Source organism: Abrus precatorius, unplaced genomic scaffold (assembly GCF_003935025.1).
Source record: "Abrus precatorius isolate BTA unplaced genomic scaffold, Abrus_2018 Scaffold4, whole genome shotgun sequence".
In the NCBI taxonomy this organism is placed as follows: domain Eukaryota; kingdom Viridiplantae; phylum Streptophyta; class Magnoliopsida; order Fabales; family Fabaceae; genus Abrus; species Abrus precatorius.
Genome location: NW_020874384.1, coordinates 12,516,046 through 12,572,822, shown reverse-complemented (window position 1 = coordinate 12,572,822; position 56,777 = coordinate 12,516,046). Strand labels below are relative to the sequence as shown.

The 56,777-nt window shown below is 31.7% G+C and overlaps 3 protein-coding genes and 1 non-coding gene across 8 annotated transcripts; 3 read left to right on the top strand and 1 right to left on the bottom strand.

The window, feature by feature from the left end:
• Positions 1-2,770: 2,770 nt before the first annotated feature.
• Positions 2,771-3,149, top strand: LOC113866135. Its single transcript, XM_027501024.1, has 2 exons — positions 2,771-2,960; positions 3,025-3,149. Exons 1-2 carry the CDS (start codon positions 2,771-2,773, stop codon positions 3,147-3,149), a joined length of 315 nt encoding a protein of 104 aa, XP_027356825.1.
• A 5,102-nt stretch (positions 3,150-8,251) lies between these two features.
• On the top strand, positions 8,252-8,323 carry TRNAN-AUU. The gene has a single exon. It is a non-coding gene; the product is annotated as a tRNA-Asn (tRNA).
• Positions 8,324-25,883: 17,560 nt separating this feature from the next.
• Positions 25,884-42,002, top strand: LOC113864388 (dual specificity protein kinase splB). Of its 5 annotated transcripts, none has more exons than XM_027498023.1 (10): positions 25,916-26,092; positions 26,839-29,352; positions 29,599-29,840; positions 29,932-30,009; positions 39,327-39,479; positions 39,631-39,794; positions 40,076-40,223; positions 40,312-40,434; positions 40,846-40,933; positions 41,392-41,952. In XM_027498023.1, exons 2-10 carry the CDS (start codon positions 27,024-27,026, stop codon positions 41,583-41,585), a joined length of 3,519 nt encoding a protein of 1,172 aa, XP_027353824.1. In that variant the 5' UTR covers positions 25,916-26,092; positions 26,839-27,023; the 3' UTR covers positions 41,586-41,952. The 5 variants fall into 5 exon arrangements, 4 of the variants coding, with proteins under 4 accessions (XP_027353822.1, XP_027353824.1, XP_027353826.1 ...); XM_027498025.1 differs by lacking the exon at positions 41,392-41,952 and having other exon boundaries at positions 25,923-26,092; positions 26,839-28,422; positions 28,516-29,352; positions 40,846-41,256; XR_003504838.1 differs by having other exon boundaries at positions 25,926-26,092; positions 26,839-28,422; positions 28,516-29,840; positions 39,327-39,501; positions 41,392-41,810.
• A 3,454-nt stretch (positions 42,003-45,456) lies between these two features.
• On the bottom strand, positions 45,457-47,082 carry LOC113866134 (DELLA protein RGL1-like). The gene has a single exon (XM_027501022.1). It carries the CDS (start codon positions 47,080-47,082, stop codon positions 45,457-45,459), a length of 1,626 nt encoding a protein of 541 aa, XP_027356823.1.
• Positions 47,083-56,777: the final 9,695 nt, after the last annotated feature.

The window sequence follows — 56,777 nt, the reverse complement described above, 5'->3', positions numbered from 1 at the left end:
ATAAATTTTTTACTTCAATTTATAATTATTCTAAATGCAAACTCTAATTTTTTTTCTTAATATTACTATTAAATTTTAAATATACAAATTCTGATTATTTTGAGATATCTACAAATTTACTAAAATTATTTTATTTTTATTTTTAATCTAATATTACTATAAAAAATATTTTAATCTACCTTTTACTATTATTAATAAATATAAAATTTAAATTTTTTAAAGAAATTGAAAAAACTGGATGGGGAAGGGGCAGGGGACAGAGGCTGGGCGAAGGGCACGTTTTCTGGCGACGGTGGGTTCCTAACGACGGCAACAAGTTCACTGGACGGTAACGTTTCTCCGGCGATGAGCTTCTCTTCTCCGTTCAGCCTGTTCTCTTAACCCTCTCAAAGTTTCACACCAATAACACCACAACTCACTCCAAACCCAATGGATTTGGACAGTCTTCTGTAATGGATCACGAATCTCACTCAAAACTCAATCTAAAATGATAAAAAAAAATACCCCAACAAAGGTCCTAATTGGCAACAATGGCGGTTTGCAATGACCAGCAAAAAAGGAGAAAGGAAGAGGGAGCGTGAGTTACCGTTTCTCCGACGACACGTGGCTCAATCAACGTGTTTCGTCTCTGCGTCAAACGAAAAGATGATTTCATCTTCAGAGACGAAACACTTTGATTGGGCCACGTGTCGTCAGGCGGGAAACTTTATTTCAAATATTTTACCCTTTTCGTTAGTTTCTCTTATAAACAAACCCCCCGTTTTATATACTCTCTAAATAGATTAATTTAACCTTGTGATTCTTTGAGAAATGACCCTAGTTGATTACCTCGTACTATAGTAATTAGGTTTATTTTGACCCGTGTACGACCACGTGTCAAATTGGCGCCGTTGCTGGGGAATGCCTTTCGGTCTATACAATGCCCTAGGTACATTTCAGAGATGCATGGTGAGCATTTTTTCTGATTTTCTAGAGAATTGCATGGAAGTCTTCATGGATGATTTTATTGTTTATGGTACTTCATTTGATGCATGCTTGGATAGCCTTGCTAAGGTATTGCATAAATGTGTTGAGTCTCACCTTGTTTTGAATTATGAAAAGTGTCATTTTATGGTTAGGCAAGGTGTACTCTTAGGACATGTTATTTCTGATGAGGGTATAGTTGTTGATAGTTCCAAGATTGATGTTATTGCTTCTTTACCTTACCCTACATGCGTGCGGGAAGTGCATTCTTTTCTTGGTCATGCAGGTTTTTACAGGCGATTTATCTAGGATATCAGTAAAATCGCCCTTCCACTTTCCAAGCTTCTGCAGAAGGATATAGACTTCTAGTTTGATGACGAGTGCAGGAGAGCTTTTGATCAATTGAAGCAGCACCTAATTTCTGCTCCTGTCCTTCAGTCACCAAACTGGGAGTATCCGTTTGAGCTCATGTGTGATGCATCAAACCTTGCAGTTGGAGTTGTACTTTCCCAGAGAATTGGAAAGACCCCTCATGTCATATCATATGCTTCCCGGACTCTGGATTCTGCACAGGCTAACTACACCACTACAGAAAAAGAGCTTCTGGCTATTTTTTTGTTTTAGATAAATTTTGTGCTTATCTGTTAGGAACTAAAGTGACTGTTTTCTCTGATCATGTAGCATTGAAGTTCCTATTAAAGAAGCCAGATGCTAAGCCCAGACTCATCAGGTGGATGTTGTTGTTACAGGAGTTTGACATAGGGATCAAGGATAAGAGTGGAACTAAGAACCTGGTGGCGGACCACTTGAGTCGAATTCCACAGACTTTGGAGCCTCTACCTATTCGTGAGAACTTCCCAGATGAGCAGCTTTTAGAGCTGCAAGGTAAGGACCCATGGTATGCTGACTTGGTTAACTATCTAGTTGCCTCTGAATTGCCTACTTATTTTAAAAAGCATCAAATAGAGAAACTTAGGAGTGAGACTAAATATTATGTCTGGAATGATCCTTATTTGTGGTGTATGTATAGTGATCAGATTATTAGGCGTTGTGTGCATAAGCTTGAGATTCCTTCCATTTTGCATTTTTGTCATACACTTGTTTGTGGTGGTCACTTTGGGCCACAACGCACTGCTAGGAAGGTCTTAGATACAGGTTTTTACTGGCCCACATTATTTCGAGATTCTTACACCTATTGTAAGAATTGTGAACAATGTCAGAAGACGGGTTCTATCTCTCGTAGAAATGAGATGCCTCAATAACCATTATTATTTTGTGAGATATTTGATGTTTAGGGTATTGATTTTATGGGTCCATTTTCTGTCTCATTTGGTTTTGTTTATATTTTGTTGGCTGTTGATTATGTCTCTAAGTGGGTGGAGGCCAAGGCCACCCGAACTGATGACTCTCATGTTGTTGTAGATTTTGTCAAATCACAGATTCTTTGCAGGTTCGGAGTGCCCCAAGCAATCATCAGTGATCAAGGAAGCCATTTCTGTAACAGGAACATGACAGCCCTACTAAAGAAATATGGTGTCACTCACAAGATTTCAACTCCATACCATCCGCAGACTAATGGACAGGCAGAGGTATCAAATAGGGAGTTGAAACATATTCTGGAGAAAATAGTTCAAGCAAACAGGAAGGATTGGAGCAAGAGGCTTGAAGATGCACTATGGGCTTACCGTACTGCCTACAAGACCCCTTTGGGGTGTCCCCCTATAGAATTATCTTTGGCAAGGCATGCCACCTTCCGGTGGAAATTGAGCACAAAGCATATTGGGCAGTTAAGAACTGTAACTTTGATATGAGCCAGTCCAGATTTCACAGGAAGTTCCAACTTCAGGAGTTAGAGGAGATTCGGTTGGAAGCCTATGAGAACTCCCGCATGTACAAAGAAAAGACAAAACTCATTCATGATAAGATGTTGCTGCGGAAGGAATTCTCCATAGGCCAGAAAATGCTTCTCTACAATTCTCGCCTCAAGCTCTTTTCAGGTAAGCTTCGTTTAGGTGGCTTGCCCCTATATAGTAACTAAGATTTTTCCATATGGTGCTATAGAGATTTTAGAGCTTGGAACAGATAAAGTATTCACAGTGAATGGCCACCGTTTGAAGCCTTTTCATGAAGACACACCCTTGGAGACCATTGAGGAGGTTCGCTTGTTAGCGGCCACTTATGCTTGATTAGGGAGTGCTCCTCTGCCTTTCCTTACTATATTTTACATTTTCATTATACATTACATTGAGGACAATGTAAAGTTGAAGTGTGGGGGAAGAGTAATAGGTTTTTATTATTTAGCATTGTTTTTGTTTTGTTTTGTTTTATTTTTCTTTGTTGAATTGGAAGTTGTTGAGTTAAGACATTAGTCATTAAGGAGGATAGAGTTCCTACATGATTTCATTTTTGCTTCTTCCTCTTGATATATGTGAATTGAGTGATTGATTTTGATTTGTATGATTGAGTATGTTAGACTTTAGCTTTGTGAGCTTTTGAGCCTTATTTTTGGATGGTTGAAATTCATGCCATTCTTTTCTTTCTTGTGTGCTTTCCCTCTTAGATTTTGTCATTCTAGAACTTGTTTTGATTCTTCTTTAAGGCTACAATTTTCATATGCAATTATGAATATGATAGAGGCATTTCTTTCAAATTTTTACCCACTTGGCCATATAGCTTAGCTTGCATTTTGCCCTTTGTTTAGCCCCTTTGAGTCTTATTGACAATTCTTTGGCTTCTAGCACATTATAAGCTTTAAGTGGAAAACGATGTTATACCTAACCTTAGGAAATAGGGAGTGCATTGGTTTCATTAATGTTATTGCATTTCAAGTGTGGGGGTTCAGAAATAATGCAAGAAGAAAAAAAATAAAAAAATAAAAAAAATAATTTTTAAAGAAAATAGGAACTTTTGATGAATGGAAAAGGAAGTCCAAGGAGAATAAATGTATGTTATGGCTTGATTTGTCTAAGAACTAATGTTATTCCTATTCTTTTTGGTTGTATCTTGTCATATCCTCATATTTCCCTACCCTTACCTTAGCCCTATTACAACCATTGAATAAAGTCCTCTTGATTTGTGTTTGCATATGATTGTAAGTAGTGGATAAGTAGAAAATTAACAAGCTTATAGTAATACATTGTCTTTTGAGGTGACTTGAGTGAAACACTTTGAACCATACACTTGAGAGTTGAGTTGTATACACCATCTTGTGAGATCTTTCATGCTTGATCTATACACTTTGAATGATATTGCTTAGCTTGCATTTTTGAGAGGTTGGGAGTTGGATGTTTGATTGTTGTACAACTCTTGATGCTTTATTTGATCTTATGTCCCTAAGTTCAGCACTTCTAAGAATTCATTGGAGAATTTGTTCATTTTTTTTTATTATTCTATGATTTTTTAGGTTACATGTTTTTATTTGCTTGATTGTGTCTTACATGAGGACATGCAAGAGCTAAGTGTGGGAAAATTTGATCAATTGGATTTTTATAACATTATTTCCTCTAATTTCTAGCTCATTAATCATCTTTTGTGCCTAATAGGTTGAATTGGATCATTTTATGATGTTTAAATTTTATTTGGGCTTTATTTAATTTTTCAAATTAGCACATAATTAAAAGTCAGAAAACTCTAGAATTTAATTGAATTGTGCTAATTTAATTTACCAAATTCTAGAACCATATGCTTTTAGATAAGTTATATTGATAATGACCCTTTAACCAATTTGTCCATTGATTCATTACAGAATTGGGAGGGTTCTTATGTTTTAATTTGGAATGAAGTATTCCTTGTACTCCAAAAAAAGAATCCTTTATTTCATTCTTAAGAAAAAAAATCTTCCATGATATTGAAAAACATATCTTAACTTATACTTATCTATGTTAATGTTGATTACTTGGTTTTGTGATAATTAAAAAAATACATATGCTTGTGACAAAAAAGAGACGTCACAAAAATTTTGTGAATTCGTATTACTAGTATTGTGTATAATCGAAATAAAGTGAATTATACTTTGATTTGTTTTATCAGTTATTTCTGTATTTACTTCATTATTGTAAATGGATCTATTTATCATTTTTTTTTATTCCAAAAAAAGTTGTATATTGATCCTAGGAATACTAATAATATATAGAAAGATATCTATGTATATCCTTTTCAGAAATTTTTTTTTAAAAAAATGTGATTTACGAGTTAATCAAACATTTCTTTTTTGTAATATCTACAAAATATTTTTTTCTAATTCTAATCTTTTAGTATCATAAGTTGTTTTGTTCGAATGAATATTTATCTTTGAAATTAGAAGTCTCCTTTTCCTTTTTTCTTTTGTAATTTTTTCTATTTGTTTTATAATAGTTTTTGTTTTAGCATTCAGGTCTTTTTTTTTTTTTTATCAATGAACAATTTCCCCAATTTATAGATTGAATTGGAATGGTTGATTCAAAAATAATTGAATTATTTTTACAAATTGTTGAATCTTTTTTATTTTTATTCAATTCATTTATTCTTTTGAGTCTAACAAATAATAAAAATAAAGAATGAAAATTTATAAAATTAAAAATGAAGAGTTGTTTTATTTTATTTTTTTAGAAATAGAATGCTTTTGCTGATCCATTTTGCAATATCTTTTGAGATATTTAGAAACAATTTTGTTCTTTCATTTAAAACTTTTAGAACTCGAAAAAAATAATTTTTCAATTTTTTTTGAGTTCTTTAAAAATAGGTTCAAAAAAAGAAAATTGATTTTTTTGATAATCAGAAAAGGGCAATTCAACTTTCCTTCCCCAAATTGTTAAAAAACAGATATTTTTTTTTCATTCTATCTTTTTCCTTTTCATTGGATTGTAGCTTAGATCTGTGCCACGGTTTTAGATGAAAAGAAAATAAGATCTTTATCTGAATATCGTCTGTTAGCCATTTTTGCGAAAATTCTGTTTCAGATAATTGAATGCCATTATAGGTACATTTAATTTACATTTCTCTCTTCCAATCCCTATAATCTTCTGACCATTCGAGAAATTGAAAAAGTAGTATACAAACGATATTTTTAATTATTATCCATGAGGGTAATTTAATATATTTTCGAAGAATCGATTGGGTTATTAATAAAAAAACCTCTTATTCCTTAAGCAAATATAAAGTTATCCCAAGCTTCTGCTATTTCTATACGTTTTTTTTTTTGCATTTTTGTTTTTTTTTTTTGTCGTTCTTCTCTTTTTTTCTCACTTTCTTTTGCCTTTTCCTCTGTAAAATCTAAAATTGGAAATTCTGTCTTTTTTCAAATCCAATTTTGGAACAGAAAAAAGATTTTCATTAACTCAAAACTATATAAAAAAAAGAACAACCATTTCTCAAATTTGTCCAAAAAAAGGGAGGAATGCACAGTTCTTTGAAAAAATTTTCAAGTAACTATTTTACACCTTTGAGCACGTATGGATCCTTTGATTATGTCTCGTTGAAAATCTGGTTGTTGTGAATAACGTAGTAAAGCCAATTCATTTTTTTTAGTATTCTCAGTATTTCCAGTATCATTATGGGTACCCTTATTCTGTTTCTATAAATTTTAGTAAAAACCACTATACGTTTGGCTTTTCTAGAACGAATCTGAAAATTTTCTGCTTCATTTTTTCTTCTCAGTTGTTTTAATTTGTCGATAAATTTGTATGACCATAGGGGAACTTTTTTTACTGATTTCTTTTATTCCAATACATTTTTTTTCTATTTATATTTACTAGTATTTTATTGTTCAGATTAGTTCTAATTGCATCAAATAAAAATTTGATTTTTTTGTTTTCTTCGAAATCCAATTTTTCTTGTTCATGTTCTGGAAATGAATAATAAACTATTTTAAAATTCAAGCTTGATACTAATTTTTTCAAAAATTGATTAATTAGAAAAAAAATTCAGTTAATAATTTTTTTCTATCAAATATATGAATTTTATGTTCAAATTCTGGATAACTACTATTAATATTACTATTCTTATTAGAAAGAAGTATACTATGAATCTTATTTATCAAAATCCGAAGCTATTTTTCTCCTTGTTGATCTTGTACAAATTCTTCTCTTTTTTAGATAAAATATGAGGAAAAAGATCATTTTTGGTGGATCTCTTTTGTTTTTGTCTAGTTCGTGCCATTTGCAAATTTCTTTTGACATACATTTTTTTTTCAATTTCATTTCTTTCTTGAATTTCTAAAAGTTTCTTAGAAAAAAAAGGAGGGGGTATTCTTCCTAAATAATATAGAAAGGTAATAAATAAAAAAACAAGAAAGATTTTGGACATAGAATTTTGAAATTATGACATAATGTATCTATTCGATCGAATAGATACATTAGATTGAATTGAATTATTTTGCTGTACCCAAACTAATATCAATTCAATCCATTTGATTAATAAAATGTGACCAATTAACCAACCAACAAAACTATTTGTTACAAATAATATTGTATTGTTGCATCGAAACAAATAAATGTTAACTAGTCTTATCAATATTGAACTTGATAAAAAGAACGGGTTTAATAACTAAAAAATAAGATTATTAAAGAATATTCTTTGAATACTAAAATTACGTATTGAATTTGGATTCTTGTATCCATAATTCAAAAACTTTTTGTGATTATTGTCGAAGAACTGAAATAAAAAATACGGTAGAGCTATGACAGTTATTGTATGAGGTCTACCCAATGCTAAATGTAAAGGCACATAATAGATCAATATGAACATCATGAGTTGTCCCGTAATAAACGCAACTGTTGCTGATACTTTCTTCTCGGTCCCTTCTTCCATAACTCGAGCTCAAAGAAGGAAGAGATAAGATGGCCTTATGGAGAATGTGGTTAGAAATTCATAATAGAGTCCGACCACAATGATCGAATTAATTATCTTCATGCATAAGGATACTAGATTATCCAGTATAAAAGATTGAAAAATCATCGCAAACCTCTCTTTTTCTTTTCTATTGCAATTTCTGGATTCTTTTTTTATTGCAATTTTTGGATTATTATATAATGATTTTTCAACTTTCCATATATATATAGAAATAGAAATAGATAGACTAGAAACAACATCTCTTATCTCAATCACACCAAAGCCAGGGATATTAAATGAATGGAATTAGTATATGGATGAAATATAATGAAATAGAGCCACTTTGAGGTTCCCTATGAAATAAGGCATGGAACGGAGCCACTATGAAGAAGTTCCACAGGTTAAGAAAGAAACTTCGAGCTCATATTGGTCATGGATTGAGAACAGGAATTCAACTCTATGAGATCGAATTTCCCGTTGTTCCTCAGTAGCTCAGTGGTAGAGTGGTCGACTATTAACTGACTGGTCGTAGGTTCGAATCCTACTTGGGGAGATTTGGTTCATTCGAATTCTTTAATTCAGAATGAAGGGATTCACTTTGACTGTTAAGAGTAGGTAACCCGTTTCCCTTGTCTTTGTTTCTATTGCATTCTATCTCATCGTATCCCATTCTGTTCTGTGATATTTGATTTGAAAATCATTGTCAATACCTCGGTGTAGGTTCGGGATACTACTTTGTTCCACAGTCCGGGGCTATTTAAACTAACAAATTAAGAATTATTAGATGTACTAGTACTAGCAATAGCAGGTGCATCTTTGATGCATTCATTAATTCTCCTGAGAGGCCAAAATTACCGCGAGCAAACATATTAATGATGAGGAACGCATGCTATGCTACTAATACTTTACTTGCTCTGCTATTCTGCCCAAGCCTGGCTGAGGAAGAATTACTAGGTGTAAAACAAAAAAATGCGGATTAAAAGATTAGGGCATATTGTATTTCTATTTTTTCGTTTATAATATCCATCATTTACGAATATTTTTGTGTTTTCTTTTTTTTTTTTAAATAAACAGAAAACAGTAAGGTAAGGCCATTCCATTTCGATAAAATACTTACAAGTTCCATAACTTTGGGTCCTCTAGCCCAATCATGATTGTCCTACCCCTAGAGGGAAAGATCCTTCCCCTTTTGACCGGTTGTGGGCGAGGAGGGATTCGAACCCCCGACACCGTGGTTTGTAGCCATGTGCTCTAATCCTCTTAGCTACATGCCCCATCCCGTCGTCTGCATTGGATATCTGTTCCCTAGAGTACCCTAAAAAATGGGAACCTTTCCTCTCCCCAGCCATTGCAGCTTAAGATATGAAAGCACCCCTCTCTCTATAAGAACGTGCGTTCCGAGGTGTGAAGTGACAGAGAAGGGATTTCATAATTAGAGTTTTGAATAAGACGACCTTTTTATGTTTTAATTGAGGTATATATATATATATATATATATATATATGTATGTACTGATATTATTTAAATAGTAAAATGAAAATAGCATACAACAGGGACAGAGTAAAGGTAATTATATTATAAAGTAGAATAAGAAACCTAATTCTTGCTAAGATTTTGTAGAACTTTTATTATGTTTTTGTAAGTTGATACAATCTTCGTACAAAAGACTAAAGATAAAAAGCTTAGACTTTAGAAAATATTCGTAGGTTACAAGAGAGGGCTTGCTTCAAAAAGGGTTTTTGTCTCTTCTTTTTCAAATGCCTCTAACATAACTCAAAATATGGATTTATAATCCAAAAAAGTACACTATAACAATTATGAATACTATTACAGGATACTCTTTTAATTTATTACATTATTCTAGTGTTGCCAAATTATGTCTGTTTCCTTGTCATTTTCCTTTGTATTATTGATAGATTCCTTTTTGATAGATTTTCTCTACTTCATTGTTTAGATTCTCTCTGCTTCTTTGTCTAACATTCCTTGTATTATTATTAGATTCCTTTCTGATAGATTTTTTTGGTCTAACTTTGTAATTTATCAGGCATCCTTTGATAGATGTTGCTAACATTAAATTTTACTGTAGAGGGAGAAAATTTATTTGACAGTCATCTCTGTTGTTGAAGAAGTCATGAGGATCTGGGTGGCTTTGAACCTCATCTTCACTTTCATCTTGTGAGGATGTTGAGGCTATATCTTGTAAAATTTTGTTAAACTCTATTTCAGTTCCTGGTGAAGATAATGTTGCCATCATCCTTGATCTGTTTTGTAGAAATAGACCTTGCTGATTGAAGGAGACAATAGTTGATGTTGTTGTTTGGCTTTCTTGGTTGATCCTTGAATGTTGTAGCCATTGATCAATTTTTGGTTTAGTAATTAGAGTTAGGTTAAATTTTTCCCACCATTTGACTTTGATTACTCTTACCAGGTATTATATACTTGATTTTTCTACCAATTTAGTTGAATCATACTCCCAAATAGTAATCCAAGTAATTCATTGACTTACCACAAAAGAGATAAGCTTATAGTCCTCACCAAAGTTGGTCTTCAATGTAAAATATTGGAAGTTAATAAGAATCTCTTTGGGAAAAATAGATTGAACAAGTCCAAACTCTAAGAACCACTTGATAAAATATTTTAGAAATTTTAAGGAGATTCCCTTACTAAACCAGATGAACCAAGAGTGCATAGCGAGTTGCATAAACATGACGTTGTTCTAGGCATCAATGTAGTCAAAATAATTATATTGTTGCAGCTAATATTCTATTGTAAAGCTCTTTGATTGATACAGAGGTTGGTGTCAATCCCTTTTTGTCAAATTTTTAATAATTTTACTTTTGAAAATATTGTTTTTCATTGTCTTAGAATCTTGTTGATAAGTTAGTTCTATAGACTCTATATCTAATAGAATTAATTCATAATATTGTCTCTTTTTTGCATGAGAAACTGGTACAAAATAGAATCCTTCAGAAAATATTCTCTATGATATTTTATGTTGTGGTAAACTAAATCATTATGGTTCAATTACCATTAAAGTTATTGTAAAATTCTTTCCTTGGTAAGTACCTTTTGATTCTACTTCTTTTTTGGGAGGATCTGGTAGTAGAGGGGTAAATTTGTTTGAAGTTTGAATTAGACTGTTTTAATAATGTGTAGGTTTGTCTTAATTATTTGGCTCACTGTTTGTTGAGGTATTTTTGAATGATCTAATTTTGTAAGTAGGGGCAGACCATATAGGTCTTTTGTCATTCTGAACATTGCTTTCCCTACAAATATTCTCTAGTAAGAAAATCTAGTGATACATTCTTTTCTCCTTTGATATGTTGGATATTAAAATTTGCTAATAAAGCTTGCCATCTTGCAAAAATATGTTTTGAAACAATATTTTTAACATCCTTTTGTAAAACTTGTAGGGTTGCCTTGCAATATATTTTTATTAAAAAAATCTTTTGAACAAATTATCTTAAAATTTATGTACACATAAAATAATTGATAAAATCTTTTTTTTAACAGTAGAATATTTTTGTTTTGTAGGATGCCAATTGAAAAACTCCACCATAACCAAGTTTTGATGCGTCTATTTCAACTACTAAGGAGACATTTGGATCCAAAATTTCTAGACAAAGAATAGCTTTGACTATGGTCTTAATCTTTTTTTATGGTTTCACTCATCTCTTCATTCCAAGCTAGAGGGTCTTTTCTAAGCCTAGAATATAAAGGCACGCATATTATCCTAATATTTGGCAGAAAGTCTTATATGTAATTTAAACATCCTAGAAATCTCTGTAATTGTTTTTTGTCTTTAATTTCATTAGAAAATTTATCTGTAAATTCTAATAATTTTTGTATTGGCATAAAATTTTCTTGGAAAGTATCATAATCCAAGAAATCTTACTTTTGTTTGAAATATACTCATCTTTTTGGATGATACTACTAACTCATTCTATTTAATTAGTTCTATGAATTTATTAAGGTGTTGAATGTGTTAATTTATCCCCATTGAAAAGATGAGTAAATCATCTAGGTATACTAAAGAGAATTCCATATATGAGTAAAATATATTGTTCATTATTTCTTGAAATTCATTGGGCGCATTCTTAAGACTTTGGGGCATTACATTCCACTCATAATGTCTAAAAGGAACTACGAATGCAGTTTTATATCTATCTTTTTTTTAACGGATATTTGATAATATTTAGACTTCATGTCAAACTTTGAAAATATATTGGATTTGGTTAGTCTTTTAATCAAATCTTGTTTATTTGGTAAAGGATATCTGATCCATTTTAATATTTTGTTTAGTGGCATATAATTAATCAATCTAGGAGCTCCTCTTTCTTGTTTTGAAGCTTTGTTAACATAAAACCCTGTACAACTCCTGTGTGATTTTGATGGTTTAATTAATCTTTTGTCTAGAAATTCTTGATTTTCTTGCTTACAGAATTTAATCGTTCTTTATTCATTTGTACTAGCTTTACTTTTGTTGGAATATCTTTCTTGTTAAATTTTTTTCATAAGAAAGGCTTATTTTATGCTGTTTTCTATAATGGAAGGGCACATGATTTGTTTTGCAAATTTCTTTTTCAATTTTTTCTTAAAAATCTTTTATTAATTTTTTTAATTTTTGGTGACTCTAATTGTTCCTCAATTCTTTTATGTTCAATTTTCTTATGGAGGAATTTTATTTGCTTTTGTTTTCTATTTATCATATTTATCTCTTTTATAGAAAATTCCTGTAACAAATTGAGTTTCCTTGTTTTAGGGGTTTTTAGGAATTCAAAGGTAATTGTCTTTCCTGTTTGTATAGTAATTCATATGTTACTAATCTAGAAAAGGTATAGTAAGGTTAAGAATGAGGTTCTAAAATTATTTTATTGTTCATATTTTTTATTATTACAAAAGATATTGTAAAACATATCTTGTCTTTATAGATTTTTACATTAGATAATTAATAATTAATCATTATTTTACTACTATTAGCACTAGTTACTCTTTCTGTAGTTTTCTCAAAATATTTTGTGGGTATCAACTCTTCTTGTATGCATTTTTCATCTAATCCTAAATTTATTAGTGCAATGAACTTGAACTTTTTTTTTTTTTGTTATTTTGGTTTATTGTTCTATTAGTTGTTTTCGTTCTAGCGTCATTATCCTGTATTTTAAAATTAGTTGATTTTGTTTTAATTCTGTAACTTCTTGTTTCAGCTACTTAATCTCATTTTGTAAGTCTTTTATTGTTGTTTGATTTTGTTTTTGTGTAAATCTAGAGAATATCTCTTTCATTTCAATTGGTTTTATTTCTTGAGTAACTTATTCTATTTTTTGTACTAGTTTATTGAGTTTACTAATAAATTCAATTTTTAAAGGAGAATCTTCTAACTTATTTATAATGGATATTAAGACTCTTGTTTGATCTGAGGTCAACATATTTATTTGTTGATTGGTGCAGTCATTATAGTTGCATAATCCTAGTCCTAAACATAAATTCTTTTGTTCTTCATAACTTGTATAAGAAGAACTATCTAATTAGTATATTTTATTATCGATATCTTCTTTAAATTCATCCTCTGAACACTTTCAGGTTCCGGTTCACAGTTTATCATTATCCTTTGTAATATTAATTTTAACTCTTCATTTTTTAAAGAGTTAACCTTTTGTTGTACCCAATAGTTTTTTGTAATGTGACCAGGTTTTCCACATTTTCAACAAATATTACTTTTTATTTGTTTCTTATTTTGTGATTTATCTTGTCATTTTGGCCTATAAAAGGATTTTTGTTGTCTTTGCTTATTTTCATGATTTGATTTTTTAGAAAATTGTTTTTTAATTTTTCTGTTATGCCTGCTAGGTGGCCTTAATAGGTTGAAAACCAAAATATTGGTAGAAAGAACTCATTTGTTTTCTGTTTCCTAGTTTTTCTTTTCTTAACTAGTTTTGTAGTTTTGTATCTGTACATATTTTTATTTCTGTTTCAATAATTATATTATGTATTTAGCCATTCATAAGGGATCCCCCTTTCACAAATTGTTTGTAGATTTTGAATGACTTTTTGTGCAAGTAATGGTGGAAGAACGACAATGAACCTTTCTTTCCAAAACTCATCTGCCGCACATTCTCTTAACATTACTTTTGATAAAAACATGTCTTTATACCATTGATAGTCAGATATTGTTGGGCATCTTAGATTTATTAATTGTAGAGATACTCATTCTTTAAAAATACTAGGATCTCCTATAAAATATTGTATTATGGTAAAAGTAAGAGTGGATGTTGCATCTTCTTCTTGTGTCTCTTGTTTAACATGTAATAATATCACATTTTTACTTTCTAAGCGTAACATATTATCCTATCATCCTCTTAATTGTCCTATAAATCTCTAAACAATTATCCCTGCTACAGCTTTATCATTAATTCCTCTTATTTTATATGTTGTGGCTGTCATAGCCATTTGTGTGGTAAAATATAAAATTGCTTGTTTGCTTAGTCCATCTAGATTCCATTCTATTAGATCATTTCTAGTATAAGAATTTTGTACAAAATTTCTCCTTTCTTCTAAAAGTATATATGATAAGAATGACCTATTATAATATTGTTTTATTTTTTAGTGGTTATATTTTGTATTCAACTTATTTATTTCTATTATATTTATAGAGGTTTTTCCTAAACATAATAATGATATTTTTGTTTTTAGTTGCTCTATGTCCAATTCTAGACTACTCTTTTTTTTTAGAGTTTCTATTGTTTTTGTAGGTAGTGTACCTATTTCTAGAATAAGTTTTTCTAAACTTTTCTTTTTCTTATTGGATTTAGACATATCTTTAATTCTAGTTAATTGTTCTAAAATAACTCCTAATATAGTATTGTTAAAGTTCATTTGTTGATGTAATTTGCTAGAAGCACCAGTTGTATATTCTAGAATTAGATACCAATCAAGCAACTCTGATCAATAACAATATTAAATCATGAATTTACGAGGGACAATGAGAAACAAATAAAGAAAGCCTAATTATTCACTCTATCAGGAAGAAGTAAAACAAGAAATACATACAGAGAGAACCTAATTGTTAAAGAGTAAAGTTAGAGAAAGAAAGGAGACTCACAATTTCATATGAGTAAATTAGTCATTTTTTCTAAAGAAAACCCTTTTAGATTAGGAGAACTCAAAAAAATAAATCTAAGAGTTTTGAGGAGTTTTGAAAAATCCTCTAACCATTTTCCTCATTCTTAATCAACTCTCAAATAAGGGTTATTGCTTGTTACTTTTGTTTGATTTACTTAAATGGATTATGAGAACCAACAAATGGGTTTAACAAAATCATTTGTTGTAATGAGTTTCAACACATGTGCTTTAACTATAATAATTATATATTTTTTATGAAAAAGTGTGTTGCTCTGCCATGTGGAAATGAGATATGTGATTGTAGTACACCGCGAGGGAATATTTACTAAAGAACATAATTTTAGCTATAAAGAGAGCAAGGTTTATTTAATGTATATATTGGACGTTGACATATGATCATATTTTTAAGCATTGCCAATGCTTAAGGAATCATGGAGAGTGATAATCTATGGTGAAAACCTAAGAATAAGAAATTAAATGAAGAATTCAAGCCAATTATGTGGGCTACCTATGCATTAGAGATGGGTAATTATACACTTAATAATGAAGGTTAAAGTTGATTTGTACAGTAAACATGACAAGGTTTCCAAATCTACAATATGTGACTTATTAAATAAAATTTAAGAATGAAACTGTGGATGAAGGCTTTTTTATTTAATTAATACATATTTAAAAACTAATTATCAAAATAAAATCTTTTTGTAACTAATTTCCTGTCTAGGGCTATTTTTTGTCAAATCGGCACCATTATCGGCCATGCACTAACAATAATCTTATTTTTATTATTTTTTAATACTCTATCGGCTACCTTGATCCGATACTACTCCACTAAGTGACACGTGAAAATTAACAAACAGCAAAAAAAAGGAATAATAATAATAATAATAATAATAATATCAGAGCAAGTTGGATGAGACAGAACACATGCCAACAACACAGCAGTATCGACTAAATAGAGACGATAGATATTTGAAATGTACGATCAAGAATGAAGCGCACCACTTGTCAAGATCATAAGTGTATCAGGACTGACAAGTAATTTGGGCTGTACTAGCTGCAATCTTGACACGTGGTATATTGGGAACCGACGCTGTGCACAACTTCTTCTCTTCCCTCTCCATCAGTATTCCTCCATTAACGTCAGCCTCCAAGAAATTTCTATGCGATTTTGAAAAAAAATTTCCAAAAAATTTGTTTTTCATTTGTATTAGTGTCTTAAAAATTGGAAGGTAAGAATTAATTTGTGAAATTAGTGATATTTTGTTGAGTTGCATGTGGCAAAAAATAACCGATTTGAATATCAATTTTAGGATCTTTAACGGTGAACTGGAATAGTAATTTTTGCCAGCATCCAAGGTTAATGATGAATATCAAATGCAGTTTTATGTTTTTTTCTAATTTTTTTTTACCAATTTTTAGTATTTCTTTTGTATTTATTAAGAAATTTTTGAATGTTTATATATATAAATACTGTGCATGCGCTTGGGATCATAGAGTAAAGAAAATATGTTTCTAAACTGTAATATATAGATATATTTTATTTTGTTGAATGTAATTGATATATTTGTTATGGAAAAATTATATATAAAAATTGATTGATATTAAAAAATTAATGAATGTATAAGTAGTGAAATTATATATTAGTTGATATATGTAATATTATGTTTACGAACTCAAAAAAATATAAACGTTATGATAGTAAAAATATAATAAAATATATAAATTTAGTTAAATCATAAAATATTAAATTCAAAATACATAATTAATTATATTTATAAGATAACAAGATAATTATATTAAGAAATAAATTTGTTATTAAGTAAAAAGTATGAAAAATTATATTATAGTATTGATTAATAAAGACAGTTAATTAAAAGAATAAAATATATAAAAATAAATAAATTGAACTGTACATAAATTAAATATATTAGGTTATAATAAAGTTAAATAAAACATGTTTTTGATTTAATATAAATAAAGTAGCGAAAGTGAAATAAATTTATAAATTTATAAACTTAAATTTTAAAATTAAATAAAGTAATAATGTAGTTGTTGCATAATTTTCTAAATTGTTGTAGATTTAAATAGAATATAAATTGATACTTTAATAAAATTGAACTTAATAACACTATCATTATAATTTATATAATAAGTATTACATGAAAAGTTGTTGTTAATACTTTGATCCATAATTATTAGTTTGAAAGTTTTTATTAAAATTTAATATGTAGATATATGATAAAAATTTGTATTGATATTTTATTTGAGACGTAAAAATTAATAAAAATCCAAACTTGAAACTGTTATATTGTTATTAATTTTTATAATAACTTTAGGTTAATATAATTGGCATTATATATTTTTTAAATTTATATTTTATTAAATTGAATTTAAAAATTGTATTATTAGTAGTTTAACAAATTGTATAAATTAATAATTTTTTAATGTGTTTATAATGACATAATAATGCTAATATATATTTTTAATTTTTTAGATGGCTTCATATTCATATGAAGGTATGATAATTAATCCTGGGTCAGAGGATCCATCTTTATTACTTTTTCAAAGTATACATGTTTCTGAACACATTTGGGATGGACGAGAGCATCCAATGTTGAAAGTCAGGAAGTGTCAGTTCATACCAACTAGTGTAGACGGTGTTCCAACAGAGATTGTACCTCATTTGGAGATGACTGGCTTTGCTGGAGTTGCTCAGCTTGCTAACTTTTCATTGGATAGATATTTGATCACTGCATTGGTTGAAAGATGGAGGCCTGTGACTCACACATTTCATATGTCACTAAAAGAGTGCATAATAACGCTTGAGGATATAGCCATCCAGATAGGTCTTCGGGTTCATGGGCTTCCAGTATTTATAGCTACCAGAAGTAATTGGCTGCACATGGTTGAGCATAGTCTAGGTATTAGACCACCACCAGAAGCTTTTGTGGGGAGTAGCTTGAAGCTTAATTGGTTAGAGCATCATTTCACTCATGTTGTCATGCATAATCATGATGAGCTTCAGCTTACGAGATTTGCTAGAGCATATATTCTCAAACTCATTAGAGGGTTTATGCTAGTAGATCACTCTAATAGTAGGGCCACAATTTGTTACTTGCCATTGCTTGAGGATTTCACCATCACAAGACAGTATAGCTGGGGAGGACTAGCTCTCAGTTTCTTGTACAGAGAGTTATGCATGGCGACAAACATTGATAGACTTGCCATTGGAGGTTTGACTTCATTGTTGGTTATGTGGGCACGGGATAGGTTCTCAGTTTTGGCTCCTTCTAATCCTCCACATTTACGGCATGATATTCCTTATGGTGTCAGGTATGCATAATATATCATAAGTTTTGTTATAAATTTTTTTAAATATTAATACTTTATGTTTAATTATACTTTATAAATTTTGTTATTGTTTAGGTGGTTAGTAAATGTGATGTCTAGAAAAGGGAAGAAAGATGTTGCATATTATAGATATAAACTTGATCGTCATATTTATTTAATTTTAATTTATAAATTATTTGTTGATTATGTTCTTTTCACAATATTTATAAATTATTATTATTCAATTTGCAAATCGTATGGTAGCCTTATAGTCAACAATTACTTTCTACATTGCCCCCAATTTGCTTAGAAGAGATGATTATTTGGAGGTCAGTGGTGTCTTTTATTTGCATATAGATTTGTGAGTGGGACCAACTGGATCGTGTGATACATCAGTTTGGGATGGTCCAATACATTCCTTGAGATACTTATCAACCTAATGCATTACATGACATCACACTCAGAAGTAAGACTAGAGAGAATTGGAATGAGAAGTTCAGACATGTGTTAGCGTTTGGGAGATGCGCCTATATTGGGTTTTCAGCAACGAGCCACAAATTGGATTGTTGAATTCCAATTCAGAGTATATGCGATGGTACATTCGTCATACTAGATGTTGGATGATGAGATATACAACTATTTTTTCATTGTTGGTATGTATTTTCACCTAACTTTTTAATATAATTAGCTTGTATTTTGTATATCAAGTATAATATTATGTTTTTGTAAGGAGATGCATATGAGAGGGCATACTACTTAGCTACTAATGGCCAACAGTCATTCACTTTTGATGAGTTACGTACATTAGCCAAGACCATGCTGTCTCTATAGAGTGAACAAGCTTGGATCTTAGAACTGTCATCAGCAGTTGACCCACTTGTCCAAAGTGGACACACAAAGGAGCCACATGTTGATCTTGGACAGCCTGAGGGACGCAAAGAAGGGAGAGATTTGCAACGACGAAGGAGACAGGTGCAAGCTGCCACATGGTCTATACCGCCTTTACCAGTTAGACAAGATGGTGTGTATTTTGTCCCTTCACAGGTGCCTTTCTTTCCATCTCAGTCTACACAGACTTCATATTACAACCTACCACACATTCTGGGTCTCCGTTTTGTACTGCAAAAGACTATGTTCCAGACTTTCATCATTTTATGACTCCGCCTCTGTATGATCCATCACTATTCACACCATCTGCTTTAGGTACAGTTATTGAGTCACTGGGAGAGCTTTTTACAGTATCCTTGGGGGATCGTGACATTGATCTAAATGCCCAATTTAGAGCAGTTGCAGATGTTACTTAGCATGATGTGAGACATAATTGATGAATTCACATTTTACTAAATTTATATACATCATTTATTATTTTTTATAGAAAAAAATAGACTTAGATAGTGTAAATAAGATGAATATTCCAATTAGGCTAAGTAATATAGGTTTCTTAGTTTTTGGTTAATTTATATTGATTTAGATAGTTTATTTTACATGTTTTGATCATTTGAATAATGTGGCAGGAATTTCCAAGCTTATTTTGAAGAATTATTGGATTTTGAAAATTTTGAGGTGAAAGTAACTACTTTCAAGATTGATAGTGACCACTACAGCAAGTTACTTTCAGCAAAGGGACCAAAGTAATCACTTTCAAAGCTAAATGTGATGACTACAACAGCCCATAATCCACTAAGCTTACGCGTGACTACTATAAAAGTTCATAGTAGTCACTCCAGAGTGTGCAGAATTGAAGGTGCTGCGCGTAGCTACTATCAAAGTTCATAGTAATCACTCTAGAGTGCCCAAAATGTACCAATGTTGCGCTTGTCTACTATCAAAGTTGATAGTGGACACTACAGAAAGACAAAAACCAACTGATGCTGTACGTGTCTACTATGAAAGAATGAAAGTAATCACTTTGGAGGGTGCCAACCTTAGTATAAATAGATTTTTGCCAAATTAGGGCATAAAGCTCTTACGTTTTTCGTACATTTTCTCTTCTTTACTAAATTAAGACATTTTCCAGAGTTTAGGGCAACCTTGGGTGACAGCCAAGGGTCCAACCTAGGGTTTAGTTTCTCATTTCTCTTGCTTTTACATTAATGCCAATGAGTTTTCTGTATTTGTGTTTTTGACCCCCATTTCCATGGAGGGCTAAATTTTGTGTAATCCTTAGTGAGTTCACATAGATTCTTGAGTTCCTTGATTTTAATGATAATATAACTCCTTTCTTTTCATGAATTACTTCTTCCTTACCTCTTGAATTGAATTAATGGTGAATGAGGGGGACATTGCTTAATTAACCCTAATTTGTTTAAGGAGATTCTAAACTAGGGATTGCTTAATCTTAGGTTTAATTCTAAGGTTGTGTAATCTTGGGATGAAGGATTAGAGCCTAACAAATTGCGTAATTTCGTTAGGACCATAAGGTTGATTTTCGCTTGTTAAATTAACCTAATTCATGGGAGAGAGGATGAGTGTTAAATCTTGAGTGGAATGAGGATAGAATCTATGTGGATGAACTAAGGATTGCTACTTTTTATTGTTTGGATTAATTAAACTTGTTTGTTTGCTGCTCTTTATATTGATTTGAAACCACAAAACCCCTCATTTTAATTGCTTGTTCAATTAATACCTTCAACATGTTTAATAAAGATTAATAGCCAATGTTCACGGGAGACAATCTAGGGTAACTCTAATATTATATTAATTTGTTTAAATTTTGATAAGGATTTGCGACAAATCTTTTAAGCACTAACCGATCATCAATAATCCTCATATGGAGCCCAGAGATCGACCTCGTCATTGCATCCTCCCTCCACATAAGGACCATGACCAGCAGGGCAGATATTAGCATGCTATCTATATGTTTTTGGATTATGTATTATGACTATTATAATACCATCCTAAAACATCAAACATAATTTGGAGTCTATTACAATAACTTAATACATAACAAAAACAAATAATGTTATAATAGTAATGCCAACAATATTTAAAAAGTGTCATGCATGTTGATTATGGCTAGGAAAATGACATTGGTTGTGACCAATTTATTTACACAAACGACATCGTTGACGTGGTTGAGAGTCCACCTAATCCATTTCATTCCTAATATGTATAGATTTTGGTCTACCTTTTCTCCTTGATCTTTGGTCGTCTGATACTAACTTCCATTCATTCTACGTTAAAATATTGTTGTCATTTTCAAGTGGCCACCAATCAGATTTAACAACATATTGCACAAAATAAACAGGATCAACTCATTGCCAATAATCAATACTCATAGATGCATAAACAGCTATGGCATGTGAGCATGGGTAGCGATATGCCTGAAACTTTCCATATTCACAAAATCTATTGGATAAAATTACAGTCCACTTGTTACCACCACATTGTGTGATAGGATTAAAAGCCTCTTCTACTTCAAACCTTGTTCTTTGTATGTCATATCATCAAACTTGATGTGAAGAAACCTCTTGTTGATTTTTCTCCATTTGCTGCATTAACTTACGACAATATCTATTACCATTATTAAGTTCTGTTGTTGCTTCTTCACCACGCTTCACAGAATACTCTACTAAGTGCATATGTACATTTGACCAATGCAGTTATAGACAAATTTTGTGCACTTTTTAAAATTTTATTCATAGCTTCAGATAAATTGGTAGTCATATACTTATAACGTCTTCCTTCGTGATCATAAGTCAAAGTCCATTTTTCTTTGGAGGTGTAGTTAATCCAGCTTCTAATGTCCTCTGACTTGTTACAAAACCATTCAAGTTTTTCTTCAAATCTTTGTTTGCATGTTGTATATCCTATAAAAAGAAATCAATAATTCAAATCTTTCTTCAAGCTTGTATTCTTAAATCACTAATTAAAATTGCTTGCTATGTGACGAATGCAATACACATGATATGCGTTCAGTAGTTGCAACCCAATATGTAGATTAAAAATGACACTTTCAATACTTTGATGACTATCAAAGATCAAACAAATATCTGCCTTTTCAGTGACATGGAGACGAATAAGAGTCAAAAATCATTCTCATGCTGACAAAGTTTCTCCTTCCACAATGACAAAGGCAACTGGAAAGACACAATTATTTCTATCTTATGCAGTAAATCAGTAAAGTTTGTCGGTACTTACCATACAAGAATGTACCATCTATCTATATTAAGGGTTTGCAAAAGTTGAAAGTAGTGATGCATTGTTTGAATGACCAAAATAATCGATAAAACACTCTATATCTGTTATCCACTTGGTGATCTTTCACATAGTCATTGGTTTCAATTTTGTATACTGACCTAGATAAATGTAATTGCATATACTTCAACTATCTGAACAATGTGGCATACGCTTCATCCCAATTACCAAAAATCATTATAGTTTTTTGTTTGCCTTCCATGCTTTCTTATAAGAAACTTGATAGCCAAATTGACCACTAATTATTTCTTGAATTAATGTGATTGGCACCAATGGTTGTTCTTTTACCATACCTACAAAGAACAATATAATTATGTATAATGTTCTTGAATAGTATATAGAACCATCAAACTATTAAGATAAATTGGTGCAACTTACTGAGAACGCAATTGCAAATAAAGTCTAAATCTAATTTTTGGTGGTCAAGAGACATCATTACTTAAACACACGTATGTGCACCACCACACCTTGTGATTTTCCATTTGTTAAAATTTTTGTCCAAAGTTGCTCTAACCCTCCAAGGACATCCTGTTGTATGATTTGGACACTTCACATGAAACTTTGTTGGTTTTGATTCTATCACAAAATAACTTTGATGTGTTTTCATTACAAAGCTTTTACTAGCCATTTTAACATCTTCTTTAGACTCAAACATTTGGCCAACAAATAATGCATCACTCTCCATCCATGTTTGATCAGGATTAATATCTATATTTTCCATTTCTTCATCAGCATGTTCCCAGTTAATATAGGTGTAATGTGGATTTGAATTCCAAAGGAGAGTTTCAACCAAGCCTGCATATAACAACACAATCAAGTTATTTACATTGTTATTGAAACATATTTTATAACAGATTAATATACTTAATACCTTCGACTCTTGCATTATCACTTATATTCAAGCTACTATGAATTGCACCCTTTAAATCAAAATCAAATGAATTTTCTTCAGGATCCCCCATTCAATTTCATTGTCATCAACATTCTTATTCTCATATTCACATTCTACACAATCATGACATTTATTGTTAGGTAAATATACTTACAATGAAATTGAATATAAATTTTCATCAGAGAATATAAGTCCACACCTTGTGATTGAATACAAGAATTCTCAATCGACGCAATATTTGCATATACTTCAATTGCACTTTGTTGATTTAGTTGTAGAAAAGACTTAACATGCAATCAATATCTTCATTATCACATATATCTATAGTTGTGTATTGTCTAACAATAGGGTCTACGAAAAATTGTGAAATCAATCTAGATATAACCTGATTAGTAGACAGTTTCAGTTTTGCATGAATCTTTCTTTTTAATGTCTCCAAACTTATTCTACGTTTAATCTTAATCATTTTATTATTTTTTTCAACTGTAACACTTTTGTTACTTAAAAATACTCGATCGTTCCAATATACAATGATCACAAATCAGTCATCCTGCATAAACAAATTATACTACTCAATTAGAACATATATATTTATTTAATTGTTAATAACAAATGACTCCATCCATATTTCAATTACAACTACAAAATTTCACACATTTTTCTACATTTTAATAATTGATTATGCTTCATTCAATTATATTAATCATTTTTTAAAATTTTCAAAACTTCCATATTTATTTGTTACAAAATATATAATAACTTATTACCTACTTGTGCATCCTAATATACATAATTTCTACAAATATTCTTCTCAAATGCTATTAAATAAGAAATTAGTATTTCTATATTTAATTAACAACTACAACAATAATTACATTTACAATACAGTGGTTTTCCTATTACAAAATTTACACTTTACATGTTTATCACAATTTTTCTCCTAATTTTGTTCCATAAATCAATTATAATAAAATATAAAAATACATACCTACCAACAATTAAAATCTACAATTATTTTACCAATTATAAATAATAAATTATTACAAATTAATTTAAATTTTATAATAAATTTTTACACTATTAATACAAAAATATTATAAAATTAATAACAAAATTTACCAACCTCAAATATATATTCTCCAGCTCCTCCATCATGGATTGCAATTTTGGAACCTTCACTCTCTATATATATAGCAAGTGAAAATGGACAATAACTACTACATAGTAAGAAATCAATGGATAAAAAGATTAATCGCGTCATGTGTCAGGACAACAGCAGTATCATCTCAATCAAAGCGATAAAACTGACGCATATTGGTCATCGACAACGCTATCATCCACTTATGTGCAATACTACTACCTTCTCGACACATGTCACCAGGTAGACAAGTATCGATCAAATGTGGTCGATAGAATGTAAAATAATAATAAAATAATGACTATCGTCCTTTTTTTATATTATTATTATTTTATTTTATTTTTTGTCAATTTTTTATGTCCATGTGTCACTTATTGGAGTAATATCAGATCAAAGTGGCCGATATAGTATTAAAAAATAATAAAAATAAGGCTATAGTTGGTGCATGGTTGATACTGATCATGACATGACAAAAAATTGCACCAAGAATTAGTTTTAAAAAAATATTAGTTTGAGAATTAGTTTTTAAATATATATTAATTAAATAAAAAAACTGTTCATAAAATATGTCCACTTTAATAATAGCAAGAAGAAAATAATTTTAAATATTAATAATTCTTTGTTTACAAAATGATACAAAATAATAATTAAGTAATGTCATTACTATCAGTAGAAATTAGCAATTTCATAACTATAAATAATGTGAACAATACATATAAATTGCATGTAATTTAACACTCAACATTATCTTGTCACATTTAAAGTTATTATGATTATAACAAGTATTACAGTCAATATTATTTGCTTAATATTATTTAATAACTCTTAATTAATGCTAAATTTATTTTTAAATAAATTAAATATTTGTAAAATGAAAAGCAACAAAATAAATTTATAGAAAATTATTCTAAAAACGTGTATATTTTTAAGACAAAATACTTATTTAGAAAAGAAATATTATTAACATTTTATATTTTAAATATGAATTATTATTTTTTAAAGTAGAATATTCTTTCTATATATTTTCTCATTGAGTATATGTTATTTTTATGATATATATTTTATTTTTTATAAAATATTATTCAATCTGAAGAATTTCTTCAATCAACGTATAAATTTTTCAATTCACATTAAACATAATTAATAGAGTATATTTGTAAATTATTATTAAAATAAAATTATTTTAATTAAATTTTTTTAAAAAGATTGTTTTAAATTAAAAAAATATTTACAATATTTTTATGAAATACCTTATTAAATTTTTTACCATTTTACCTGGATTTAGAAAGTACCTCTAATATTTGCGGTTAGTGAGCGGGGTTATCGCACGTGACAATGGTGTGCAGTAATAACCACAAATATGAAGGATCTTTTTGTAACTTCACAAAATATCCAAAGGTGTTTCTCAACTCAAATAATTTCTCTTGAAGCGGCACACAGATAAATACTTAAGAGAGCAAAATTTCCGTGTTCTAGAGAGAGAAAGAGAAAGTGCCGTCATTTTTTGGGAAAAGGGTCGAAGCAGAAGCACAGTCTGAAGAGATAGCGTAATGGGCCAAAGTGAGAGAGACCCAAAATTGGTTCTTTCGGTTTTCCCCTGAAACCTCTCTTTCCGGTTCAAAAATTGGTTTTTCCCTCTTCATCGGGTAGCTAGATTCATTTTCATGTTCTGTTTTCTATTCTTGCTGTGATGGTGATTACTTTTTCTTTTTTTTTTCGGGATTTTGCTTCAGTATGAAGTTCAACTGTTATCATCCATGGCTTAGTTGATGATAATCTTGTGTTGATTATGTGTCTTTCTGGTGTGCTAAGATCATTAAATTACCTTATGGTAGTGAAATTCATTGCATAAAAATTAGATGGGCTAATTTGATTGCTGAGCTTACAAATTCTGCAGTTACATGACATGTGTGTGCGTGCAATTTATTTAGAACTTCTAGTCAATTTACATTGAAATTTGTCACTTGTTAGTTGTTGTGACATTGATGTATTGTCATTACAGTCATTCCCAGATGAAAACTGGTTATCAAATATTTTGTCATATATATGAGCTATGAGATGTTAATATCTAGTTTTATGGCCACACTTCAGAGACATAATGGTCCTCTACCCATGGAAAACCAGGAAGAGTTGTCTACCAAATAGTGTTGTTCTACTGCCAAAATATGGTTCAGTTTCAAGATTCTATGTCGTTTATGCTGCTCATAAATTACATGATGTCATAATGATTTTTTAATATTGTTTTTAGAAAATATCCAGGCAACCAATATGTAACTTAGCAGTTATGGTTGAACATAGACGTGTATTCCATTTGTTTCCATGTACAGTGACCATATTTTTGCATTTTAATTTGTTCCTTAAACTTTCTGCCTTGATTCCATTTTGTTTGCAGGGAAATTGCAATACAAGTTAGTTGCATTATGGAAGCACAAAATAGTTGGTCTTGTCTTGAGAGGTTCAAAGATTTCAGATTTTTCTCATTTTGAATGGTGTCTAAGAATTACTAAACATCTAGAACTTACTTTTGTCTCGGTTTCTTAATGAATTATTCTCTTAAAAAGAAAAAAATATGGAATAATGGAACAATCAAGATTCTACAAACAGCAACAATGCAATACCAAGGAACCTAGAAAACAGGAGTTCCTGCCTGGATCTCATTCAGTAATGCAGGACCATATGGATGGCATACATACTATTAGAAGACCATCTGAGTATAACAAATCCGATGTTAAACCAGTACTTAATTATTCAATACAAACAGGTGAGGAATTTGCTCTTGAATTTATGCGAGATAGGGTGAATCTCAGAAAGCCTGTGTTTTCAAATGCTAGTGATTCCAATTCCAATTATACAACTGGTTTTATGGAACTGAAAGGCGTTTTAGGCATCAGTCATGCAGCATCTGAAAGTGGGTCAGACATTTCTATGCCCACAAGGGCTGAGAAAGGTCCAACTGAGTTTAACAGACGGAGTGCATCTTTACATGGAGACAGAAACAATTATGGGTCTATTCGATCAATACCAAGAACTTCATTGAATCGGGAGGATAGTCGATTTGTACGTGGGTATGGCTCTTCTGTTGGTTCTGATAGCTCATCAATGATGATGAAGTGTCTCTGTAGCTTTGGTGGTAGAATATTACCACGACCAAGTGATGGAAAACTAAGGTATGTTGGAGGTCAAACTCGTATTCTTTGTATAAGAAAGGACATATCTTGGCAGGAGTTTATGCAGAAAGCTTTGTTAATCTATAATCTGGTTCGAGTATTAAAGTATCAACTTCCTGGGGAAGATCTTGATGCTTTGGTATCAGTATCATCTGATGAGGATTTGCAGAATATGATGGAGGAATGTAATCTTCTAGAAGATAGAGAACGCTCGCAAAAGCTTAGGTTATTTTTGTTCTCAATGAGTGATTTGGAAGATGCTCAGTTTGCTCTCAGTAGCATCGATGATGATTCTGAGGTCCAATATGTTGTTGCTATTAATGGCATGGACTTGGGATCAAGAAACAACTCAACCCCACTTGGTGTTAACTTTTCAACAGATGATATACATGAATTTGACAGGCAAACTATGGAGAGGGGGACTAGTAGAGTTGCTGTAGAATCTGTAGGTGTCAGCAATGCTCCCTTGACTAACAAATCTGACTCTTCATTGACTATTCATTCTTCACAACCAGTTCTACCTACTTCTTCAAATGCTTATGAAACTGATCCACTGTCTTATGGTGACCAAATGATGCAAGTTGGGGAAACTAGTCATCACTATCTTGTTCACCATGGCCTAAATCCCATGCAGAACCCTGTGGTTGGAGAGACTCCTATTCCTATGGCTCCTCATCTGCTGAATAGTCAACAAGGAGTTCTGAATGAAGAATATTCTCCCAGTGGATTACAAATACAAAATTCTGAGTTAACTACAATGCAGGTGAAAAAGACAGGTGATAGTTCAGTTAAACAAGGGAGTGATCCAGGTAATGTTTTATCCTTGGAAACCCCATCCCCAACTCCCTCACAGCCCTTTGATAGTTGCTTGAAAAATAATTTTCCTGAAGCATCAATTGTAGTTACCATGCCTGAGGGGCATCTACCTTCATTGCCTGCAACCAAAGAGGTTCAGCACCAAGATTATGAAGAGGCCTCTTCTACATCTAGCAGTGCATTTGTTCCCCCTTATGTTGATTCCCACTCCAATGCAATTGATTTGAGTTGTCTTCATCCTCCTCCAGTTCCTAAAAGAGTTTACTATTCAGAAAGAACTCCGAGGGAGCAAGTAGAGTTGCTGAATCAGTCCTCAAAGTCAGATGACACTCACAGTTCTAAGATTCATGTGTCAGATTTACTTTCTGATGTCAACCAAGAGGATCCAGTAACAGGATCTGGTGACAGCTTGCATGATGGTAAAATGTTAAATCCAACTGAGGAATTGGGTATTACAGCAAAGCCCTTACTAGCAGCAGGCCATACCACTGAAAATGGGTTTTCCAAAAATCAATTGAGCAAACCATCACCAGATGCAAACAGTCTGATTAAGTCAAATCTATCAGAGCTCACAGATTCTGAATTGATGAAGCCGGTTTTACCAAGCAATGAAGGAACTGAAGATGTGGAAACTGAAAATTATCATAAAGATAACCACACCAAATCTTTGGTTGATGAAACTGAATCCAAAATCAAAACCAAAGATGGTAAATCAGATCTCCCTGCTTTGCATCATGTTTTATCTGATAACCATCTTGATGACCCAGCATCCAATCTTCCAGAGATTGATTGGGGTGAAGCCTCCGAGAAGGAATCTAGTGATAGTTGTATTGTTCACGAACTACCTGTTTCTTTAACAAGGAACATAACCAAGGATGTTTATCATGATTTCTCCCCAAATGTGGTTTCCAAACAAGCACAAGGTGACATTCTTATTGATATTGATGATCGATTTCCCCGTGAATTGCTTTCTGATATGTTTTCTAAAGCAATACTTGGAGAAGATTCCTCCAGTCTACATCCACTATCCACAGATGGAGTAGGCTTAAGCATAAATATGGAAAATCATGAACCTAAACGATGGTCATATTTTCAAAAGTTAGCTCTAGAAGGGCTTGATAATGTCTCTCTTATTGATCAGGATCATCTTGCTTTTTCACCTGTGATAGGAAAAGCAGGAGATAATCAAACTCATCTTGCTATGCCACTAACCACTGATGGAGTTCCTCTACATCATGAAGATTCCCACCTCAATTTTGGTGATGAAAATCATGAGGACTTGCATAGAAGAACTGGAACTGAAACCACTGTTTCAAAGTCCAATTATGATCCATCCCAACTCAAGGACTCAGAAAGCATGCAGTTTGATGCTATGATGGAAAATCTGCAAACACAAGAGTCAGAGTTTGAGGTATGATTTGGTTTTACCTTTTTTCCTTTTTAGTCTAGGGTTGCATAGATATTCTTTTCCACTTAACAAAAAATCTTATGCCTGCACTTAGGATGGCAAGTTTGATACCAAAAATAGCAATCTACCTCCGCTTGCATCTTTAGGAGATATTGATATCAGTACTGTGCAGGTAAAATCCTGTTTTTGTTCCTGCTACATTTCTTATTTGCTGTGATTTTCTTCTATTAAGAAACTTGTTATGTAATTTGATGTACAATAGGTGTGCATTGATAGGATTATGTAAGTATTAAGAACTACTTTGATTATACATGGAAGATGATTTGATATTTTTGACAGACTGAAGCCTCTGCCACCTTCCTGAAAAACCTTTCAGCTGCTGGAAAGTTAGTTGCGTATTATCTGACTTTTGTTAAACTTTTGTTAATCGATTGTTAGTCTATGTATTAATATATGATAAAAAACTATGTTGCTTGGTTACAATATGTGTATTGCCTATGATACAATTCACAATCACAAATATGACAATTTTATAAATATGGGTACAACAACATAATATATGTGTGTGCCTGTGTGTGTGTACATAAGGTGGTATCTCTGTTGATCACATATTCGACAATAAGTTACTGAAAATATGTCAAAAATAACAGAGGCAACTCTGCAACTGTACTTTTATGTATTTGTAGTATTTATTTGCATAATTGGATCAGTAATAGTTGGTTTCTTTGCATCATGAATATTTTTTGAAATTTACTTCTCAAAAGAATATGTAGAAGCAAGCTGACCTGACTTACATAGAACCAAAAAGGAGGACCATTGCCTTTGGACGTGGTCTTAAGCATAAAAATAAGGCTTATTTTTGGTCCCTATAATTTACCTGGATTTTGGATTTGGTTCCTATTAAAAAATTTGGTTTTTGGTCCTAGTAGTTTTATAAGTTTAGCTAAGTTTTGGTCCTTATAATTTTATTTTGGTTTTGGTCTTTATAGTTTTATTCTAGTTAGATTTTGGTCCCTTGGTCCAATCCAAATGATTGTACCTTGCATGAACTATATATTGGCATTTTTTTAGTAATAGAGACTAAAACCAATTTTTTAAGATTATATGGACTAAAAAATAAACTTTTCAAGTAGAGCGTAGGAATCAAAACCAAAATTGATATACACTGTAGGGACTAGAAATATATTTAAACCTAAAAGTAAAATGTATGATGTTGAGGCCAAACTTAATCTTTACTGGGAGATTCATGCACTGTTTAGTGGAATGTGTGATTAGGGCATTTTTCAGTGTAAGAGTGAGAGGCTTTTGTGCATGATATTTTTTAGTTGAAGCATTTGGAAAATTTTCTTTTGTTTGCATTTACATTTTTCTAGAGGATTTTTCCCTTAGCTCTCTTTGCTTTCTTTAGTAATAGGGTTGGTTGGGATGCAGTATCAATTGGAAGAAAATATATCTAGTGTATAGCATAGTTGTCAATGGCACATGATAGCGGCAGTGCGAGGCAAAACAACCTTCGACTGCCACAGATTTGACATAGTGGAGCGTTTTTGCTGCTGTGGCCATTGTGACCATTGCCGCTGTATTAACGGCCCAAAACGCATCCTTTCGCTGTGCAATAGTGCCACCACAGAGAAAGATACCAACTTTCATTTTCTACCCTCAAAACGAAGGAATTTTAGGGTTTTTTTAAGGCTAAAAAAGACTTCTAATCTTTTAGAAATAAGTTGATTTTTCCTTTTTTCCTTTAAGATGACACAGTCATGATGTTTTTTTAAGGTATACTAGTCTTTTGAGTTTTCAGACCTAACCTCACTTTTTCCCATGTTTTACTTCCTTTCTCTCTTTGACACCCCTTCCTCTCATCTCTACTGCTGTTCTGCCAATTGGAAACACATGATGAAATCCCACTTTTTCTCCACTTTTTTTCTTCTCCCCTTCTCTGTTTGATGCTCCCTCCTCTCATTTTGTCTCTGTTCTGCTTTGCAACAATCTCCAATCCAGCGAGTCACTCATCTTCGATGACTTCTTTGGCAAAATCCACTTCCTTTCTTCTCTCTATTTTATGATTCTACAATCCTGCCTCTGTTATGTTCTCCCAAAAAATCCTCTTTCTTTCTTTTCTTTATGTCTTTTGCTGATAACTATTCATATGCTATTTATACATATTTTCTAAGCATAGAAAAACTGAAAAATCGAGAGGAAAAACAGAAAAAAAAACTGAGAAGTGGGAGAGGGAAAAACTGAAATGAGGGACATAAAGAAAAACTGAAAGAGGAAAAGGGAAAAATGAAAAAAAAAAGCTACCGGAAAAAATGGAGTCACTAGAGATGGAACAGTTGTCACTAGTCGGAAAAACAGGAGTTGGAGCAGCCCCGAATGAAGAACAAAGAAGAGAGAAAACAGAGATGAAGAAGAGAGAAGTGAGAGACGAAGCAGAGAGGCAAGATTATTAGGGTTGGGCTCACAGGTTCTTGCTTTGGGCTGGGTTGGATCCACAGCCCAACCCCTTTTTTCTGCCAAAAAAACCCATTTTTCTTTAAAAACTGCCATTTTTCTGCCGTGGCCATCATTATCGCCGTTACTGCCATCTGCATAATGGCCGCCATGGTGCCGCCACCGGAAAATGTCATAAAACGCCAAGCCACTGCCATCCGCCATGGCTCCCATTTGACAACACTGGTTGCAGTTCTGTGTAGCGGCTGTTGTACCATGAATTGCGGCTGCAAAAGATGAAAATCATGGCCATCATCGCCGCTATATCACACAGGAAAAAAGCCAAGTTTGCCCTTTTATAACGGTGGAATGCTTTTAAGGGGGGTAATCTTGGGATTCCCCCGTTACATTGCTATTTTCTGCGCTTCTCCTTTGTCTTCACCAATCGAGATCGAACCATATGTCCTGTTTTGTTCTCTCATCCTCCATCTTCAAAGTCACATTCTGATGTGAATTACCATTTTCAGCTAGTTCCAATCTTCTTCATCCCGAGTGTAACACAAGTTATTTTCGAGATGACCCAGACGTTTTCTGTTTGTCTTCTTCATCTTTGGCAAAACCCAAGCTATTTCCAGCGTAACCCAAATGTTTTTCAATGATACTGAGATGTTTTCCTGCAAGACCATCTGCGTTAAAGCTTTTTTCAGTGATTGACCACTCCATTTTTTATTATCTTTTTCCTTCTTTGTTTTGATTGTCTTCTTTGTTCTGCTCTGTTTTTCTTCTTTGAACTCCTCCAAATGATCCTAATTTGGTTATTAATTTTGTTTTTTTAACACACACACACACATATATCTGTGTGTGTAGCATAATTTATATTTAGTGTATTTGTAACTTCAGACTAGTGGCATCTTGCTATTCGCTATCCCGCTATAGCATTTTTGGCGTTGGGTTGGCTGCTCCGCATCGCTATCTAGGATCAACTACTATGATTATGTATGATTTAAATAGAAATGCAACTTTAAAACTAATACATGTATTGAACACATCAATTAACAAATAAGGAAACAATACCCCTCTTTTCTGTTTGTATTGAACTACAAAAATATTGTCAGAAACTATGTTTGCAGGCACTTCTAGGCTTCTAGCTCTAATTTTCCCTGCCTATTTAAGTTGAGAAATGTGAAAACAGGGTGGATCCTAGATTGAGGCGGAAGTTTCAGCTGGTATGCCACTGTACCCACCTGCTTTTCAATTTGATATGGCCATAGAACCCCGCAGCCAGTTTAGGATTAATTCTCTGAACAGTGCTATGCTGCCTACGAGGCCTTAGTTTGAGGAATCACTGAAACCACCTCTTATTAGCAAATTTCGTGATATGCTCTTGGGCTCGCTGCAAGTGATATCTCAATTGTGAGTGCTTCATCCCTATCAACTAATTCTCTTTCCATTTATCCTACTTTAGTTTCTCCTAAAACAAATTGCACCAAAGAAGGGGGTTTCCTACCCTACATAGCCTGAAAAGGGCTGACCCCAGTAGTGGCATGAAAAGTGGTATTGTACCACCATTCTACCCAATGCAACCAGCAACTCCAATTCTTCAGCAGTTCAGAGCAAAAGCAATGTGAATACATTTCCATACATTTATTAACTATCTCTGTTTGCCCGTTTGTTTCTAGATGTCATGAGGAACTCAAGCACATCTTGGTGCTGTTAAATTGAAACAGTTGATTCCAAAAGTGATTGAGGAATAAAGGATCTTGGTCGCTGATGATGGCAATGTTATCAATGGCGGATGGTGGGTCACGGCAGAAAACAAAAAAACTGCTATAAAATTATGGTGGATGCCATGGCGGGTTATGGCGGTCATATATATATATATTGCAAAATGTGATATAAAACTAGAAAATTAACTAAATATAAAAAGAAGGTTTTGAGAAAAAAAGAATAAAATGGTTGTACAATAGTGAAAAAAAACTGAAGTTATAAAAGGAAGTAGAGAATTAAAATAAATATGGAGAAGGAAACTTGGAAGTGAAAACAGAAAAATAGAATCAAGAAAATAAAATAATAAGGAAAAACGAAAAAAATGGGAGAGTAAAACAGAGTGGGAGAGGGAAAAACAGAACTGAAAAAAAAAAATAGGAGAGGAAAAAACTAAGAAAGAGGGGCAGAGCCCAGAGACACAAAATAGAAAATGGACGTCGGAAAACAGGGCCTTCCACTCACAGATGCCGGAAAACAGCCGGAAAGGATGTCTTCTCCGGCGAAAATGGTGAACGAGATGAAGGAGAAATTGGCTTTAGAGAAGAAGGAAGAAAAATAGTGTAGAGAACCCTAAATATTTTACCCTTCAGAAAATTTACCGCTTGAGAAGAGAAGGTAAAAATTTTAAGTGGAAAAAGTCTATTTGTCCTTAAAAAACCCTAAAATACATAAAGCAAGGGCAAGATTGGAATTTTGCTATCTATTTTGCCCTTTAAAAACCCTAAAATACATAAAACAAGAGCAAGATTGGAATTTCGCTCTCTTTCTCTATTACACTTCAACACCCACACCGAGACACTACAACTAGGGCTTAACCCCTGCGAAGAAATACTTCACAGCAGCAGCAGGTGGCGGACCGCCGCTCCACAGCGGCACAATAGCCCACCGACGCTCCACAGTGGCACAACAGCAATGAAGAAAGGAAGAAAATATGTGATTTAAGGTTTAGGCTCACGGATTATCTTTTTGGAGCAGGTCCAATCAATGGCCCAACTCAATTTTTCCCACAAAAACGATATTTTTTTACATTTTCCGCCATGGCTGCCGTTATTGCCATGCGCGTAACGGCCGCCATGGCGCTGCCATTGAAAAACGCCAAAAAACGGTAACGCTATAACGGCAGGGTCAAAAACCACCACCGAATTCCGCCATGGTGCCGCCATGGCCGCCATTTAACAACACTGATCATGATGGACTTGGGGATTTCATGGTGTTTAGCCACTTCCTTAGTGGAAGGATTAGCTATTGTCCTAGTTGTGAATGGGTGTTTAAGTGGAATGAAATGGGAATATTTGGAGAGACGGTGCACTATCACCAAAATAGTGTCAAATCCCTTGGACTTTGGTAAAGCAGTAATAAAATCAAGACTTGGGTATTCCATGGACTTTAACCACTTCCTTATTGAAAGAATCAACTATTGGCCTTGCTGTGAATGGGTGTTTAAGTGGAATGAAATGGGAACATTTGGAGAGACGGTCCACTACCACCAAAATTGTGTTGAATCTGTTGGACTTTGGTAAAGAAGTAACAAAATCAAGACTTATATCCTCCCAAATTTGCTCAGGAACATCTAACAGCTGAAGCAATCCTACAGGAGATTGAGCTTGATAGTTTTGCCGTTGACAAATATCACATTCCTTAACAAATTCTTGAACTCTCTTTTTCATCCCACACTAGTAAATGTTTTCAGCCACCATTTGTAAATTTTAAAATACCCCAAATGCCCACCAGCTGGGCTGCTATGAAACTTGTGGAGTAACGTTGGAAGCATTTGCAGCCTTGTTTTCAATGCCAAGTTTGTAAATCACCTTAAAATCATACCCGAACAATTTTGGAAGCCAGCATTATTGGTCTGGGGTGGTGATTAATTGCTGCAGCAACTGCCTCCAACTTCATCGGTTAGAAAAAACTTTAAATTGCCTTCCCAATAAATAAGGTCTCCAGTGTTGAATTGACAAGACAAATGCCATGAGTTCTTTGTGATTAAGCGGACTTAGCTAAGTGTTCCTCTGAAAGGGATTTAGTAAAATAGGCTAAAGGCTGTCTTGCTTCAAAATTGCTCCTAACCTTTTCGTGCTGCATCACATTCAATTATAAATTCCTTGGTAAAATCCAAAAGCCTCAAAACTGGTGCTTTAGTGATAATTCTCTTCAACTCATCAAAAGCCACTTGTGTTGCCTTACCCCAACAGAAGTCCCCTTTCTTAATGAGGTCTATTAAGGGTTTGACAACTTTGCCATAATCTTTAATAAACTTTCTATAATACCCAATCAGTCCATGGAAACATCTAACTCCTCTTATAGACTTCAGAATTGGCTAGTCTAACACCCCCTTAACTTTCTTAGGATCGGCGGTCCTTTGCTGAAACTTGATGGCTGACATTCTCTATCCCTTGCCTGTGAAACTAACACTTTTGGTTTGCCGCCAACTCAGGATCATGAAGGCAACCTAAAACATGCCTCAAATGATGGATATGAGAGCTCCAATCAGTGCTGTATACTCAGGCAATGCCTAAACACATCATTCATCAAGGATTAAAAAGTGGCTGTGGAATTCATCAACCTAAATGGCATAACTAAATATTCATAATGTCCATTATGAGTCCTAAATGTTTTTTTTAAGGAATATCTTCTCTTACCTGAATATGGTGATAACTAGACTTTTAAGTCCAAGTTTGAGAAGTAAAAAGCTCCAAGCAACTCATCTTATGACTCTCCAATAATTGGTATTGGATACTTGTCAAGAACCGTGGCTTTATTTATAGCTCTCTAATTGACACACATTCTCCATGTAAGGTCCTTCTTCACCAATAGCGCTAGGCTAGCATAAGCACTTGTGCTTGGTTTGGTTTTCCTTGAATTAGTAGTTCCTCCACTTATTTCTCTATCTTGGCCTTTTGATAATGGGGTTACGAATGTCAAACATTCACCGGTCCTTCCCCATGTTTTAAAGTGGTAATATGCTCATTAGATTGCTTGGGAGGCAACCCTTTTGGCTTTTGGAAAACCTTTGAGAGTTCTTATAAAATTAGCTGCACATCCTTTTCCTGCTTAGGGCTCAGTTTCTGCACCAAGTCCCATTGCCTTTTGGGGCTTGGTGGACCAGACAAACCGCTCAACTTCTTTCTTGCTATTCTTGAATTAGAAAGCTGAAAAGAGAGCCATTTCTTCCTCCAAGGACAGGCTTACCCTTCAATTCAATGCTCTTTCCTTCTCATTCAAATTTCGTGATCTGCTGCCTCCAATTAGTGGTTACTTCTCCCAATGTAGCCAACAACTGGACACCCCAAAAAATCAAGTTGATTGCTTTCATATTGAACACCTAAGAATCAATGCATATCTACAAGTCTTCCAACTCAACCACTACTCTCTGCACCTCCCTTGCACCCGCTTTTGGTTCTCATCTCATAATCTAACTGCAGCCTTGGTGTTGCCATGCTCTAACCCCAAGGACTCCACAACTTTCATTGAAATGAAATTATGTCAAGCTCCACTGTCAACTAAAATTACCAATGAAACTACCTTGATTTTCCCTTTTATCTTCATGGTTTTGGGTGGAAATCCAACTCCTCCGTCCATTGCGTAACTGCTGAGAGTAGAACATTCCAGCTCTCCGATGACATGCTCCTTCATCTCTAAGGTTAATACCTCCTATTCTCAATCCTCCGATTGCTCATCATCCACAATGATTAACTTAAGTTGTCATCAGAGCACTGATGCATAGGGTGAAATTTCTGGCCACATTTAAAACATAATCTCTTTTGCTTGCTTTCCATTAGTTCATTGTATGATAAGTGACACAATCTGCATTCTTTCCTTCTATTGGATTGCCTTTCTCCAACCCCAAAATTGCCCAGACTTGAACCTTCAAACTTCCTTTTCTCCTTTCAAAACTCTATTCCGCAAAGGCTATGTTCCAAAGCATGAAAACAGAGCATGAGTAACCACCATTCCCTGTATTTGAGCCTCTCCTATATGCTAGTTTATGCTGCTTGTCCCTTAACAAGTCAGCCTTAATGCTCTTACTAATTTCATCCTCACCTTGTTATCAAATTTATGAATACAAACCTCATACCTCCGAAGAAGACTGCTATCAGCTTATCTCACAATGGCTTTGACTCATTTTCTATCCATAGATTGAACCAATGGACCATAGGCCCCTCCATGGAAACTTTGGCCAGTAGCACCGTTACCTCTGACTGAGTGTCTTGAACCTCAAAGTATGTCTCAGGTCAAGTAACCCAAGCACTTGGGTCAGTATCATCAAACCTCGAAAGCTTGACCTTCTTTACTGCAGTCTGAATCTCTGCCAACTTCTGCTCCTCTGCTGAATTTTCTAGTGTTTGTTGGCCCAACAGAACTCCATCAGTTTATGTTGAGAACAAAAAAAGACTGGCAGCGCATTCTGATCAAGGGACAAACCTCATGCCAAGTGTGATTTCATCTGTTTCATGATGAAAACTGCATTATACAAATCCAACTGCAAATTTTCCTACTTGTCAGCAAACTTTTGAACTAGATTCTCCAATGAACTCAAATGACCTTCCAGGGCTGGTCCCACTCCCTTTTGATGCTTAGGAATACAGCTCCCTTAACCGCTCTCTGATTAGGAATCTGGTAAGTTGGACCAATTGTCGAAGATCAAAATGAAAATATACAAATTGTATTATTCACGAGGAAGAAAATACTGCAGAATAAATTCTGCACTACCCAGAGCAATGCTCCTACAAAGGTTCACACCTTGCCTACTACTAATAGAAAAGCAAAACTTCCTTCTCTCTCTACGCTCCCCGACTATATGAAGCATTACCTGTCAATTGCTCTCCCATAACTGTTTTCCCTATCTAATTCCCATTCTTCCCCTTCTTATTTCTCTTCCTATATGTTTTCCAAATCCAAGGCCCATGACTGAGTTGGACTGGACTGGTCAACTTAGGTTCATGGGACCTGATACTCTACTCTTCTTTTTAATTGAAATTTTTTTCATTTGACATGCTTTGGGAACTAGAGTGTCTGTTGGTCTCCCTCATTACCAGATCACCTTAGGCAGGTTTCTCTTGTCTTCTCCTCAATATAAGTGCTGTTTGAACAGTCCAAATTTTGCCTAACCTCAATTACTCATCTTATATTTTCTTGAATGTCTGTTCATCCGCATCAACATTCTCATTGTTGCTTCACTATATATATATATATTTTTTTTTTCTCTTGAAGGCACTTTGGAGTCCAACATTCTATGCCATTGGCATTATTTTTTACATCATTTATTTGTTGTTTTGATGCAATTGTTAGGTCATTAAGAATGAAGATCTTGAAGAGATGCGAGAACTAGGTTCTGGTACATTTGGGACTGTGTATCATGGAAAATGGAGGGGAACAGATGTTGCTATTAAAAGAATAAAGAAGAGCTGCTTCACCGGCCGATCATCTGAGCAAGAGAGACTGGTAGCTTGTTATTTAATTCTTGGTGAATAGTGTGCTTTATGTTTTTTTTGTTAAAATCAAATAAAAACATGCTTCTTGTGTTATGATTATTAAATTTTTTTAATAATAATGATATATTTTGAGGCAAGATGATATTTGCTTATTTTTCCAGACTGTAGAGTTCTGGCGGGAAGCAGACATTCTTTCCAAGCTTCATCATCCAAATGTGGTTGCATTTTATGGTGTGGTACAGCATGGACCAGGAGGAACGATGGCCACTGTTGCAGAATACATGGTGGATGGTTCTCTTAGGCGTGTATTACTTCACAAGGATAAGTAATGCATTTGAAAATAGCTTTAGCATTTTTATTATAGAGAATAAAATCAAAGCATCTTACTGCCTGAAATTTGATCAAATGAAATTGTCCTAGTGACAACTTATGTCTTGGATGGAAGGCATGAGTATGTGTTAGGATAGCTTTCATCATTTGGTAGAGACTTAAGTAATAGGCACCACTAAAGTTTATTGTGTCAGCAAGAATGTTCAAGTGATGAATCTCTTGTTCAGTTTTCTTGATGAATTTGGCTGAAGTCTTAGCATGATTTTTACTTTTTAGGTATCTTGATCGCCGCAAGAGGCTGATAATTGCAATGGATGCAGCTTTTGGAATGGAATATTTGCACTCAAAAAACATTGTGCATTTTGACTTAAAATGTGACAATTTGCTTGTGAATTTGAAAGATCCTTTACGGCCAATATGCAAGGTATATAAACTGGGAGTATTTTTCTATTAGCATAAAATATAATAATTTTGTGTGTGTGTGAGGAAGACTAAGAAATTTTATTTCCCAGGTTGGGGATTTTGGCTTATCAAAAATTAAACGAAATACCTTGGTTACTGGGGGTGTGCGGGGGACTCTACCTTGGATGGCACCAGAGCTACTGAATGGCAGCAGCAACAAGGTCTCAGAAAAGGTAATATTTCAAGTTAATGCTTATAGGCTTTTCTCCAATGTCTTGCCTCAATTGAAATTTAACTAAGGAAATTAGTTTTATGGATTTCTTTTCTGGATCTTGAAATTTCCATCTCATGTGGGAACAAAACTATATTTGCCAGTTCATATTACTGGGGGCGAAACTGCTATAATTATGTCTTTTGACCTTTCTAAATTTTAAACATACATTTTCTCTTATTCCATTCTTTTACTACTTTTGAAAACCTTTTGTTTGTATGGTTGTCAAAAAACGTTATGACAGTGCCATGGCATTTTCGGTAAGCTGCCATCTACCATTGATAACATTGGTTTGAGATTTACCCCTTCAATCATAGTTGGAAAGGAAAGTCTTGAAATCTATTTTTGTCACCATTCTTTCTTATTTCTGTAGGTTGATGTGTTCTCCTTTGGCATAGTATTATGGGAAATTCTGACTGGTGAGGAGCCATATGCCAATATGCACTACGGTGCAATTATAGGTAAATACCTTACGCCCTTCTTTTATCTTCACTGTGGTAGACCCTGAACTTTAGTTGTTTTGCATCCTCTTGAAATAGCCTCTTTGTATTGAAATAACAACACATTAGATATGGATGGTAGAATAGAATCTACGGTTTATCTTCTTGTTTTTCACATTGAAATGGTATTTTGAAGGTAAGTTTAAAAGAATTGGTTTCTTTTTGTTTTACTGGTAAAGTAGAATCACTTTTGGAGGGTACATAAAAGCAATTATACTCAACAGAGAATTTAAAATTTTTCATCTCTTAATCAATTCTATCTACTGTAACCTAACTTATCCACCGAGAGTTACACAACATGCATTTTTTAAATAAATTATGTGGGCAAGAAACGTGATTCTCCGCTGAAACGTGGCCGGCTATAACTTGATGTCATTAATTATTTAATGTGTCCCCCTTCCCCCCGGAAAAAAATGCAGGCGGGATTGTAAATAACACATTAAGGCCAAACATCCCAAGTGACTGTGATCCTGAATGGAGAACACTGATGGAGCAATGTTGGGCACCCAATCCTGCAGCCAGACCATCCTTCACAGAAATTGCCAGTCGCTTGCGCACTATGTCTGCAGCAGCTAGCCAAACCAAAACACAAGGTCACAAGGCATCTAAATGACTTATAGACATAGTTACAGGCCTCCCTCTCTTCTCTCATGCAATATTGGCATTCATATTATCCTATTTTATTAATTTGAAGGTGTTCCAAGGGAAGCAAATTATACAAGGGTGGTTCTATACTGTATGATTCTTTTTCTTTTTTAACATAATAATCTAATACCACACTATGCAAAGTTGTAAACCGATGCTTTGATACAAGTGCAAAATTGTCATTTTAGTTTCTGTATATTGTATATTCCCTTTCTTATTCCTTGTTTTTTTTCAGTCATGGAACTGGTAAAACCACATTGGAGAGAGAATTGGTATTATTACTGTCTAGGCTGTGTTACTGACGCCTGGCATCTCAAAGGGGCAGCAGCCTCATTTAGAAAATTATCTCCATTCTGCCATTATAATATATTGTATTGTCACCTCTTTCACTTTTTCATGTTATATGGGTATTCTTAAATTTAAATAAAATTTAGAAATAAAAATAGAAATGTCAATATTATTGAATAATGAAAAACCTAGTATTTTAAGAAAGAATAAAGTATAATAGGGAATGATTTTGTTGATAATATTAAGTATTTAATTTTACTTTTAAATATTTTTTTGGTCGTTCAAAATATACCAAATTGTTTTTGTTTATATCTATAATTTGTTATATTTTCAAAAATTGTTTGATTTTTAATTCCTTTCATTGATGAGGGTCCACCGAAAAGTAACATGTGGCATAAAAATTGACGTGGGACAATATTAATCGCTCACGTCATCATTTAATGACAACTAGGGACTAAAATTAGTAATTTTTAAAACAAAAGTTTAAATGAAAAAATAATTGTGAGAATTAAAATTAGAATTTGAATTATTTTAGATTCAATTGAAATTAATAATAATTAATAATTTATAAAAAATTATTAATTATTATAACTATTTAAGTTTGACATATAAATTATTAATTATTATAACTATTTAAGTTTGACATGAGCTGCATATATATGTATGTATATATGAAAATAATCTTTTTCACTTTGACTATCTTTCTTCTGAAATAACGCCTAATTATGACAATAATTATTTTTTATATTTTATTGCTATTGAGAGTCATTTTAGACTACCTTTCACCATACTCTTTAGTTTGTTTTGTAACATCGTTGATTTCATTCTATTGAAATAATTTATAGTGTGAAAAATTTTATTTTTGTTTGTGATTAGTATTTAGGTGAAATTAGAATTTTAAAATACTAAATTAATGTATTAAATTAGAAAAAAAATAGAAAATGAGGTCGAAATTTGAGCTAATTGACTTAAATATTTATAACCTTGAGTGAAATTAAACATAAGAAATTTTAATTGAGATAAAAATAACTTTGAAAAATTAATTTTTAGGAGATTCAACCTAGTTTGATTTTTGGATTAATTTTAATTTATTGCTTGACCTTTGAATTTTATTGTAATTTGCTAGATTGTGTGGAAAACTCAGAATAAAACTTGATTGGATTTTTTTAACTTACTTGAAATAAAATTTTCAATTTAATTGGATAGTAAAAAAATTCAAAGTCAAGAAACTTTATTTTCTATTAGTTATAATTCTATGAGTGAAATAAAAGAATTCTTCATGAAGGACCGACACCTTGCACCGCCAAAATGGATTTTTGAAAGTCCAAAAGTTCAGCAAAAAAGTTGAAAGGAAATACAAGAACACATAAAAACCAACCAACCTAAGCTACCATGTTCAATCATTTTTGGAAACCATCACCATAACCTACCAAATCTCATATTTCATTTCAGAACTTAAAACCAAATTTGCACCAAGTGTGAGAAACAATTTTAAGACAACGAACCTATATGGAAAGTTTTAGTAAATTACTTTATATTTTTATTTATTGTTTATAGAATGTTTTGAAAGAAGTGAGGAGAACCAAAAAGAGGGCGTAGGAACAAGATCCGTAAGCGTAAACATGCCAATGATGAGCGTCTCAACGCTCAAAGCAACAAAAATCAAGACAGGTACTAATCATAGGGAGTCAAAAGGCCTAAGATGGGCATTTTAACACCCAGGCATCTTCCTGACTTTGCATGGTGCACATAAAAATGCTAAGGAGCTGTGTTTTTACGCTCAGAACATTGGGAAACTTGATGATCTCTAACTTATGCACGTAAAAATGTTAGGACTAACATTTTAATGCCTAACTTGACTTCAAAATCTATAAATTTCTTTTTTTCTGGGGACAAATTTGAGGGAAAACTCATTTTGAGTTAGTTATTTTCAGTTAGTGCAAGTTTCGTTTTTCATTTTCTCTCTTTTCTTGAAGTTCTTCGACCTAGTGGACTAGTCTTTTGGGTTGGGCTCTCTTCATGTGCTTAAGTCATAACAACTGGTGTTTTCGTTGAGTATTAGATGCTTAATGATTTGGGCTCCCTTAATGTGCTTAAGTCATAACACATTCTTAATTAATGGTATATTGTGGGAGTGTTATCAATAGTCAGTTATGTTGTATTTCTATGATTACCCTTCGTTTCTTATCTCTGTTGTTGAATGTAAAACTGCGAATGTTTGTATCAAACTCTATAAAAAGGTTATCCAAGTTGACAATTTGGCAGTGCTATTTGTGTATGCTATTGTTTTTTTTAATGGTTGTATTCTAGTATTTACATGTATGACCCAGATGAAAAATGTTTGAAACACACTTTCTAATACAATCTTTCAAAAACCACAATATTATTAATTAAAATTTATTAGAAATAAAAAAATCATGTGAGTCTGTCGCATGATTTTAGGATTGTATGCTTAAGTGTTGTTCTAGGGTTGTATGCCAGTGTTTAAATGTATCACCTAGACAGCAAAAACCAACCCTTGCAATGTAATCTTAGGAGACATCCTTTAGTGCCAAAAGAGTGGGGAAATTGGAACTTACGAATGGAAGATTCAGCCAACCCATAACCTGCAGCTGGTTTTTCACCACACCCTAAAAAAAAAAAGTTGTGAGCTGCACATAACAGTCTTATGTTCTTTTTCCTCCATTTTTCAGACAAAAAGTATTAAGACAAGGCATGGTTTATTTGATCCCTTTTGTGCAGACAGCTTCATTTAGTTGAAAGTCAGCAAAAACGAAAAGCTATTTAATATATTTAAGAGATAATGTTGTCAGAATTCAACTCTAGGAAAGTGGTTATTCTTCTTCAATGTGTTTTTCAACTAAATTCAAAATATTTATTAATTCGAGCTCGATCAAAACTGTCGCTCCAGATCAATCTGAGGAGTCATGAATCCACAGTTAAGCCATGTAATAGCAAATGCTAACAAAAATGTTGAGGCGATGTTTCTCTGCTTATCTCCAATTTTTTGTACCATCATTTCACTTACTATTTCAAATGGAGAATGAACATAAACAACCAATCTAAAGGCAGCATGGGAAGAGGGACAAAATGAAAAACATCGAAGAAAACCAACTCATTCTAGAAAGTATTATCAATGAAATATTAAACATTAATAACTAAAATCTTGCACTGTGTAGAAGCAAGATTACCCATTAGGCCATTATAGAAAAAAGACTGAAAAGTGGATGTGCTATCTGCAATTTCTTCTTTCTTGCAAGTTAAAATGGTCTTAGGAAATGGGTTATATCTTTTCTTCCTTGAGGCAGTAAATTATTTCCACAATTACCACATGAATTCTAGGACTGAATTCCTTGGTCAAGAAGTACAAACACAAATAGCTAACTCAAAACACATGGACAATTTTGATATCTTCAATGAGGGAATATGCAGAAAATTAGGTAGAAAATGATTAATTTTATCAAATTAGATGTTAAAGAAACATATTATGGCAATGAATAAGTGCATGATCATTCTTCTCCCTATTCCTTCAAAATATTTGATAGGGAAAATCACACACTTGCCACTTGCCATGCAGAAGCCATCATTACTGGCCTTTCTTTCCACCCAAGTAGAAGGTTACCCTTCTCACTGGACAATGTATATCCATCACAATCATAAACAGAAAGCATCATTCTAGCTTGACTTGTGCACATGAGTGGCATTACCTGAAATCCTGCTCGGCCTAATTGCCTTCTCCATTGGTCTACCCTCTCATGTCTTTCTACTCTATCTGGTCCCTCAAAAGCTACAATATTTCGAATTTCATCTGCAAAATGTAATCTCTCTATTTTCAATCTCTGTTGGCTATTTCTTGGCATACTTGCCTCAAGAGAATCAAATATGGCCGAGTAATAGTGAAGTGACTCCAAAAATCTCCCAAGGAAGAAAGGACCGTTATGGTTTGTGTCTTGCTCTACCACTGTAAGTACAGTTGGACTTAGCTTCTTTATTGATTGGAGAATTTCCTTCAAATAGCCTCTACTTTCTTTGACATATTTGTGTAACTGCAAGATACTATTAACGAATAGAGCTTCACCTTCTCTCAAGCTCAGCTTCTCCATAGTAAGAAGTGATGAAATTGCAGGATCAGAAATTATGTGGAATTCAAGAGGTATTCCTAATGAGCTTGCTTCCTCCACAAGCACATTCATGCTAGCTTGAAGTTTTAGATTGTCTTCATCGCCGGTTAATCCTGTGATCCGGAGCTTTGGAGGACCATCAGGCCTTGAAGCAAGGGCCCTTATCAGGGAAGGCCACTGAAGGGTATGCTCCATTCCCAAATCAACTATGTGTATTGAGCTCTTTCCTTGTGATGCTTGGTATATGGCCTCATTGGCAGCCATGAAACCAAATGCAATATAAGGTGTGGTTTGGTAAAGAAGCTGAAAGGCTTCCAGCTTATTGTCCCTAGTGATCAAAGGCACATCAATAGCAGAAGTTGTGAGTGTATTTTGAGGAAGAAGTGATAACCTAGACTTCAATCCTGTGGCAAAGCAGTAGGAGACTCGCTGCAATGAGTCTCCTGAAGGACTTGCCAAAGCCCAAATTCTGCTAAGTAACAACTCTGCCTGCTGGTTGTCTCTGCACCCCACAGCCTCAGCACAAGCCAACAGCATATGAACCAAGTCTAACCCTTGGTCCATACCAAGGCTGGGCTCTTGTGGACAAGGCACAAGCTCAGGTATAGCACCAAAAGAGCCATTCATTTCAACTTCTTCCTCCTCCATGACTGTTGTGACACATTCATACATCTCCAATTCTTCATCCTCCATAGTAATTGGAACATATCCAAATATATCATTCACCGTGGAGTATGCATCAGCCTCATCCTCATCATTCACCACAAAGTGATCAAAACTTTGATGCCTCTCTTGGGACCCTTGATCTTCATACTCATACTGATCCATGTTGATGAAGCTGTCAACAAAGTCATCAACCTCTGATGAAGCCAACCAAGGAGTGCTGGTAGCATCAGAAGAACATAATTCAGTGTCATCAAGTACTAATGCCTCTTTGCCTTGGCATTCTCCTCCTTGCTCTTGCTCCATTCTAGCCGGGCAATACCTTCTGATGGCAAAGTCATGGTTTACACTCTCATTCACATAGAAGGATAGCCACCTGCTTATGTCTTCCATTGTCACTTGAGATGCTTGAAACCTGGAAGAAAATAATGGCAAGGCTTAAAGTGATTTATGACCTTAGTCACTATTTATTTGCACATAAGCCACTTAGCCTTTTTAACTCTACAATAGACAGCATACTCTTTTGTATTTTATTGCTTCAAAATTAGCTTCCAAGATGCAAAATAAAACATTTAACTAAGGTATTATTGAAGAATATTACCAACGATTCTCTCTCTTAGCCTTGGACTAACACTTTATCGTACGTCTTTTATAATTTAATTTGCATAACATAGTATTTTTATAAGAATTATTACCCTTTTAGTAAGGTCACGTTACTTTATCTATCTGAGTTGGACAACCTTACATAAATTATCAAAATTAAAAATGAATTAAAATTATATAATCTATTTTAAATTTTTTATATTTCAATCTTGATAAATCATTATAAAATTAAATGATTTAGATTTTTTTTTTCTACTTTTGAGATAATTTATATATTTGCTTCTGTTAAAAGTTATGGATTTCTAGTTGGTTGTCATCTATAAGAAGGATTTATTAATCAAGAGGCTTTGCCGCACTGACACACTACAAATCTTCAATTAGAAAGTTCCAATTCTTTCAAACTGTAAAATATTAGCCACAGCATTTGTCATTTGCTCTCCCTAATTTGTTCAAAAATATAACTTTAATTTTTCATTTTTAAAAATGGAACACAGTCGTACAGATATTAAACTCATGATCCCATATGAACTACTTAGACCCTTTAATTTCTAGTTTAATCCTAATCCTAGCCATATATAACATATGGTTCTGAGATGTTTTCAAAGTAAATAAATAAATAAATAATAAAAAATAAGGCAACAACAATAATAAAAGCATTATTTTGACAATATGGGGTTGATCACAAGTACAATAATAAAAAAATGATATCAATAAGGCTTATTATCTATTCCACTATTAATCAAAAGTAATAACCTAACATGAAGGCAACCATATTATTTGTCATGTCATAAATATTCGAAAAAATTGTATAACCTATATCAACTACCTAACGCAATTCTCCTCTTTTATTGGTGCTTGAAACCGATCATGCAATCATTTCTAAACAAAGGGTGGCATACTCAGAGCTTAACTATGGAAATTATAGCAATAGTCTGAAATTGGGTCCCATTTTCCACTACTCCATTTAAGACTCCATCTTTCAATAACGTGTCCCAATGTCAATTTCACTCATGAGTTAGTGCTTCTAAGTGCCTAGGGGAAGCACAAGTTGATGTTCACACACGAGCTCAAATCTACCATAAGAAAAATTGCAAAGAGACAATTAATGTGCTACATGTGATCATTATCAAGCCATAAAGGAAGTTGAGTTTCAAGCTTTATTCAGTAACAATGGTAGAAGTGTCATGCATGATCTATGTCGATATCATAGGGTTTGAAATAGATTTTATATAAAAAATTAAAAATTGGATTCATATAAGTTGTTTGCAAATTTTTTTTATCTTATATTAATAAGTTTTAAAAAAATTATTAAAATATTTTTCTATATTTATTTTTAATAAATTTTATTAAATACATATTTGATTAAATTATATAGCTAAGTACATAACAAATAATTTAAGAACATCTACTAAAAATAGACCCTAATTCATTCAAAGGAAAAGGTTTAAGAAGATGGCATTTATCTCCTAAGAAGCAATGATTCGAACAAATGAACCATAAAAATCATGTAATATCTGGAGTTTAATTTTGATATATTCTTACTATAAAGATTTTTATATTATAAATTTTAAAGTAATTATTATAATAGTTAATTTTAATTATATAATAATTTATGATTAAAATGATAGTATTAAAAATTATTATATTTTAATTAAATACTAATATCTATATTCGTGGAATACAAAATAGGAAGAACAAAAGTTGTCCTGTCTAATTTTAAGGTATATATTTTTAATGTATATATAAGAAAAACATAAAAATAAATTAATAAGAGCCATAGATGATTGTAAATGATATGACATGTGGTATATATTTTTATGTTCAAATAATAAAACTAAAAGAAAGTGGGAAAACAAAAAGAATGGAGAAGATCCAACAACATGCAAGTAGTTCAATTTTACTTTCCTCCTTTATTTTATGCAGTGTTACATAGACTCTCTGCACTTTTTTTTTATCTCAATTTCCTGAATTGTTATTTAATGGCGATTTGTAAAGGTAATGGCTGAAAAATCAAAGAGAGTTTGTGAAAAATAGGGAAAAAGACACGGAGGGTGGTGAAGATAACCATGTTGTTGAATTATTATTAATTGAAGCCAATACTGCAAATTGCAAATTACAAATTAGTCCTTAGCCGGCCTCAGACACACCACACACGTTTGATTGTGGCCGGTTACTTCACATTATGAGATATTTTCAGAGGTTCCATTCGTTTGTCATAAGTTTATTTATTCTCACTTTGGTCGGCCAACAAGCAATAAGACACAGTTCTCTTGAAAATATTCCCTGTCCTTTTACACTAAGACATTTTCACACTGATTCATGTATTACATCTATTTTTATTTATTTATTTTAAAAAATATACAAATTAAAATGTAATTAATTTAAAAAAATTAGTTGTTGATTTTTTAATGTATTTTTTTATTGGTAGATATTTTTTCAATTTTAGACGACTCAAATAGTTTAAATATTTATATAAATAAAATAATGTTAATAAAAAAGTGACAACTAATATTGTGTTGAACTTCTGTATAAACAAGTAAATAGAAACACAACTTTCTCTTCTCTCTTTATATTTTGTTTGTGATAAACTACTCCCTTTTGAATTTTATTATTTAAATTTTATTTATTTTCAATTGATTTATATAATAAAACTAGTTTTCTTAACACTATACACAGATTGATCAATTTTATTTTACTGGTAATAATAAATAATATAAATGAATATAATTTTCATTGATAATTTTATTAAAAAAATTAATAAATTCTAAAAATTATTTTAAGAATACTTTTACATTATAAAAATAAATTAAAAATTATATATAGAAAGAACATTCCTTAACATCTCTTGTCAAATTTAAATATTTATACCACTTTATAAAATGTAAAACAGATCAATTTAACTGTTAAATTATCTTATATTATCTTCTTGATTATATATGTCAAATTTTATATAATTTAAAAATTTGTAGATATGTTATAAAAAAATTGATATTTATTTATATTTTAAAAATATATTATCTGCTAAAATAAAGTATTTTTAATAATTATATTTTTTTATAAAATTTATAAAGTTGATCTACTTAAGTTTAAGCCTTATATGAATAAATTTTTTTATGACTACTTGCATTAAAAAAATTATTATATAAGTTCTAATGCGAAGAGTGATTTTTAAAGAACATAAATTTTGTGTTTGGATAATATTTAACTAAGTAATTTTTAAAAATTATAAGTTGTGTTTGGATAAAATTGTATAAGTACTTTAAATGATAAAATTACTACAAGGACATATTTTTATAAATTAATTTAAATATTAATAATAAATAAAGTATATATTTAATTAATTTTTTAAAATAAAATATCTCATAAAATCAATTTTTTTATATATTTTTTAAAGTATAATTTTCTTATATTCTATACACAATTAGATGTTTTCTAAATGATATATACCAAATAATATCTATTTTAATGTCAAAATATTATTAAAAATAATTGTTATAATATTAATAATTTAATTATCTTCTACACAATAATAAGTTAGAACATATAAGACATAGGTTTAAATATATTTTTCGGTTCTCATGTTTTAGCGAATTGTTTGTTTATGTCCGTTTAAATGATTTTTTTATTTTAGTTCTTATTTTTTTATAAATATTTGTTTTTAACCCCTAATACTAATGTGGTTAGACAAAAAATTAACATGTGACAGTATCACTATGGACCAAATCAATATTAAGGGGCAAAAAAAAATTATAGAAAAGTAAGAACTAAAAAAAAAAAAAAAATCATTGAGAAGAGTAAAATTAAAAATTTGTTAAAATGGGATGACTAAAAACATATTTCAATTTAATATATTTAAAGGTCTAAAAACTTAAAATTAAAAGTGTGTAAATATTTTTTATACAAAAAATATTTAGACATTTTTAAAATAAAAATACAAAATTTATTAATTGTCAATGTCAAAGGAAATTATTAAAAAATTAATTATCACGATTTTAATATCCTACGCACAATAATAAATAAAAACATATAAAATTTTATTTATTTATAATAATATCATTTGTATAATTAGTATTAATTATAATTTGTCAATCTGAATCATGAAAATGTATCAATATTTGTATCATGAGCGTAAGCCTCCCTAAACAAAGGTGAAACTTATGTTGAAATCACAAGAACCATGACTCTAATAATTGTATAACCTTTCTTACCAATATATGCAATTCTTGAAATAAGGATAATATCTCCTATCATTTTTTATCCCATCAAGAACATCTCTAAATGATGAATCTAGAGGTCTAATTATATATATCCTTTACAAGTCCACACACAACATTTAAGACACGAGGAATTGTCTATATATTGTTTCACCCAAATGTTGAAATCTTTCTTCTAAATTACGAACAAAACCTGGTTGACCTAACATGCTTTGAAATAAACCAATTTGCTTATGAATTCCCACATTCCTAGTTGGCTTTTAAGTTGTACCGAATCTGCAAAGTATCACACAAATGGAGGAACATATGTTTCTTCATTCTAAACATTTCATAACACATGGGATGAACCTTTAGAATTTCAGAAACCCAAAGATGAGCTGGGAATCTGAGATGCTTGAATCTCTGGATTTTGGACAACATAATTATTGTAGTAATTGACTACATTAGCTCAAGCAACACCAATTCTCTTCTCACATTCTCTATTTCTCTTCCTCTCTCTATGAAACCTTAAAGATGATGTTTCTTGAGTTATCACTTCTATCTCAGTTTCATTTACTTCTACCTTAATTTTATTTTCTTCCATCTCAGTCTCGTTCTCAATATCATCATATGTCACATGTGCATCTTTTCTTATGTTCAGTCCTTCAGATTCTCTTGAATGTTCTGATGGCACATATGCTACAAAACTTGTAACAACAATACTCCTAAAACGGGTTTTCATCTCAGGCAATAACTTTGGACCTAATTTAAAATAACCTTACATTTAACCTGTAAGTAAAATAATAAATTATAATTCATAATATTTAAAATATATTTTTTTATATTAAAAATATAATTCTTTTTAATTATTTTTACTAATATATAAGTAGATAATAAAAATAAATAAATATAAAAATCCTTGCAACACATAACATTTCTATTAGTATATTGTATTATATAAATGAAGTCACATGTCATATAAAAAGATAATAATAAATAAATAAATATAAATAATGTTGCTAAATTTAAATTAGGTTGATTCAACTAAACTTTATTTAGAGATTATTTTTTCTTTGATAAGTGTAAAGGTAAAATTAGTTTTTTTATTCTTTAACTTTAAAGGAAGTTTTAATATCATTTTTTTAACTTTTTTTTTTTAATTCATTTTAGCCTTAATTTTTTTTTTTCACATTAGTATTTCCATTAGCTTTGTTATATAACCTCTTAGAGATATCTTATATGGCGTCGAGTTAACCTTAACACCATTATGTAATCTAATCTTCACTTTTTTTATTTAAAAAATTATTAAAAAATAGTGGAGTTTGAAGGCAAATCCTTAAGCTTTAGCGGTATCGTTGAGGAGTTGTTCCTTCCTAGTAAACCTGAACAAGTTAAATCTCTCTAATGATTCCATTACCGACGGATTTTTGATATAGTTCTACAAATGTTTCAACTTCTTACACTTACTGATAAAGTGAAAACAACCCTGAGCTTCCTCAAGGCACTTATTGAGCTAGTTTCTAAAACTCAAATCTTATAACTTTCACTTAGATTAAAAGAATTATAAAACATTAAACTATGTCAATTTAAAAATTTAAGAATACACCATAAAATATATGAGCTAAAAATTTCATCTTACCTTATTTTAAATTTCTTTAATTTTATGAAGACAATAACTTACTTCATCTTATAGAATGATAAATTAAATGTTGTAACCAGAGGATAGGGCCAATATAATTATTAGAAAAGCAATTATGCTATTTTTATTATTTTAAGCTTTACACTTTGCAACATATTTGATATTCTAATAGTTTCCTTTCTAGTTCTCAAAATTTAACTTGAGTACATAATGTTTAGATTTCATTGTATAAGATTAATACTGATACCTCTAGAAATAATATAGGTGACAAAATTTATTGAAAATGATCTCATTTTAATTGTTAGCATGACCATAAAAAACAAGATAAGTTTAGCTGTCTTTTTTTTTTTTTTTTTAACTATGATCTTATTCTGCCCAAAAGTTTAATTGTTATCATTTTATATATTATTCTCTCCTATTGCCACAAGATGCAACTTAATAAAAAATAGATGAAACCTAGACTTATATCTAAAATTGGATGAAAATTACAAATTAAAAAATAACTAACCATTAAAATTACAAATACACTTCAAAGTATTATTTACAACAAAATTTATCAAAATATTATAAATTCAGAATAAATAATATGAAAATGGTTACATATCCTTTTCAACTTGAATGAAAACTAAATTATAATTGTTACAATTTTCAAAATTAATCTAAATTCTAACAGAGCAGTCTTCCCTATAATTCCACCAAAGATATGCTCCTAGAACGGATCAACCTTCATTTATTCTTCAATTTCATTTTCTGGAAAATAATTCATAAGGGTGAATATCCTCCGCCCCACTAAATCCTCTATCATATAAATGAATCAAGTAATACATATAATATTATTTAATACAGAATATATGTCAAAATAGTACTAGGTCATGTACTATATTAATGAACCTACAGTAGATCAAACATCATAACAATTGCCTCAACACATAACATTTCACACATAACCAAACTCAATCATTCAATCATTGACTCTATATCACTTTATTCATTTCATAGATCAACATGTCACACTAAGTGGTTTATAACTATATTAATCAATGAATTACAATACATGCATTATAATTATATCCGTCGATGTATCACAATACTTGTATTATAATCACACTAACCAATCCGTTATAAATCACCTATTATAATCACATATCTTACAATTCACCGTCATTGTTTCTAAGATCCTTTGAGGTCTTCTATAAGTATAAATAGTTGCTAGTTAGTCCTTGCACACAGATACAATGTATACAATAGAGAATTTCTTAGTAAAAGTATAGTCAATAATTTAGTCAGGAAACGAGTGTGAGACTATGTGATATATTCGCAATCAATAGATTGTGTATACACAAGCGAATGTCATTTACCACCCTGTGTTTCTCTTAGATTTTCCAAATCGTCTCCATATTTTATACTCCCAATGTATCTCTATAACTATCCATACACATTTTAGTCAGTTTTTCATGACAAATATTTCCTAAGCACTTCTTAATTATTCATATCTATTTCTTTTCATCATTTTTCTCATGATAGCACAATTTTCACTCTTTTTCTTTCTTTTCATAATAAAAATTCACCATACTACTTCATTCATGTACAATTAAATCATCAATCAATCATTTATATCAATTCTCTTTCATAATTTCCTTTAACATGCAACCAAAATTTACACTAATTCTTTTCATTACTTTTTACTAATAATAGATTTCATAATTAAAAAACAATCAAACACTCTTCATCAATCAATTTCATATAATACAAATCAATACAATATGCCGAAGGTTGAATACCTTCGGACTCAACCCAATTGTACATTTTAGAAAACATTGCTGGAGATCACACCCTCTCGGTCTTTATAAAAATCATCTATCTTAAGGTTTATCTCTTTTTCCCAACACATATACATACATATATATATATATATATATATATATATATATATATATTGAATAACACCTTTATGAAAATCTTCTTAAAAACTCATTCTTAAATGTATCATAGGTTTTCCATACTCAAAAATTCATTTATACACTGTAATTGTTAAGAAAACATTAGGGATCTGTCATTCTAAGCAAGAAAATCTGAATTTTAATTCAAAAACGTATAAATAGGAGTTAGGGTTTGGGATCAACTCCCCTTACCTGGATATGGGTCTCTCAAGCTGAGTTTATCTTAAAGATCCAAAGGAGGAACATGACGTTTTTTATGGAGGATATCACCTTAATGGTTAAGGTTTCTTGGATCTGAATGCAATAGAGATTTGAGCTTGGATTTGGAAGATATTCGGGGTTCGAAAGATGTTTCTATGAGAAAAGAAGGTAAGAAAATAGAGAGAACGAGAGAGAAAACTATTTTGAGGAAAAATAATGAAAGTTTCAATGTTGAGGTCCCTTAAATACTCCTCCACTAGCGACATTCTTGCCACAACGAGAGTTTTTCGCTAGAGGAAACAAATCAAATATCTTTTTTCCCTTACTGTTTGTCATTTTTGCTGCAGCGAGAATTTTTTGTTGTAGTAAGAATCTCTTTGCTCTAGTGAAAATTTCTCGCTCCACCAAGAGTATTAGTTGGGTCAACCTTATCCACTTCTTGCTACAACGAGAAGGCTTCAAAGAGCTTAATTTCTAGATGATCTTCCTCGCTATAGTGAGATATATCTCGCTACAGCGTGAAATTCTACACTAAAATTTTTATTTTTTTTCTCCATACACGAGCCACAAAATTGAAGGTGTTACACATTTCATTCATTATCTTCTTACATACTTATGTAACTCTTTTTTACTATTTTTTTTCTCAATTTTCAAGTTAGCAAATGTCTTCTCTAATTGAGAGCAATAAAATAATTTCATCTACTCTTGTTGCACTTGCACTTGTGAATAATCAATCATAATTGAAGTTAATCAATAATATATTTATAAAGAAGTTTAATGAACTATTGAAAGTCTCAATATGAAATAGGCTATTAAAAAAGCTAATAGGTCAAAATAAACTTTTAAAAAAGTCATGTTAGACTAACCTATTTATGAAAAACCTAGCTCAGACTAGTCCATTTCCCATCTGTAGGTAGGATTAGTCGATAACATTAAGTCATCTTAGCACCACATAAGATGTTTTTATTATGTTATATAATAAAGTTAACAAAAATGATTAATGTAAATAAAATAAAACCTCAAAAACAAAAAATGAATAAAAAAAAGTTAGAGAACAAAAGTGAAACTTATTCTAACATTAAAAGACAAAAATACTATTTTTTCTTAAATATGAAAGAGTTATATATTTTTTTTTCATTTCTAATTGATTAATACATGAGTTATAATTTTTATTTTCTAATATATAATTATATTTTTAATTTTTCTCATTTTCACTCATTTTGCACGAACTATTTCTTTTTTAATATAATATTTTCTCCTCTCTTATTAATGTAATTAGTTTATTCTTTTTAAATAACTCTTATTAAAGTTATTTTTTTAAATAACCAGTAAAGTTATTTTTTTCAATGTTTATTACATGCACCTTAGAATTAAAATTGATTAAAAATAACGTGTGAACTATACTTTCTATCATTTTACTTTTATAAAATCTATTTTAATTTTTAAAGATTAAAAATATTATTTAAATTTTTTATATTATCTTATATAAATTTTTTCTATTTTTTAAAATTT

Excerpts from the sequence above, each read along its gene's own strand:
- LOC113864388 (XM_027498021.1), top strand. The coding sequence starts at position 27,024 with ATGGAACAATCAAGATTCTACAAACAGCAACAATGCAATACCAAGGAA. Across the intron at positions 30,010-39,326 it reads TTGATATCAGTACTGTGCAG|GTCATTAAGAATGAAGATCT; the intron begins GTAAAATCCTGT and ends TGCAATTGTTAG. Across the intron at positions 40,224-40,311 it reads CTTTACGGCCAATATGCAAG|GTTGGGGATTTTGGCTTATC; the intron begins GTATATAAACTG and ends TTTATTTCCCAG.
- LOC113866135 (XM_027501024.1), top strand. The coding sequence starts at position 2,771 with ATGAGCCAGTCCAGATTTCACAGGAAGTTCCAACTTCAGGAGTTAGAG. Across the intron at positions 2,961-3,024 it reads TCGCCTCAAGCTCTTTTCAG|AGATTTTAGAGCTTGGAACA; the intron begins GTAAGCTTCGTT and ends ATGGTGCTATAG.
- LOC113866134 (XM_027501022.1), bottom strand. The coding sequence starts at position 47,082 with ATGGAAGACATAAGCAGGTGGCTATCCTTCTATGTGAATGAGAGTGTA.